Source organism: Macrobrachium rosenbergii, chromosome 8 (genome assembly GCF_040412425.1).
Source record: "Macrobrachium rosenbergii isolate ZJJX-2024 chromosome 8, ASM4041242v1, whole genome shotgun sequence".
NCBI lineage: Eukaryota > Metazoa > Arthropoda > Malacostraca > Decapoda > Palaemonidae > Macrobrachium > Macrobrachium rosenbergii.
In genome coordinates, this window is record NC_089748.1 from 61,119,487 (window position 1) to 61,191,575 (window position 72,089).

At 38.6% G+C, this 72,089-nt stretch overlaps 1 protein-coding gene, 1 long non-coding RNA gene and 1 pseudogene across 2 annotated transcripts; 2 read left to right on the top strand and 1 right to left on the bottom strand.

The window, feature by feature from the left end:
• The first annotated feature begins 12,515 nt into the window (after positions 1-12,515).
• LOC136840917 (uncharacterized) lies at positions 12,516-20,087 on the top strand (annotated as a pseudogene).
• LOC136840916 (uncharacterized) lies at positions 18,512-20,855 on the bottom strand. Its single transcript, XM_067107877.1, has 2 exons — positions 20,115-20,855; positions 18,512-19,087 (listed from the first exon to the last, which is right to left on the bottom strand). Exons 1-2 carry the CDS (start codon positions 20,526-20,528, stop codon positions 18,545-18,547), a joined length of 957 nt encoding a protein of 318 aa, XP_066963978.1. The 5' UTR covers positions 20,529-20,855; the 3' UTR covers positions 18,512-18,544.
• Positions 20,856-36,854: 15,999 nt separating this feature from the next.
• LOC136841275 (uncharacterized) lies at positions 36,855-55,982 on the top strand. The gene is made up of 5 exons (XR_010853865.1): positions 36,855-36,961; positions 51,419-51,485; positions 51,890-52,039; positions 54,169-54,337; positions 55,718-55,982. It is a non-coding gene; the product is annotated as an uncharacterized lncRNA (long non-coding RNA).
• Positions 55,983-72,089: the final 16,107 nt, after the last annotated feature.

Genomic DNA, 72,089 nt, shown 5'->3' on the forward strand with positions numbered 1-72,089 from the left:
CTGCCTCCCCTACCCTCCCGATCCCTTACCTACCCGGCCCCCACCCAGGGCAGACGAACAGGTTTGCAGGAGAGGGTGGATGTCCCCCCTACCCTCCCGAACCCCTATCCACCCCTTTCCCACCGGGGCGGACAAAGCAGTTTGCAGGGGGTAGCTGGCTGCCACGTCTCCCCTTCTGTCACTCGGGGGAGGACAAACAAGATCCACTCGGATTTTTTTGTTATAGACAGATGAGAGTTTCCTATAATAACATCAGCCTGTCTCATCCACCATATCACTAAAACTAAAAATCTGGTCGCGTGAACTCAAGAGATGAGAAAACAAATATCAAGGTTTGCTCGGTATCATGTCTCAAAGGAGAGTTTTATGTTCTGAAAAAAATCTGGCTTGCTATTGTTCTAGCAGTCCCTTAAAAGGACCAAAATAAAGAGAGAAAATAAAAGATTGATGTCAATAAAATGCGCCCAAACAAAAAGGATAGGAGCACCCTTTAACATTTTTACGGCGGATAGAACCCTTCCCTATTCACATCTTCATTTATATGTAAATCAAGTCACAGTGTATACATACTGCATATATATATATATATATATATATATATATATATATATATATATATATATATATATATATATATATATATATATATATATATATATATATATATATATATATATGTGTGTGTGTGTGTGTGTGTGTGTGTGTATTTATATTTATATATGTCATATACATATTTTATATAAAAATATAAACATTTATATATATATATATATATATACTGTATATATATATATATATATATATATATATATATATATATATATATATATGTGTGTGTGTGTGTGTGTGTGTGTGTGTGTGTGTGTGTGTGTGTGTGTATACACTTTGAAGGAATTAAAATCACTCAACACTATCTTCTGAAGCGTTTTCTATTTCTTTCTTTTACCCTGGATTCAGTTCCTTTTGTTTTATCTTTCTTTTCTCTCACAATCTCTCTCTCTCTCTCTCTCTCTCTCTGTAGAAATCCCCAATACATTAGCATGAGTATCTTGGTGGCCAGGCGCGAGTGTTCTTTTTTCCGTTTGCCTTTGAGGGGCATTTATTGAATCACATTTGAAGAATTACCATTGTTTCCTTATTTTTACAGTATATATATATATATATATATATATATATATATATATATATATATATATATATATATATATATATATTATCCCCCTTTCAGATCAAACACTCCTTTTTAGAAAATGTTACGTAACGGGCGTTTGCAGCCTACCCCGAAGGCGTGGTAACTCCAACCCTTATTCCCCCTCTAACACTCCCCCACAGGTTTCCCCTCTCCCCTGACACTCTCTCTCGTCTCCCTAGCATTAGCATTCGTCTTGTGCATTCTTCCTCTCTCTCTCTCTCTCTCTAGAATTTCATTCTCACAAAGAAACGAAATGGATCATCTAAGGAAACACAATCTTTCCCACAAAAATAGATTTATTATTCAAAGCAACCCAACAAGTAATGAATAAACAAAGCAAAGATTAAAATGCATCATAAACGAACTATCAAGTCAAAATAATCTAACTCTTGACAAAAAAGTCTCATTATCGCTAATAGCCTGTAAATTCACAAACTCTCACATACTCCATCTTAGACACTATGAGTCTAGTCTCAAAAGTCTACCACATGAGAGATATCGACATTGCAAAGGTTTTGCATTTGTCCTCTCTATAATCACACCACAATGTCATCACCACCGACATCTGTCGAAAGAATTAAGCACAATAGTAATCTCCCAAAAACACAAGTGCAAAACATAATAATGAAAAATGTAAAATGCATGGTTAAATACTGGTAGCAGAACACAATAAAATAGAATATGAAAGCTGCATGAATGATCATGTTCAACTTTCCACACAGTTCTAAGAGATTGCAACACTCAAAGCTAATGTCTTGACGATCTCGCTCTAACTTCGCTAATGAACGATCGGACTTATTTTTGGGCAGAATTAGGCACCAAATCTAGATTCTCTAACATACGAACTTATGTACACACATACCAACTCGGTCATCTGACTCGCTTACCAGAGCCAATATTGTGTGTTCATCAAGCAAACGGCTGAAGTAACCAAACTATTTGCTGAATGCAATGATTTGGCGACTGTCGGTTTGACCTAGTACCATCTCACAGCTAACTCTCTTCCATCACACCTTATAGTATTGCAGTTATGAAATGAATCTGTCCCTTAAATAATATATATATATATATATATATATATATATATATATATATATATATATATATATATATATATATATATATATATATATATATATATGTGTGTGTGTGTGTGTGTGTGTATGTATGTATACCGTCTTTCATTTTTACAGTAATACTTTTCAAACGAAATTGCTATAATTCACTGTAACCTGTTATTTTCTTATAAATTCCCACTTTTTTTCATATTTTTTTGCAAAGAATATATTTCTATGTAGTTGACCTTGTGTTACTATTCAGCAAATGTAAACGCACGCCATGTGAAAAAGATATTGGGTCCTTCCAGTTGTTTAGACTTTTGAACTCCTATGAGATTAAACACGTTCATTTAGCCCGTTTCTTTTTATTAGTTTTTAAGTTTCATTTTGTCAGGGGAAAAACACTCAGCTCTCTCTCTCTCTCTCTGTTAATGATCTTGAATGTGCGATTTTCACTTTGACATTACTCGACAGGAATTGATTTGAAAAACTCTTCATCATACATATTATATATACTCACAACATTTATATGTAAAAGACACAAAATTTTAACTACCACTGGAAATATGCTGTGCCCGAAAGAATTTCTGGTTCCGTTCCTTGACCATGTCCTCAGCCCACGATGTTGGAGTTATATTTCTGCTGAATGGAGCATAAGTTTCCTTGTAGATGTGTTGTAGACCTTTACAGATAACAGTGAAAGACTGAATTGTCGCCGGGTTCATGGTCATGTGCAAGGGATCCTCATATTCTTGAATTTGTGGACCTTCAGGGAAGAACTCAGGTGGAGAAAGAAATGTGATGGAGATTAGAGAAGGGTTGAGTGGATGGAGGAAGATGGAAAAACGGCGAAAGTGAAGAGGATTATGTTCAGGCTGCGGCCTTTCATCTTCACTATCGTTTCCACACATTTATGTTACCCCAAGAACCATACTGGAAGTGACATGGTGTAATTTTAACACCTGGTGGTTGATCTTTCCAGTATTTAAATTTTTTCAGGCTAATTTGGGTGACACGACAAAAACTGCACGTGCACACAAACAATGGAGATATCTAAAGCAGTGGTAAGGATGATGTCATATTTGATAAAGATAGGGAAAGGTATTTAAAAAGAATAACGAAAGTAAAGCAAAGCACATTATGAAATATATCTAGAAGCACGAAATGTTATATGTCACTTTAGCAGTGCAATGAAATACTTTGCCTACAAAGAAGGGACAATTTTCCTTCAGTTCCAAAGCTCTTTTGTAGGTCTTTATATCCCCTGGCCTTATGTGTTAACAATTCTCCAGAGGCAGCGAACGAGTAACCAGATGATTCATTGCATGTTAATTTAAGAAAAACAAATGATGATAAAGCCTCCATGGTGGGCTCTGTTGTGCTTTAAATGAAATATTAACTGCTCAGTTAATATTTCATACTAATAATATTTTAGCAACTTATAGATGTATCATCCAGCACAAAGACGATTAAAGCCTCAGCGATTCCTTACTTAGACACCGACGAGGATTTGATGTTGAGGTAGAACGTCTATTCAGTCTTATTAGGTAATAATCCGAGTCTTTGTTTAGGAGAAAAACAAGGGGTTAAAGAAGGTTTAGGAGACGTATAGAAAGGAAAATTGGAGTAAATGGACAGCCACATGTTTAATGAGTAGAGCTAAGTAATTTCTTAAAATAAAGAGACTATATCATTGTCTTTCATTACGACTAACCATGGAAAAGTATCATTGTCTCAGACGTTAGATATATTACAGTAATAAGTGTCATTTTAATGTAAAATTCATTCATATAACTATGGATGGTATCAGTGACACAATTACCGCTTATTGCAAAAGATGGCACGAAACAAATCCGATAACTGCAAGTACAGACAAAGTTTGCAAAACAAAAATTTCAACCAAAGCAACTAATAACAGCATAACATAAGAGCCTCTTCTCCTACATCCACAAAAAAGATGGGAAGTTATCTGGCGTCACAAAAGTGTACCTCCATTAGTAACGTTGTAATAAAAGGGGATCAGATTAACCCCCAAAATCACACAAAATTTTTTTCATTCTTAAAGAATGGAATCCATACTGTTGAAAAAGGTTAGCCGATATTATTAGATTCTGATATGCGTAATCTTCGACCGAAGATCTTTGGAGTAGAATGCCAAGAGGAAAACAACACCGCGTTACCTGACGAAAGTTCATGAAAGGGTAACCAACGGCCATTGTTACTCTTGTTACAACACCCATTCTCCTTTCCTCGATATTGGGTCAGGCGGCCGTATTAACCTCAACATCTCGCTGGTTTACCGCCGTTGTGGAAAAGAGAGACGGAGAATAATATTAAATGTATGAGGATTCCAGGGGATTAGGCAGCGAATGAGGATTTTCATGCTATTACGTGAATTGTTAGAAGGAAGACCTAAGTATTGCACAGTTTATCCTACGAACTAACGAATAATGGATCAAGAAAAATTATAATTTGTTTTAATGTTATGTAATCAAACTTACCTTTTGCCTTTTGTCTATACTCAAGCATAAAAATCATCCTGTTACGACCAAAATTAAAATTTTCACATTCATATTCAATAGAATAAAAACGTAAATGAATTACAAATATATTGTTTTAATCAGATATGTCTGGGAAATATAACGTAATTTAACTACTACTAACTAGAGCAAAGCAAACCTTATGAGACTTTGTAAGAAACTATGCTCAGTTCAAGAGTATAATTCAAAGTAATCTAATATGCAGACATTATGTTAATTTTGTGTGACGATAAATGTGTTCCCCACGGCGTTTGGTTTATGCTTCTTGAAATATTCTGATATCATGTTAGAATATGATTAACATGTGTACCCCGAGGACTCGTTCTTCTTACTGGGAATCCACCACTATAATACTATAACACAGACATGAATAATATAAACAGTTTGTTATAAACAGTTTATTTGACAACTTCTTGGGAACTTCACAAAACAATTTTAAATACTGAAGGTTCCAGTAACAGATGTCGGCAGTTTCGCTGAACATTAAGGCTTTGGCGCGTCATATTGACGGTTCCCGAACAGTAGGGTGAGAGGTATTTGACAGAATTGACTTCTCTTCTACAGAACTTTGCAGAATATATATATATATATATATATATATATATATATATATATATATATATATATATATATATATATATATATATATATATATATATATATATATATATATATATATATATATATATATATATATATATATACAGTATATAATTTTTTATTTAAAGGAGTTAACTTGGTCGAGTTTATGAGCAAAAAATTTACAACGAAAACTGATTTTATGACCGATTGCAGACAAGGGCATAGTTTGTATCATCGATATTTTGACTGGACAAATCGCATCTAAATAGTTTTGTATTACAGTATGCCTCAGAGGTTGCCATCAAGACAATAGCCTCCTAAATATCACTTTTGCTCAGAACTTTTACTAAATGTTTCCGGACAGACATTTACAAATCATAGTGGTTAAAACGTCTTTTATAGAAACATTGCTAGTGTATTTACACAGACACTTCGAAGGAACGTAAGTAATTATCATCATAATGATATTAGCATTATATGATATCATTAATATGAAATTTCGAATATTGCCGTTGAACAGAGCTGACAAAAGATGAAGTTCAAAGAATATAGAGGAAGGGGATTCATCAACACCCGCTGAAGAAGATCGAGATCCCCCATTCTCTCTCTCTCTCTCTCTCTTCTTTATCCTTCCATTCCCTCCCTCAAATATTCCTTTTTTACCCCTGTTATTCAATCATCATCATAAGTCACTTCTGGTTATCTTTCCCCACATCCCCTAGGTCAATCCCCTAAAACTTTCCCATTCACAAGATCTGAAGGTATTCGACTCTTTCTTCATTTCACTCAATCCTTCAGCACATCAGTGTTAATGGTCATTTCACTGAAGGTTCATTACTTGTGAATCGCTGCCGAAATGAGATTAGGAATGATTTCAGGCAGTTGTTAGTGAGATGCTGCCCGGGTTCACTGTTTGTTTAAACGAGTAATTTCCTCTCGAAATATTTTCTATGAATTTTCCCATCTGTTTCTACGTCGCTTTTTTATTTTTTTTATTTACTTATTTATTTTTTTTGCAAGATGTGGCGTACCATTAACCTACATATCTTGAGTAATTATTTGGTAAAATTTTTTGGTTCAGTTATGCACAATTTGAACAATTAATTATTTTGTAATCTAGATTCACATCTTATATTTCTCAAAGAGAGTGGAATCCTGCCACAACTTCAGTCGGGAATCAGTGTAAGACCGCAGTGAAGAATACTACTGGAATACTAGTTGTTGACGCTGTTAAGCAACTTGAGAGAATGCTTGAAATTCTCGTCAAATTAATGGAATGTTGCGACGGAACCTTCGTTTTTAATGTTTATGCGGCTACACTAAGAATGCTTGAGAACTGTATTTTTCTTCACGAATAGTTCTATATAGCATAGACAGGTTGTAGTACTACGCCGTACAAAATAAATCAAGGGAGGTTCCAGCTTATTCTCTCTCTCTCTCTCTCTTTAATTAAGTGAAACAACCCACACGCACTAACGAGACAGAACCGATCACCAGGAAATAATCTTCTGATGTCGACGTTATTGGCCTTTTATCCTCCAACGACGGATCTCTTATGTGGCCTAAATTATGTTCGGCAAATGGCGGTCTGTGCAAGAGCAAAGGAAGCAGCAATATTGGGTGATGTTACGCATCGCTGTTTTATTAGGCTCTATCTAAGTAATGTTATATTAGGGAAAAATATATCATATACTTTAATTCAAAGATAACCCGTGTAAACCTATAAGTTCTTAATACTCTCTCTCTCTCTCTCTTCTTTAGTAAGAGTGGGCTAAATAATTTTTTCCAGGGTTTTCCTGGAAAGCAAACTTCACAGGTTTATCGGGTAAATGTCAGTGAATGTGCTCTTGAAGAATTTGAATGTGGTGGGAAAAGACTGAAAAGTGTTCTTTATGATTCATTTCATATATTAGAAATTCAGAACATTAAGGAGGAAAACGAAGACAATTATGTGTAAGTGCAACACGTTTCCAACGCTACATTGCCATTTTTCTTATAAACACTTGTTCTTATGTGCTTGAAGATATGTATATTGAAAATGTATTTATGCATAGCACTGAATTATTACAAAACGGCACTAAAAATTAGAACTTATTTGCTGAGGTTACTGAATAATCGCTCAGAATACGAACTCTAACACTTCACATCTCAGACGAAGCTAAAAGTGAATTCAGATGTCGATGATTCTTCGTCATACTGATATACAATTTTATTTCCAAATGATTTATAACTAAGTCACTTCTTTTTAACAACGCAAAGCACACTTTGCTGAAAATTTTCGCCTGGAGAATGTTGTTAGCTCACAAACGGGCCGGGTAACATAACAGAACCACTTGTCTCCGAGTGGAACAACATTCCCATAAATAAATAACCTTTAGACAGCTAGAATTGCACGCCACAGAACGTCTCTTTTTCTTTGCTAAAGAGAAGATTTACTCATTAGGCTGTTTGTACTTTCAAGATAGCAGTATGTACTGTTTGCAGCTACTCTCAATAGATTATTTTTTATGGGACTGAACGTTGTTTAGGGATATGAAATGGCATTTTTTTTTCTTATTTGGGAAACTACAGAGCAATTGTTGTTATATTTTCTTAGCCAGTAAAATGATCTTGAAAGCATTTAATTATCATTTTAATAAAATTGAGAGTAATACTAAACTGGCATTTGTCTACATATACCGGAAACTCGATAAAACAGCGATTGACATGTGAGGAACTAAATGGTGTTGTAAGGAGATTACTCTCTGTCTCTGTCTCTCTCTCTCTCTCTCGATTACCAAAAGGAAAAACCGGTTAAAGGAGAACTCTTTTATTATTTAAAAAAGATGTTTTTATTAAATTAATGTGAGGGTATAGTTAAACAATATGAATATAATTATACTTTTCCCTCTCTCATGTCCTACTATTTCATCCTTTAAAGCAGTAACAAACGATGAAACCAAATGAAGCTTCATCATCCTTGCCATGTGAAGTAATAAGTCATTAGGTCTAAACAATTATAACGTGTTCTGGTCCGACTGTAGCGAAGAGGTTAGTGGATAATTATTGTAATGTTAAAAAGCATTGCGCGGTTGCACCATATAATTTTAATCATATTTTTTAATGAATATCGCTTATTATATTTTCTTATTCAACTTATGGACCTTTTTCCCCGCTTTTAATCGATATACATAATTCAGGACGAAATATATACTATATACATGCTGTATTTGTTTATTTCCATATACTGTATAGAGTTCTGATTAACATCCGCAAGTGAAAGCAAAATAAAGCAGACTATTATAGCTGCCATATTTATTTATCCCATTGCTTCTACAATGATGAAACATTCGTTAAGGCCTACTGCATGAATCCGCATCGCGCAAATATTGCAGGATATACATCTAAGCTCCTCAACTAGAGCGGCGTATGAGTACGCATATATGCTACGATTAAAAGGTAAACAAACAGATCGTTTGAATAAACAAGCAACCCACGTGTCGGGATGGATTCGGATCATTCAGTTCACCCAAGTAAATGGACTGTCGTTCGATATCTGCCTCCTTTGTATGTGTGTGTATATATGTATGTATGTATATATATATATATATATATATATATATATATATATATATATATATATATATATATATATATATATATATATATATATATATATATGCATGCATATATATATGTGTATATGTATATATATATGTATGTATATATATATATATATACATATACAGGCAAACAAATACCTTTTCACTCTAAACAAGAAAAAGTCGATGAATCAGCAGTCAGCAGATCGTCCTACTGTATTGACTGAGCTTATATTTTCCCGCAAGATAAAGAACAAGATCATCTTCACAGTTGCTACAGCTTCTGGCTGCTTTGGGTTAAACTCCAGCGGAAGATGCCATAAAATGCCACAAAATTTATCAGTGGGACGATGCCTTTATGCTGCTGCTGATTTCTGCGGAGGCTCTTTTGTAAATAATCACGGGCAAAGGTTAGTAGATCTCATGGTGACCTTACCTCATAATCTGTGATTTATACAGTTCCTCGTTGGATGAGTCGGTAGAGTTCTCGGCCAGCACTCTGCTAGACCCGAGTTCGAGTCTCCGCCCGGCCAATGAAGAATTCGAGGAATTTATTTCCCGTGATAGAAATTCATTTCTCGGTACAATGTGGTTCGGATTCCACAATAAGCTGTAGGTTCCGTTGCTAGGTAGCCAACTGGTTCTTAACCACGTAAAACAAGTCTAATCCTTCGGGCCAGCCCTAGGAGAGCTGTTAATCAGCTCAGCGGTCTGGTTAAACTAAGGTATACTCAACTTTAAGTATTCCTTTCTAAAGAGTAAGCGAAGCTTTGTAGTAAATGACCTTTTTTTTCTTCCCCCGATTCACCGTGCCTGAAATATTTTGGACACAAGTATCAACAGTATAATAGTTCTATGCTTCAGAATATATATACCTGTTAAATACAATTCAAAATATACTTATTTGTGTTTTGAGAAGGCTCTTTTTCCAAACTCACTATACTGTGTGCACTGATGCCTTGCTTCCAATGCAAATTTCAAGTGAAATTATATCGAGATCGTTATGAATTCTTAATGAATTAGATCTGATACACGAAGAGGACTATGCGAGCATTACCAGGGGAGGTGTCCAGAGTTGGACCAAAGGTGTTTGTCCAATTCGAAATAGCCATATCTTAGTAAAGGCGGGTTTTGCAATATTATTTGTTTGTTCATGCACGTATAACGACGGCCAGCACCAACAAGCTTACACACACGCACAGAGAGAGAGAGAGAGAGAGAGAGAGAGAGAGATTAGAGAATTGACGATAGAGAGAATAGAAAGGACGTCTTTAAATAGGCATCATCATTTTCATGGAGAAAATATCCCATCATATTTTAAAGTCAACGCTATCCCGTCTGTCTGCTATTAAGTCCACATAACTTCAGTAGCTCCCTTTTCTTGTAGTCCTCTTATATACTTTTTTTTTTTTTTTTGAATTTTTAGAAGAGAATCGCGATCGTGATAACCCTGAGGTTTCTGCTAATTCTCTGATTGAAAAATTCTTGACTTGACGATCGCCAGTCGTGAATAATCCAATCCAGAAATAAGTCACCACGTTATGCAAGATTGTTTATGTTTATGAGAACGAATATTACCTCTTAAAATATGACGGCTGGGATTTACGACGCTGCTATCTGCTTCCTCTTTCTCTCGCAATATCACTGATCGAATTTTTAGTGTTTAAAGCCACATATGCAATACCAAATAATAATAATAATAATAATAATAATAATAATAATAATAATAATAATAATAATAATAATAATAATAATAATAATACAAAATTTTATCTTGTTGAAGCCTATATCATAAGGACATTTAGCAATCATTGGGAGAAAATAACCAAACATTTAAAGCAATGCAGAAAGCACCAAATGAGCTTAGCTTCCAGATCATTATGGGGTGGAGATAAAAAACTAATTGCTTTGAGGCCAAAAATGAGTAACTTGATCTTTTGTGCGTTTTAGGGTAATTTATGCAACTTGCCACTGTTAGTTACGTCACCTTTAAATAAAACAATAGATAAGTTATCAAAGATGGATTCAAATAATGTTAAAATGCGAGAATACTGTCCCTGTTCGTACTCACGGCTCCAAGTTTCGAGAAAGTTTTGCTGGATATGGTGTGGTGTGGTTTCTAATGTAAATTTTCCCCCTTATTTATACACGAGATTAAGTCTAGAAATATTAGGAGAAAATTTAGTGATTTCCTGAACAAACATAACCAATGAAAATTGATAAAAACATTCACTGGCAATGTACAATATATTTGAGAAGGCTTATTTTTACTGGCTGCTGGTGGTATGGTAAATAAATTTTGTTGAGTAGCAGCTCACGCAGACACGGTGGGCTCACGTGTGTAATTGTATATGATTTAGCAAAGCATATAATTATGATCAAACACTAAACCGATAATGATTCCTTTGGCTTATAATGCGAGTTTTCTGACATAGAAAACAAAACTGATGAGTTATCATAACAGGTCTCTCTTGGGGGTACATTAGATTAACGAAAATAAAGGAATTGGCTCCAACTACTGTTCTATGACGTTTGGCCCTTTAACTATTAATTAAACTTCTGCTGGGTGAATATCCTAGCCTAGATGTAACAGTTTTCAAGAATAGAACAGAATATAGAATTTAGGCCAAAGGCTAAGTGCTGGGACCTATGAGGTCGTTCATCGCTGAAACGGAAATTGCCAGTGCAAAGGTTGAAAGGTGCAAAGGAGGAAAACCTCAAAGCAGTTACGCTACCAATCAATTGTTAGGAGAGAGTGGAAAGAAAGATGGAAGAGAGAATATGAACGAAGGAGCAGTAAAAGGAATGAAAGGGGTTGCAGCTAGGGGCCGAACGGACGCTGCGAAGAACCTTAAGTAATGCCTACAGTGCACCGCATGAGGTGTAATAACGGCAGTAACCTCTACGGGGGTAACAATTTTCAAGGTCTATTTTCAGTTAAATTTATCAATGTTTTCTTTTTATTCTAAATCATTATTTATTTTAACTACTGTATCCTACCCTTTTTGATGGCACAAATATCAATCGAAAACTTATGGTGTATAATAAAACTTGGTAGAAATTCTGCTACCCATCATGGAAGAGCGACTAAGAGTCCTTTGGCAAAGAGACAAGCTTTAGAGCCGTTAGTGATCCCTCTGCTTTATCATCTTTGCGAAGACATTAAACTCTGGAAGTCTGCCGCTTTCCCGTTGGTCTCTGCAGTCCCTTCGCAGGGCCAACTTCCGTTTTCGGCTCCTCGTGGACCAAGAGCACTATTCAAAAGAAGAAGAGAATAGGAAGATTGATAAACGAATGGAACAACATGAGGGTATTAAGAGGGGGAAAGTAACGTATAGGCCTTACGTAAGTAAGAAGCTCTTGCTCTCACTCTAAGACCTTGATGGTTATCATCCAATATTGTTTTTTTTTATAATTTCCATTCTTAGGTCTCTGGCACGAGTACTGTAAATGGTGTAGTAATGGCACCAACCAACAACACCATTCCCTGATCCGGGCCATGTCCCGATTGAGGCTGAAGGCAGCTTCATTTCTCATAAGCGGAGACTTTACTACACCCACAAGTGTTGCATCATCGGTATACTGAACAGTCTTGTTTTCCAGGCCAACAGCCATATCACTTGTATACACTAAAAATAAGTGGACCAAGAACACGGCCCTGTGGAACCCCAGACACAATAGGTCTTAGTTCACTAAAGATCCCGCCCACAGCAACTCGCTGCTGCCTACCTGTAAGAAAGTCTTGAAGTAATCTTAAAATATATCGACCCACTCCAATATTCTGAAGTTTATAAATAAGTGCTTTGTGATTTACTAAATCAAAAGCAGTACTAAAATCTGTTTGAATTACTCAGCACTCCAAACCTTGTCAAGGTTCCAAGTCGAAAAGAGCATCACAGGTACCTAACTGCTTCCTGTATGCATACTGACCATCAAATAACAATCCTTTTTAAGCGGCCCACACACGCTCAAATTTTTGGTCCAATTTTTTTATGTCAAATTATTTGACATGAATTTGATCGTGTGTGGCGTAATTTGATGGCCTAAAAGGTTTGATGTCAAATATTTTACCGATCTGATTTCAGTAGATATTTTTTGAGCCAACGTCAAATAATTTGTGCGTGTGTGGTACCTAGCAATAATTTGCGCAAATTTGTTAGTGATTAGACATAATCTGAGGAGGACGTGCGCGGCTCATCGTCATCATGGCTCCAACAAAACATGAAAAGAAATTTCTTCTTGAGCTTACTGATGTTTATAGAAGTTTACCACAACTTTGGAACGTTAAAAGTGACTGTTATAGTGACAGAAATAAAAAAGATATGGCATATGAGACTCTTCTACAGAAATTCCGTGATTATTATCCGGAAGGGACGAAGGAGGAGCTGAAGAAGAAAATAAACTCACTGCGGACGAGCTTCCGAAAAGAATTAAAAAAAATAAACGACTCAAGCAGATCTGGAGCAGGAGCAGATGAAATTTATGAGCCGTCACTATGGTGTTTTGATGCTCTTTGGTTCCTGAGTGACCATGAAACATCGGCTTCTTCACGAAGCACAATACAATCGACTGAAGAGGGACAAAATGAAGAGGTAAGTGAAATTATTAAGCATACTTTATTTAGTTGCATTCAATGACAGTTGCATAGCTTATCCAACATAATTAGGTATTTATACAAATTTCATAGTTATTCATGTCTAATTGCATCTAAAAGTAAAATACCGTTAAGCCGATGTCACGATATGGGTTTTTGTGAAATTATTAAGCATACTTTATTTAGTTGCATTCAATGACTGTTGCATAGCTTATCCAAAGTAATAAGGTATTTATACAAATTTCATAGTTATTCATGTCTATTTGCATATACAAGTAAAATACCGTTAGGCCGATGTCACACTATGGGTTTTTGTCGGACGGCAAAAATGGATGCATCGTCTTTGATGGTGATAGAGCAAACAAATGAATGATTTTTGGATTTATATAAGGTTGGGCTATACAGCCCATCCTAAAAAAAATCCTAAAATCATTGGTTGGTCTCATCTATCACCATCAAAGACGATGCATCCGCTTTCGCCGTCCGTCAAAAAACGCATAATGTGACAGACAGACAGACTATTCAGAAGCCTATATAAAAGTGTTAATAGAAACAAATAATCAATAAATAAAAGAATTACATTGCTTCCACTTTGCTTGCTTCTATGAAACCAAGTGTAACTGCCAAGGAACCGATCCAAGGCTGGAAAAATAGTGCTTCATAGTTTCTCGAGTAAACTTCGCTTTTTCTGACGTATTCCTGCTGAATGTGGGACGTAGGGCTGCTAGTTCTCTCTGTTTAGTACGCCATTCCCCACTATGAAGCTCATGTGTGACATTGTCCTCCCAATCCACGCTTCCCGGAGCCATGTATCGGCTTGATTGTTGCCTTAAAAAGTTATGTAGATAGCAACATGTTAATGTGACAGTCGTTGCTTTTTCTGGCGAAAGCATCATTGGCCTCTGGAATACACCAAATCTTGAAACAAGTTGTGTCGAATTTCGACTCAGAAACTAGTCTGATGGTCTGTGATGTCGATGACGTCACGTGAAAGTGCTCTAGTGTTTAGTTTGTTTCTTTAGTTACTAATGTGTTTCTAGGTTCAAGTATTATGTGTATTTTGGATTTGAGGTTATTTGCCTTGGTGTCGTATCCAAAGTGAGGGTAATTCCTATGTTTAAGTTTATTCATTTGTTGTGAGAGAGTTTTTCATCATATTTAGGTGATTTGTTGTTAGAATGCCTTTTTGTAATTACTATCATGTGTATATTACATAACATTTCTTTTATGCATATTTTCAGGATAATTTTTTCCAAAAGTTTAAGGAAAAAATTTAGCAAAACTTTAAAGTAGCTCATAAGAAGTTTGATTTTTTCCCCCATTCGCAGAGACCAAGCTCATTTTGGGGTAAGAAAGAATCACAAGGCCCCCCGGTAGCTCCTGTGTATTGCTCTATGACCCCTGACCCCCCTCCCGGGGGGGAGGTGATTTTTTTTTGCACCATACTAATGGCTAAGTCTGGGGTAAGAAAAAATCAAAATCACTGATTTTTTCTTGCCCCAGACTTGATTTTTTGTTCCCCAAGTGTGAGCAGCTTTTACCCCCAAACTGATTTTTTATTTCCCCGATCATATTTTTTGTCATATAGTGTCTCTTCAAAGCATAATAAATCCTTTTGTATGTGAGTGAAATAAGTATTTGTCCTTTCCAAGGACTGACTGACATGTTTAAACATCATGGGTTGGAACTGCAGCATTACCAGAAACTCAATATGCTCTATCAGAGTCAGGCTGGATGACCCGAACGATTTTTGAGGACTTCTTCAAAGGTTTCGTAGAGAAAACAAAAGACACTCGCCCCCTTCTCCTGATTTTGGATGGGCATCTCAGCCATACATCTGTAGAGACAATACTAGTGGCAAAAAGTGAAAATATCAGTATCATCAAGCTTCCTGCACATTGTACAGATCTGTTACAACCATTAGACGTTGCTTGCTTTGCGCCTTTAAAATCATACTATGATGCAGCACTGCAACAGCATGTACATCAGACAGGGGCACGAGTGCCATTACAAAAATGTGGCTTTGTGAATATGCTGTGCAGTGTCTGGAAGCAGGGTCTTTCGACTGACAATGTAAAGGCAGGTTTTCGTGCTACTGGAATATATCCTTTGAATTCAGAAAAGTACAATAAAGATCGCCTTTGTCCTGTGAAATTGAAAACTTTCAAAACATGGCTGGACAGAGGGCGCCCAAAAGATGACGAAAATAATCCTGTGGTATTGGATGCTATGACTGATAAGGAGGCAGGCATCAACGACTCACAACTGATTCCATCATCAGCAATTCAGCAGGATGTTTCACAGAGATCTACTTTCACTAGCCAAGAAGTAACGCTAGTGCCTGGAGCAGATGTAGACAAGCGTCTTTTTGATCCATCAACCATAGCTCAAGAAGGATCACCAGGCTGCAGTCTCTGGCTGGATGTTCAAGGCCCCACTGATAAAGATGAACTTCTTGAAGATATTAAGAAGGATATTCAGCAGCGAGGAACACTTTATGCTAAAAATTTGAGTTGGACGGATCTCGTCAATGAAATTTAAGCAAGGGCTCCAACAGGAATGAAGTTTAATATCCTGTTGGTAGCAAAGGAAAAGGAAACTTCACTGGAAGAGATTTTGAATTCCAGAGGACGTAGTGGAACACATCCTCTCACAAGAAGAAAAATCAACATGTATAGCCAAATTATCACTCAAGGAGAATGCAGTAAGGAGCTTACAAGTCATCAGGTTCCGAAAGGAAGAATGAATATGAAGTTAAGCAAGAGAAAGAAAAAGGATCCTAAACCACTTTCCGACAGCACAACAACAGATGAAGAAATAAACTTGGAAAGTGATTCTGCTGATGACGTAAGTTTCAGTTTGGATAAAGATGAAAGCGACATGGAATGTGAACATGAAGTGGTACCAGCTCCAACAGAAACAGGCATTCCTGTAATATCAGAAGATTCTGTTGGAAAGTACTATGCAGTATACTACACTGAACCACGAATGATTTATTTTTGGCGAAAAATATTAAAAACCTTTGCAAACGATGAAGGCGGCACAGTAACGAGAGCTCAAGTTGATTTCCTACAAAAGAAGAATATCTCCAGCAATCCCGAGGAATGGACCTGGATTGAGCGGAACAAGGACAAAAAGGACATTGATATTGTTGATACAACGTACATTTTCTACGGGCCAGAAGAACTTATGGTGAAGAAAGGTTTCTTTAGATTCCCAGATGAAATGGCATATGCTTGTCTAAAGAAGATAGAAAAGGATTTGTTAATTGAATTATAGCATGAGTATGCATGATTTACAATTCATACCAGAGAAATGATTTTCGTTTTGTTTATGGAAATTGTAATGAAAATTTTTTTCACAATTAAATACCAAAATATACACTTTTTTGTTATCTTTTGATATGATTTAACTTTTGTTCATGTTAAACTTCCCATTTTGTATGGAAAAACGCATTTTAGTTTCTTACACATGTTTCTTTAGCCAAAAATAAACATGGTTTGTTCTTGCCTCGATGTGATTTTTTTTACCCCATTTCAGGATAAAAATAAATCATCAAAAAATATTGTTAAAAAATATATTAAAGGTCCTAGGCTCAATTCCTTTTCATGATTTACTTAACATTGAATATTGATAAATATGAAAAGGTTTAACTGGAAATAAAAAATCAAATAGAGGGAAAAATGAAAGTTTTGTATTTTGATTGTTTTTTGCCCCACTTGACTATATTGGATTAAATTCCTTTTTTCCATTTAGAAGTATCCTCCCTGCTTACCATCTCACAACCGATTATTTATGTCTTGTGTATTATTTGTTGCACTAAACGAACATTGTTCTTTCCTACGGGATTTCGCGGCCAAGCCGGCGAGCATTCAATCATTCTCACTTTACAGAGTCGGACATTTTTAAGACTCGTGCCGAGATACGTCGAGGCACAAAGTTGCCGGGTTTAGCGTGTTGAGTAGTGATATTTAGCAATAATAACAAGGTAGTGGTGAGTATATTGTTGATGGGCCTATCACGATACGATCATCTATTACAAGTTATATTGCATTCATAGGTAGGATAGTTTATTCCATCCTGTTGTTGTATTGTATAGGACTTGTTAGTCCAGCATCGACATTCTACTAGTAGTCTAGCCTATCGTTGAGTTAGGACTAGCCTAGACTACGTTATAACATATTATTAGCCAAGCCTTGATTCACTTATCAAGTCTGGCCTATCATTTATTAGTTGGTTTATCTATTGGCCAGTAGGCCTAGGTACCATAACAGGTAACACGTTGCCCAGTCTGCCATCAAGTTAAGATAGCCGACAACGTGGCAGTTTATATTTATATGAAGTTCAGGATCTGTTGATCCATAGCATATGTCTCAGTGTAAGCTAGAACTTAGGGCTAGTTTAGTTTGTGACTATCTTTAGGCTTGTTAGTCTTTTCTTGCTAAGACCCGTGCAACTAAACCGGTCCCTGGGGGGACCACGGTAAGCTCTTATTATTATTAGTTATTTGCTGACCTATTACAGTTCCCAATCTAGGCCTAGGCCTAAATATTCTTTTTCACTTTCATAGGATAAAGTAACCTATGTTTTTTATTTTACTCCTAGACTAACCTACATTTGTTTTGCATTCTTAGGTTAGCCTATGGTTGGTTGTCTTGTTTCATTTGTGAACTGTAATGGGTGGGATATATTAATATATATTGAAATACTGATTATGATTATGAGATCACAACCATTTGATAATCATGGTGTCCAGTTGTATGTAGCATGATACTTTGTGGTCAATTTCATCATTTCAGGACTGGTTGCTGATCTAGCCTATAGCCACACCCTGAAGGTTGTTTAGATGTAAATTCTTGTGATATTTACTGATGCCATTATGCTGTCCAGCACGGTGAGGTATGTGAGAGTAACAATTTGTTGATCTGCTCCAGGTCCTTCACTAGTTACCTTTGGAAGCGTTACTGACACTGTTATCCAGGAAATAGTTTATTACTTTATTTTACTGTGGAGTTTTCGAATTTGCCAACTTTCCTCCACACAAGTATTCCGAACACATTTTCAACTATACGTCGTCCCCTGCTTAAACGATAATTGAAAATCCTTCTTTCCTGGTCCAAAACGTCGTTTCCCATTGCACTGTAGGGTTTAAGGAGATTTTCATTCATTGCAAAAGCCTCGTCGGCCACGAAAAAGTAAGGCACATCAATAGAGTCTCCTTCATGCAACGGTTCGGCTCCTGGTAGCTGTAGTGCGCCATGTTCCATCAAAGAACCAAATTTTGTATGGCTCATTACACCTCCATCTGAAACACGTCCGTTCATTCCAGCATCGACCATTATAAATTCGTATTTGGCATTGACAACTGCTAGCAGTACGATACTGAAATGTTTCTTATAGTTATAGTAAAATGATCCAGAGGCAATTGGTTTTTTAATTGAGACGTGTTTGCCGTCTAATGCCCCAACACAATGTGGTATATTCCAATGTTTATTGAAATCGTTGCTCAATTCTTTCCATTCTTCAGCAGTTTGCGGCATCTGGAAAATAAAAATGTATTTTTTAATTTCAGATTGACGATGACCAGGAAGGCACAACCGTACAGGCAGGGTAAATGAAAGTACGAACCTACATCCTGTTCCAGCTCAACCTGCAAAGCGTAAGAAATTGGCAAAGGTTTCTAATCGCCAAGACGAACTGATAGCACTAGCTTGTGAACATCTTCAGAAACCTGAAAATGAATTTCTCACGATGGCTAAAGCTTGGGCCAATGATTTATCTAAAATGGATCCTAAACAACTGCTACTTGCAAAGAAGGGAATAAACGATATTATCTTCGAAGGACTTTGGGGAAACCTGCATCGACAGTCTGTGCAGATACATCCCATCCCGCAAGAAACTCGATGTTGGACACCAAGTAGTGATACCAGTGAATATGCACCTAGTCCCTGTGGGTCCCATTCCAACCCACCCATCAGCAGTACGATGGATGGGTCATCACAGTGATTATAGAGATGCTGTACCACATCAATACCCAAACATGGCTGCAAGGAACTATACACCTATGTCGCACAGTTCGGTGAAAGATAATTCGGGTAATCCTGTAGATGGAACACTTGATGCAGGAAGATATTTTGGTAACTTTAACCCAAATGCATAGGTATAATTCATATGAATGATCCAAAAGACATAGTTACACTCTAATTTACTTATATTAGTAATAAATGCTTTTTCGCATTACATATTTTTGTCAGAATGAGGTACATTTGAACATATATTGCTCATTTATGAATTATGTATTTACGTTTATTTAGTATATTCTTCTGAATCTTTTCATTTTGTTAAAATTCATCTCGTACAAGGATATGTTTATACAAGATTTGATTTCATTATGGTTATTCATAATTTAGTTCACTAATAAAAATGTATCGGAACAATCAGCATCTTTTCATTTTGTTAACATTCATCTCGTACAAGGATATGTTTATATAAAATTTCATTTCATTATGGTTATTCATAATTTAGTTCACTAATAAAAATGTATTGGAACAATCAGCATCTTCTTACCTTTATGTACGACTGCAAACATGTGTTGATGGCGTTGCACGTATCTATAACGATACCACCAATGGCTTGAGGAGAAATGGCACTCAGGAATTTCAAGTCTTCGAATGTGTTTCCAGTAGCCAAGAAGCGGAGAGTTATTGAGAGTCTTTCAAATGGTGATATCGCACAACGCATAACTGTGTTTTCTTTGGTTATATATGGTCTCACAAGATCTAATAGTTTGTCAAATGATTGTCCGTCCATGCGAAGAAAGTTCTTGAAAACATCAGGTTCACTAATTCTTGGTTCATTTAATAAAGGAGCATGACCAAATCGTTCACGACACAAATACCATTGCTGGGCCCACTTTCGTCTCTTTCGTTTGTGTGTGCTCTTCAACGCTAAGCCAAGAGCCAACGCTGTATATGCATCCATGATGACACTCGGGAGCAAAATGAAAATTTGATGAGAAGTTTGAGCGTGTAGGGCGAACGTCAAACCGTCAAATAATTTGACATAAAAAAATTGGACCAAAAATTTGAGCGTGTGTGGGTCGCTTAACTTAACCTTTCAAACCTTTCACTGTCAACTTCCGTTTCAGCGCTGAATGACCTCATGGGTCCCAGTGCTTGGCCTTTGGTCTAGAATTGCGCAGGCTGTTTATATTTAAGCGAATGAACATGTTCCCGAATGTGTCTGTGTACACCTACAAGACAATTATCACGTGGTCTTAATGTCCAAAGTATGACCGACAACGAATGTCTACTTTTGGAAATAGATCAGTGAAAGAAATTTTGTCAGAATCTTTCACATTTTCAATCGGTCCAGTTTTGATGTTCTTGAAGAATTGTAATTTAATTAATAAAATATAAAAATAAGTAAATAATAAAAGCATGAAAACCCTTTTAACATTTGAATTTTACAAAAAAGAGAAAAATTTTAAAAATTTTGTTTAATTTATATTCTGAATTTTAATATACCGTTTTAGTATGTATGTAAGGAAGTCTGAGTAAATGTATTTATTGTATGAGAGGATGTGCTTATGTGCAGTTTTTAATATAATTTTAATTCATTCATCTTTGTATCGGATGATCTATTGGGTCCTAGCGCTTGACTTCAGGCCTGGACCTAGTATTTTAATCAAATCCTTCAGGCCAGCCCTATGAGAGCTGAAAGTCAGCTCAGTGGTCTGGTTAAACTACTTTAATAATAATAATCCCCTAAAGAAATAGAATATTGAGTTCTTCGTTGGAAGGGTGGGTAGAGCTCTCGGCTAGCACGCTGTTGGCCCAGCGTTCGACTCTCCTACCGGCCAATGAAGACTTAGCAGAATTTATTTTTGGTGATGGAAATTAATTTCTCGTCATAATGTGGTTCGGATTCCACACTAAGCTGTAGGTCCCGTTGCTAGGTAACCAGCTGGTTCTTAGCCACGTAAAATAAATCTAATCCTTCCGGCCAGCCCTCTCTAGGAGAGCTGTTAATCAGCTCAGTGGTCTGGTTAAACTAAGATATACTTACTTAGAAACAAGTAAATAATGCACCGAATTTTTTCGGCGCAATCGAGTTTTCTGTACATCCGCTACAGCGTAAAATCAAGGCCACCGAAAGCACATCTATCTTTCTGTGGTCTCGGTATAATGCTGTGTGAGCCGCGACCCATGAAACTTTAACCACATGGGCCGGTGGTGGCATATCGTGAATCTTTGCCGGAAGGACGATTATGGCTAACTTTAACCTTAAATAAAATAACAACTACTGAGAATAGAGGGCTGCAATTTGATATGTTTGATGACTGGAGGGTGGATGATCAACATACCAATTTGCAGCCCTCTAGCCTCAGTAGCCTTTAAGATCTGAGGGCGGAGAGAAAAAGTGCGGACGGACAGACAAAGCCGTCACAATAGTTTCCTTTCACAGAAAACTAAAATAGGGAACTTATTTATGAATTCAGCTTCTGCTGATGCAGCCATAATATTTCATTTTATTCCTTTTACTGTTTATTTTTTCACATATCTATTTTTTCAACTTTATCTATATATTATACCTTATTTATTTTATTTATATTATTTTAATTATTTCCTCATTTTTTTATGTATTCAATACTCTTAATTCGTTTATTTATTTTTTCATTTTTTCTACTCATTTATTTGATTTACTTCTGCGCTCATTCAATGTAATTTATTTATTTTTTCTTATTTTCCAATTTAGTTTATTTATTTCATTCATTATCTAACTAATTTTACTTGGTTATTGATTTCATTTGTTTACTTATTTATCTGACTATATTTATTTATATCCTATTAATGAAATTAACTTTATGAAATTTCAGTTATTTTATTTATTATTTCTTGTCATTCAGTCCAAGTGAGTTATTTCTTTTATTTCTTTCAATGATTCCATTTCATCTATTTATTAACTGAACTTATTTTATTCAGTAATTCGATTTAATTATTCAGGCGCATTGATTTGGTTTTATTTAATGATTTTTTTATAATTATCAGATTTAATTGATTTTATTTATTTTTATTCATTCTATGTCTCATTTTATTAATCATTATGTTTTATTTTATCTTATTGATTTGAGTTATAAAACATTTTTTCATGATGTACAGTTGCTTAAATTAGTTGATTTGTTTGGGTCTATCAATCAATAAACATGTTTTGCGCCAATTTCAATGAAATTTATTCGATAAAATTGTTGCATACAGAATAATGCTATGCGCCGCCTCCACAGAGTAAAAAATTATTACTTCTAATAATATTCTAACGTTACTTACCCATGTTTCGCCTAAGGTTTTTAAGAATCTCCTCTCTAAGTTTCTTTGCAGGTTTTCTGAAGATAATAGCCTGCTATTAACATTGCAGTTTGGGTTTCGTAAAGGCCTTTGTACTAGTGATGCACTCTTGTCAATTTCTACTGTCTTGATAAAAGCGCGGAGGCGCGCATGCTCGGTCTACAGTAGATCTGAGCGCAGCCTCTGACCGTGTGAATCACGAAGCGCTTTCCTACAAATTGAGATTATTGGGCATCGGTGGGTCTTTTCTTCGTTTCAAATGAAATTTTAATAGGACCAAAGGGTCTGTGATAGTGGCCATTATAGTAGCTCTAATAATATCATTTCAGGTGTTCCTCAAGGTAGTTCTTGAACCTTTGCTGTTTATTATCTATAATAATAGTGACATGTAGCAAGGCCTGGAGAACAAATTGAGTTCATACATCGATGATGCTATTCTTCTTGCTGCTGTTCCTCCTACGCACCTTAGGTCTGTGATTGCAGGATCCCTGAATAGAGAACTATAGCACGTATTCATGAACTGAGTAGCCTAGGCTTTGGAACCTGAAAGCTTAACCCTTCTGAAACTAAAACAATGATAAAAATTGGCCTTTGCATCATGACTTGCATTTAACTGGTATTGCTTTAAATGTCAGTGAAATTTAACATTTTTGTGAGCTTTTAACAAGACACTGACTTTCAAGAAGAAAATATGAAATATTGCTTCCTCTGTTTCTCAAAAAAGTTGGTATCTTGTGGAAATCTTTTCGAATGTTTCGTGATGAAGATACTGTATAATATCTAAGTTTTTTGACCGTTTTCTTCACCCACGGTTGGAGTATTGTCCTCCAGTGCGGTCTTCGGGTGCTGACCCTAATCTTAAATAGCAGTGATCGACAACTGGCCCGTTACTAAAAATAGACCGCGCCAGTGCGCATGCTCGTGTTTACATCAAGCAGGTCGGACGTACAAACGTAGTTGTGTGTCCCACAGCAGGGAATAGCTTCCAGCCAGTGACTGCCTGGCAGTACTGGTGGATTACATGGAACTGGAGACGTCTGTGTGCCCCACAGAAGGGAATAGCTTCCAGCCAGTGACTGCCTGGCAGTACTGGTGGATTACATGGAACTGTAGACGTCTGTGTGCCCCACAGAAGGGAATAGCTTCCAGCCAGTGACTGCCTGGCAGTACTGGTGGATTACATGGAACTGGAGACGTCTGTGTGCCCCACAGAAGGAATACTGCCTTCCAGCCAGTGACTGCCTGGCAGTACTGGTGGATTACATGGAACTGTAGACGTCTGTGTGCCCCACAGAAGGGAATAGCTTCCAGCCAGTGACTGCCTGGCAGTACTGGTGGATTACATGGAACTGTAGACGTCTGTGTGCCCCACAGAAGGGAATAGCTTCCAGTCAGTGACTGCCTGGCAGTACTGGTGGATTACATGGAACTGTAGACGTCTGTGTGCCCCACAGACGGGAATAGCTTCCAGCCAGTGACTGCCTGGCAGTACTGGTGGATTACATGGAACTGTAGACGTCTGTGTGCCCCACAGAAGGGAATAGCTTCCAGCCAGTGACTGCCTGGCAGTACTGGTGGATTACATGGAACTGTAGACGTCTGTGCCCCCACAGAAGGGAATAGCTTCCCAGCCAGTGACTGGAACTGCCTGGCAGTACTGGTGGATTACATGGAACTGGACTGACGTCTGTGCCCCCACAGAAGGGAATAGCTTCCAGCCAGTGACTGCCTGGCAGTACTGGTGGATTACATGGAACTGGAGACGTCTGTGTGCCCCACAGAAGGGAATAGCTTCCAGCCAGTGACTGCCTGGCAGTACTGGTGGATTACATGGAACTGTAGACGTCTGTGCCTGCCCCACAGAAGGGAATAGCTTCCAGCCAGTGACTGCCTGGCAGTACTGGTGGATTACATGGAACTGTAGACGTCTGTGTGCCCCACAGACGGGAATAGCTTCCAGCCAGTGACTGCCTGGCAGTACTGGTGGATTACATGGAACTGGAGACGTCTGTGTGCCCCACAGAAGGGAATAGCTGCCAGCCAGTGACTGCCTGGCAGTACTGGTGGATTACATGGAACTGGAGACGTCTGTGTGCCCCACAGAAGGGAATAGCTTCCAGCCAGTGACTGCCTGGCAGTACTGGTGGATTACATGGAACTGGAGACGTCTGTGTGCCCCACAGAAGGGAATAGCTTCCAGCCAGTGACTGCCTGGCAGTACTGGTGGATTACATGGAACTGTAGACGTCTGTGCTGCCCCCTGGCAGATTAGGGAATAGCTTCCAGCCAGTGACTGCCTGGCAGTACTGGTGGATTACATGGAACTGGAGACGTCTGTGTGCCCCACAGAAGGGAATAGCTTCCAGCCAGTGACTGCCTGGCAGTACTGGTGGATTACATGGAACTGGAGACGTCTGTGTGCCCCACAGAAGGGAATAGCTTCCAGCCAGTGACTGCCTGGCAGTACTGGTGGATTACATGGAACTGGAGACGTCTGTGTGCCCCACAGAAGGGAATAGCTTCCAGCCAGTGACTGCCTGGCAGTACTGGTGGATTACATGGAACTGTAGACGTCTGTGTGCCCCACAGAAGGGAATAGCTTCCAGCCAGTGACTGCCTGGCAGTACTGGTGGATTACATGGAACTGTAGACGTCTGTGTGCCCCACAGAAGGGAATAGCTTCCAGCCAGTGACTGCCTGGCAGTACTGGTGGATTACATGGAACTGGAGACGTCTGTGTGCCCCACAGAGGGAATAGCTTCCAGCCAGTGACTGCCTGGCAGTACTGGTGGATTACATGGAACTGGAGACGTCTGTGTGCCCCACAGAAGGGAATAGCTTCCAGCCAGTGACTGCCTGGCAGTACTGGTGGATTACATGGAACTGTAGACGTCCAGCCAGTGTGTGCCCCACAGAAGGGAATAGCCCAGCCAGTGACTGCCTGGCAGTACTGGTGGATTACATGGAACTGGAGACGTCTGTGTGCCCCAAAGAAGGGAATAGCTTCCAGCCAGTGACTGCCTGGCAGTACTGGTGGATTACATGGAACTGTAGACGTCTGTGTGCCCCACAGAAGGGAATAGCTTCCAGCCAGTGACTGCCTGGCAGTACTGGTGGATTACATGGAACTGGAGACGTCTGTGTGCCCCACAGAAGGGAATAGCTTCCAGCCAGTGACTGCCTGGCAGTACTGGTGGATTACATGGAACTGGAGACGTCTGTGTGCCCCACAGAAGGGAATAGCTTCCAGCCAGTGACTGCCTGGCAGTACTGGTGGATTACATGGAACTGGAGACGTAGACGTCTGCCAGTGACTGCCCCATGGAACAGAAGGGAATAGCTTCCAGCCAGTGACTGCCTGGCAGTACTGGTGGATTACATGGAACTGGAGACGTCTGTGTGCCCCACAGAAGGGAATAGCTTCCAGCCAGTGACTGCCTGGCAGTACTGGTGGATTACATGGAACTGGAGACGTCTGTGTGCCCCACAGAAGGAATAGCTTCCAGCCAGTGACTGCCTGGCAGTACTGGTGGATTACATGGAACTGTAGACGTCTGTGTGCCCCACAGAAGGGAATAGCTTCCAGCCAGTGACTGCCTGGCAGTACTGGTGGATTACATGGAACTGTAGACGTCTGTGTGCCCCACAGAAGGGAATAGCTTCCAGCCAGTGACTGCCTGGCAGTACTGGTGGATTACATGGAACTGGAGACGTCTGTGTGCCCCACAGAAGGGAATAGCTTCCAGCCAGTGACTGCCTGGCAGTACTGGTGGATTACATGGAACTGTAGACGTCTGTGTGCCCCACAGAAGGGAATAGCTTCCAGCCAGTGACTGCCTGGCAGTACTGGTGGATTACATGGAACTGGAGACGTCTGTGTGCCCCACAGAAGGGAATAGCTTCCAGCCAGTGACTGCCTGGCAGTACTGGTGGATTACATGGAACTGTAGACGTCTGTGTGCCCCACAGAAGGGAATAGCTTCCAGCCAGTGACTGCCTGGCAGTACTGGTGGATTACATGGAACTGTAGACGTCTGTGTGCCCCACAGAAGGGAATAGCTTCCAGCCAGTGACTGCCTGGCAGTACTGGTGGATTACATGGAACTGTAGACGTCTGTGTGCCCCACAGAAGGGAATAGCTTCCAGCCAGTGACTGCCTGGCAGTACTGGTGGATTACATGGAACTGTAGACGTCTGTGTGCCCCACAGAAGGGAATAGCTTCCCGCCAGTGACTGCCTGGCAGTACTGGTGGATTACATGGAACTGTAGACGTCTGTGTGCCCCACAGAAGGGAATAGCTTCCAGCCAGTGACTGCCTGGCAGTACTGGTGGATTACATGGAACTGTAGACGTCTGTGTGCCCCACAGAAGGGAATAGCTTCCAGCCAGTGACTGCCTGGCAGTACTGGTGGATTACATGGAACTGTAGACGTCTGTGTGCCCCACAGAAGGGAATAGCTTCCAGCCAGTGACTGCCTGGCAGTACTGGTGGATTACATGGAACTGTAGACGTCTGTGTGCCCCACAGAAGGGAATAGCTTCCAGCCAGTGACTGCCTGGCAGTACTGGTGGATTACATGGAATTGGAGAGGCACTGGTGACTGGATTGTTTGTCAAGTTCTTCTTGAAAAATCTTCTCTACTTTCTTTTGGTACCATTAATTTACCTCCGTCAATGGTAATAATGATGTCCTCTTGACATTCTGAGGCTATACAGTCCTCACACCTGAACCAAGTGAAAGGTTACATAAGTACTTTGTATTTTCATATTAGAAGAGATAGAAATAAAAATGATGATATATATATATATATATATATATATATATATATATATATATATATATATATATATTATATATATATATATATATATATATAATACTAAGGTCAGTATGACGTTATTTCCACAAAGACTCAAACGTACTTAGTTGGGTAAACGCTTGGAGCCTCTCTGGTTATTTCATCCAATACTTCGTAACACGTTTTTGTTCTCACCTTATTACAAGCACAGCTTTGTTTCCCACCACTGGCAAACCACGGCACTCCAACCAACGTTTAAGGCTTTAAGCTGACATACTGAATGATCTAGCACACTGCTAAACACAAAAGCAGCGCCAGGAACATCAGTTTCTTTCAACTTAATGTTAGGATACTTCCCCGCTGTGGTCATTACAACATAAGTCGTACTGATTTGTTCGTCCCAGTCCGGCCTTGTGTAGCTGTGTGTAGCTAAGCGCAAAGTGATGACGTAGTTGCCGATCGCTGCTATTCTTGGGTAGAGTTCTGTCATCAGTCAAGTTTACTTGCCAACTGTTAATGTTGATTTGTGGCAAAGACGTAAAGTGAGGTCGCCACGTTACTTGCGTAATAAAATGTAATAACATCCTCTGCACTCTTACTACACTTGACCTAACTATTTTTGCTGGCAACACTAAGCAGGCTGCTGCAAACAATGTTTTCTAGCATCTAGCATCTAGTTTCATTCTACTCTGTTACGTGGGAGTTTTATTTTAGCTACAACTAATACGTGGAATAGTTTGCATAGTGCGGTTGTGGAATCTTCGGTCCTCCGAATGTTTAAGTTAGAACAAATTCATTCCCGCTCTCTGCTAACTTCTGAAATTCAGGTGTATCGGTCTAATGTTCTATTCCATCATATATGTTTATTTATTTATCGCCTTTCCCTGTAAATTGTCTTTCTCAGCAGGCTGGTTTCCCTTGGAACCCTCTTGAGTTTATTATAGTCTGTTATAAAGGATTACTATCATCGAAACTGAAGAAGTTATTGGCCGGGCGGGGCACCCAACCAATTGGGGGCGGCGCTCATCGCGTGATCAAGATTCCAAGTTAGAGGTTGAGAATTGCCAGACTCGACTTTTAAATTCTTGTTTTATTAAAGTTTTGTGCGTATATCTTTCTCAGAGCGTGCGTTCGAGCGGGAAATTAATAAAATATATATTAACTGATTAATTTAATAACCTCCGTACGCATTTAATTCATCCGTGAATTCGATTTTATCGGCCACAGAATTCTTCTTGGTAATATAAGAATCATGTCTTGGAATATAAACTCTGTAAAAACTAAAATAGAAAAAAAGAGATGTTGAATTATTATTGAATTCTTATGATGTTATCTGTTTAAATGAAATAAAAACGAATTTGCCACTTTCATTTCCGGGTTATGTTTCATACGTAAGTTATGACCGATCAAACAGTATTAGAGGTGGAACCTGTGTGTTTATAAGACAGTATTTGAACAAGCAAGTATTTGATATTGATGTATCAGTCGCAGATCAGATATGGTTCCGATTAAAATGTATACCAGGTGTTTTACTTGAAGCATGTTATATCCCTCCTGCCGATTCCGAGTATTTCAGTTATAGCCAATTAAGTAAAATCCAAGAAAAGATAAAAACTAGTGAATGTAGTAATGGATGTATTGTAATGGGTGATATGAATTCCAGGTTAGGGACTTCCATTAGAGAGCTCACAGAACGATTAGGCCTAGCTATATTTGGTTTGTGTGTAGAAGAACAGTTACTTATTGTTAATAATTTAAAAACACCTTATTCTTATCACCAGAGCAGAAAGACCTTTCGAAGAGGGAGAGAATGGATTTCTGAAATTAACACATGTATCGTATCAAAGAAGCTGTTTAAGTTTATCACCGATTTTCATGTAACTGATAATGATTTATTACCATCAGATCATGCTCCTATTTCATTTGTGTTGCAACCTTCCTTCCGTCTCTATTGAGTCCATTAAGTTACGAGCATCAGAGTTGGGCATGCATGGAGCGGAGGGTAGTGACATATCAACGACGTGCAATCGACTAACCAAACGGTCAATTCAGTTTCAAAAGATAGACGGTGATGTGTTCCTGACTAGATAGGGAAGAGGATATAGATTTGTCAGTCTTACGCCTTAGCAATACTGTATATGATTGTGCCTCCACTAGTGTATCTCATGAGAATCCTGAAGGAATTTTAATAAATGATGGCCAGAGTAGATGGGATGGATTGTTGGAGGAGAATGATCAGGCTTGAGTCTGGGGTGCAATTGATTGGAAAGGTCAAATTATAGAGGACCCAAGTAATTCAGACTCTAAGCCGAGTGATGAGCAATTCAAAGAATATTTTGAGCAAATATTTAACCCTCCTAATGTAGACAGTGTTAATATAGACGATTTTCATTCAGATGTAACTATACCTGTATTAGGTTAAAGCCCAATAAAGCCAGTGGACCTGACGGTCTACCCCAGGTTTGTTCAAAATGTTACCGTTTGAGTGGATCATGCTAATTGCTACATTACTTAATAATTTATTTTTGTCTAGTTCTTACCCATTAAGCTGGATAGCAGCAAAGATGCATACAATATTCAAACGAGGAAGTAGGGCTTCTCCGGGTAATTACAGAGGCGTTAATGTAATTAACAGTATAGCTAAGATTTACGATATGGTCTTATGTGCTCGTCTTAGTCAGTGGTTTAAGCCGTGTAGGGAGCAAGCAGGAAGTCAAGCGGGGAGGGGATGTGTAGAGCATATAGTAACTTTGAGGCTATTAATGGACGTAGCTAGGAGGAAGAAATTGAAGCTTTTTGTAACCTTTGTTGATTTTAGAAGAGCTTATGATTGTGTGCCTAGACATAGGTTATTTTCTGCGCTAAAACGAATGGGATGTGGGATGACCATGCTTTTAGCATTGGTGGCTGTATATCGTTGCACAAATAGTGTGATTGGTACCTCTCTCCTTGCTGCTACTGTTGGTGTGCGCCAAGGCTCACCTACCTCATGTATTTTATTTGTTTTATATATATGTAAATGATATGATACAAATGGTAAAACGTAATTGCCCTTTAGATGGTTTTCTTGCTTGGTTGCATATTATGGTCATGATGGATGACACTATCCTCCTATCCACTACAAAGGATGGTATGGAACATAAAATAAGGATTTTGTATGAATTTTGTAATTCCTATGGGATGATTATTAATGACAGTAAAACTAAATTTATGGTGATTAATGGTACTAGGGAAGACAAAGAACCCATAGTATGTCATTCTGATGTGATTAGTTACTGTAATCAGTACACTGATCTGGGCAGTCCTTTTACGGATGATGGTTCTCCCACAACAGCTATCAAGCAGCATGCAATAAGTAAAATGTGTCATACTCTGAAAGTTATTTCATTTATAAGTAGAAACAATGATGTGCCATTTTTAGTTAAGAAGAAAATTTTTGATGCTGCTATTATGTCAACTATATTATATTCATGTGAGTCATGGCTAAATGGTGATATTAAATCCATCGAAAAGCAATATAAATGGTGTATTAAACAACTTTTGGGGGTCAGAAAAACTACTAATAATGACGTATGTATGGTAGAACTGGGACTTCCGCCGATGAGGGCATTAATAAAATCGAGGCAAAGGAAATTCTTTAAAAAGATGTGGCTTGAAAGGAATAATATGGATGATGACCCTTTGATTCATGCCATGCGAATAGTGATGAACTATAATGACTCTGTTTCGAGGTATATACGAAACCTTATCTCTGATAATACTGATGATATTGAGGAAGGAAAATGTGAACTGCAATTAAAGGTCAGAAACTCCAATTCCAATAGGATTGTGTTCTATAAAACTGTTAACCCAGATTTAGTCGTTCATGACATTTATACAAACCAATTAAGACTTAATGAAATAGAACGTGCATCATGGACAAGAATGCGGTTAAGTGCTCATTCATTGGCGGTTGAGACAGGTCAGTGGAACAGAAGGGGTAGGGGCCGTCTGCCAATGGATGAGAGGTTGTGTTCATGCGGTGGAGTCCAGACAGAGACTCATGTCATTGAAAATTGTCCACTTTCGTTACATATCAGGCAGACGTATAACGTTACCACAGCTTTAGACTTGCTAGTAACCAGAACCGATTGTGATGTAGTATGTAAAATTGTACATGAGCTTCTTTCTTTGTATTGAATGTAACACATTATTATAATGTGTAAAATGTAATTACAGGAACCTGTTGATGGCGTATAGTTAAATTGGTTTTGTTTTTAGTTTTAGTACAATATATGTGTAATTGAAATTCATTTAGTTTGTATAAGAGATTGTACAAAATCTACTGTATTTAATTTTGTAATTTGGACCAAATACTCTTTTGTAAAATTCATATTATTTTGTATTGTGGTCAATAAAAATATCTATCTATCTATCTATCTATCTATCTATCTATCTATGTAGCTAAAGCTGAGCACTCCTAACCTGCCATTCACATCAGGATATTGATGAAGATTCATTTGTCACAATCAGTAGAGAAAACGGACTTCAGTATATTGGGCTTATTTTTCGTGAGCATTTTTGTTGTAGGTGTTATGTACAGTCGGCCAAAGAAAAATTGGCGCAGTTTCTTTATTCATCGTTCGTTATGGAAATATTGCCATATGCAGGTGCCAGATTATTTGCTTTTCGATCGTGACAGCCTGAGAAGCAATTGGAATTAGGCTTTGCTTCTGCTCGAGTCTTGACGATGACCCAACGTATCATACAGTACTGGCATGTCGTCGTTCGTCACCTACAGCCGATAAATAATGATGAAGCCTGTCAATATTCTTTAATAGCAAAGTGTAATTCAACTAATTTTCTCCTTTGATCAATAAAATAATTGGCATGGCACATTTAGATGGCCTAAATTTGACTTCTGATTCTGACACCTGATTACCTACAGTAGGTCTATTTTCAGCAGTATCTCTCTCGGATGCGCCATGTGAATGAATGTTTAAATTGACAATATCTATATTAATCTGCTTTATTTGATTATTCCCGTTATTCCTTTTTATTGACCAAGTTCTCCTTTGTTCTTATCCTTTTCATTACTGCTTAACATAATTTACCCAGACCTAGCTATCTCATGTCAAAAAGCAACATAAGAAATCAGACGAAAACAACTTAGTCTTTTTTCAATCTAATTCCTTGCATGTCATCCTGTTTCATCCCCACACGGTGTAAAAGAATTACTTTCATAAAAGCATTCTTGGGTTAATCTTGATGTAGATATTCATATCGCCTAAACGGAAATTAATTAGAATCAGTTTCACACGTATGCCTAAGACCTACTGCCGTGAGCATACTATACGTAGCTGAAAGGTTAGGAAATATGAAAGGTAACTTTCTCATTTAAGTATATTTCCGATATTTACAATAAAAACTAAATTATATATATATAAATATATATATATATATATATATATATATATATATATATATATATATATATATATATATATATTATATTATATACATATATACGCACACATAAGAAAAACGTAGACATCCGTGAAGTTGTAATGCAGTCAAATAAGGAGTAAAGCTAACAAACAAATGAAAATAAACATATCCACATTAGCTGGTGATATATATATATATATATATATATATATATATATATATTATGCATATGTGTGTGTGAGAGAGAGATGAATGAAGCAGGAATTCAGTCCTAACATAGGCCTATAAGTATTGTATGTATAGATTCACATGAATAAGAAAATGTTAGAGAAGTAAATGGGCCGAAATGAAGTCAGATACAAAATAACACTGTTAAACTAACGAGAATAAAATTATAAAATTGTGCACATTATATGAAAAGGCTATAGCATAACTCATTAAAACTTTGTTTAGGATCCTCGTGCATCTGACACGCATCTTATCCTATTTGGCATTGATGCAACAAGGACTTCGTAAGTGTTTGCTGCTCCCCTCTTTGGCCCTAAGTTTTCCCAAATATCTGTTGCATGCTTTATGAGGTTCTCTTTGGTGTAAGCACAATTAACACCCCATTGTTGGGTCATGTAGGCCCGTAAGTTTTCTATTGGGTTCAGCTCTGCAGACTTGGCAGGCCAGCCAATTCGAACCACGTCTGGATTCTGCTGGAACCATTGCTTTACAACCTCTGTATTATGGACCGCAGAATTGTCTATGGCGATATATACTGGCATGGGATACGGCAATGATAGTTTTCGAAATAAGGGTACTAAAATGTCCCGTAAAATTTCGATACACTGATTGGTGTTCAGAAACGATCATCGATGGCAATTAGCCCTCCCGGTCCACTGGCAGCAGCCATCCATCCTTATAACCCAGCTGATATTCTGCCACTACGCCTTGAAGGCGCTATGTTATTTTCAGCATATTTGTCGATAGAAAATATTATTTCAACTGACAAACAATTCAATAGAGAGTAGTTAGTCACAAAAAAAAAGAGAGAGAGAACAGTAGAACTACAACTTTACAGACATATTTTCTTCCATTTTTATGTATGTTATAACATAGACCTATCTTATGAATTATAATCTATATGAAAACTATAATGTTTCCTAATAGCCTATAGGTATGAATAAAAATTATATATCAAGACAACTATATGAAAATAAATGTGCAGTATAATCCCCATTAAACAGATAATTCCTGCGTGAACAGCCAAATACATAATAGTTATTGATCATTTCTCAGCTTTAGGTCTAGGATATACAGTATATATACAGTAATAAAGACCAAATAAAAGTTTTTTCATCTTGCAACTATGTATTATTTTCCTTTATAGTCAATTGCCATTAGTTTTTATATATAACGTAATGCATTCAAGTATATATACTACATATCAGTTTATAATAGAAATAAACAGGTCCCATCCTTTCTTCTTTATGCTGTTGCGATAGCAACGATTTCCATGCCAGAATCCTGTGATGCATTCCTGCCCCATGCAACCTATTCTGCACAGTCTGCACACGTATTTGCAGTCCAAGCTGCTGTTTCACAGCAACTGCTGTCATCTGGGGCTGTTCTTTGACAGCTGCAACAATCATATTGTCTAGCTCTTTTCTGGGGCTTCGAGGAGTTCCACTTCTAGGCCTATTTTTCACGCTGTTATATTTTTTTTTTTTATCTTTGATAGCATTTTGTGCTTCCACTGTTTTCTGTAAAATTTAACAAATGGAATCGTTCAACTACCATCAACTTTATACTGAAATGATAATATAAGGGCTATGTTTATGCGATACTGCTAGTGATGAGATGTCTCCTATTGTTGCCGAAACGTGCAAAAGTGGCCTCCGGTGGAAGTTTTGATGCAGGAGTGGGGTCTTCATTTTACGGTCTGCCACACCAAGTGTGGAAAGAAATGTTCATACTCTTTTTAGGGGTTTATTGTGGTCATATATATTATATTTTATGATTCATTGTCCTATATTCTCGACTATTTGCATATTTATATATCTTTTTATATAAAAATGACTGAATAAAAAGCCATCAAAGAATGGTTGTTTGCGCCGAATCATGAAGCAGCAGAAGTTGATCGAGCCAGAAATGTCTTGATTGACACGTCGAATGCAGACATCAGAGTGACAGCAGCTTTAGGGTTCCAGCTTAAATCTATTTAAAATTGTTTTAGTAAATGTGAAAAATTATTGTGATCAACTTAAGGGAAGTTACAGGAAATGATCTTTAGACTGTGAAGGAAAGCTATGGGTTAAATGACTTTAAAATTTAGGCTACCACGGAAGTCAGTGCTGTGGAAATGTGGCATCACTGTATTATGGCAGTGGTCGTGATTCGACGTTTTTTATCACTTCGTTTCGTTCACGTCAATTTTGTTATATGGAAAATAGTTTTACGTAATACTATAAAATGATGTTCTAAAGATTACAGTGACTGATTTTAACGCCATTACATAAGATTTATTCCATCTTCGAACAGATAAATATATTAATCAGGCATGAATCGTGCGTCAGGCAGGTGATCGAAAAATTATGAAACTCTGCCAATTTTAATTTGGCTGACTGTACAGTAGGGACGAGGGTCGAAAACTGCCTCCCCATTCCTACTGTAGGTGTCCTCATGCAAGAATAAGAGGGCTGTTCCTTACGCCATATACTATAAACAAACAGATGTTGGAAGTTTTTACTTTAGAGTTAAAAATGTTGGAAGATGCATAATGCGTCAAATGCTACAAGGGACCGAACAACACTTGGAACATCTCTTTGAAAAAACAAAAGCACAGCGGATACTACGGACGCATCACTCTCTGTGACCCACAAGAAACAATGACACCAAAAATCTTCAACCGCCTCACCTGACGCAAAGCAAATTAAGCAATGAAAAACATCAGACTCCTCGTAATGCAACATATATAGCTTATAAAGTCTCATGACTGGTATTCTTTCCATATGGGTCTCAGGAATTTATTTCTGAGGGCAACACGACCACTTTCTTGTTAAAACCTCTACAACATCAAAGGAATCAAGATGTGCATTTCACCACGTTACTGAAAATCATGGATGGAGGTCCGAAGTTGAACAGGTGATTGATACACTGTTAAAAAAACCCGTAGTTTTAATCAGAAATTTTCCGTAAAAATATACGGTTCCCAGCCGTATTTCAGTAAAACGGGCGACCGTACTTTTTACCCTACAATGTTATTGCCTTTTGGGTGAGTTACAGTAATATCATTCCTACAAGGCCAACCACCTGAAATTACGGAGCACTTCCGTATTTTGAGGTATAGTCCCCTATCATAATGGTTCATATAACTTAAATGTTTTCTGACAGAATTATGTTAAATGTTAAGACTAAGCATATATGAAACATTAAAAGCTTCAATTTTTCTTCTAAATCATTAAAAGTACAATATTGTAGAAGTTATTAGTTTTATTATTATCGCATTGGCATCTGTCTATACGAAGTTGCCATCCGCTTCCATCCCACGTAACTACAAAATTATTAGTTTATTACTATATTATAATAATATACTTGTACATTTACCATTCCAATCTTACGTTTTATGAGACAGGCAAGATATAAAAGTTCCACTGCATATTCAAAGGACCAAAACCATCATCTATACTACAATTATCCCGATCAGATACGCACTTCGCAATGCTAGTGTTTTCATGTCGCCTATCAGCTGGCGCCAAAACACTTCAAAGTTAGTTCATAAACAACGGATGATCGCTGCTATCCAGCAAGAAGTCTTGTGATTCCACATTACGAAGATTGAAGAGTGAACAGCATCAGGTGAGTTTTAAGACTTTAGGTGTATGCTTTTGTATTTGGTAAGATAAAACTTTACTATAATTGCGGCTTATGTATGAAGACTGCCTCCGTGATGACGACTCGCGGAACCAGTAAGGTTTTCCCATTTGTACTGTAGCCTACATCCTGTATGTTTAGATGGCAATAAATAGTCCAGGACTAGAAAGTACAGTTACTGTACATTGTTTAGCGAAGCTATGTGGTAAACTTCTGATAAACATCCCGTTAGCTATTAGCATAGCTTGTTAACCTAGACCATATATAGCCTAACCCAGACTGGGTGAAAATAGCAGCCTGTCGGAGGCGACAGCATAACTGTATGGGCACATAGCAAGTATATAATTGTGTTATGTAACTTGTGAACTTTTGTCACCTGAATAATCATTAGGTAATTCTTTACAAAAGGTCAGCATCAATATTTGGTGTTTGACCTTACTAAAATAATACAAAACCTCTTAATATGTACAGTAACTTAACACAACCACCTAACCTAACCTAGGGCGCCGTGGCCCTACCTAGGCCTAGCGGGGGACTTCGCCCCCCCTGAAGTTCATCCAACAAGGTAGGTGACCCGGTGGGAAACTGGGGTTATGGGTGGGGTATACCCCCCTGACAGGTGATATGCTCCCCCCAACCAACAAGCTAGGTGACCCGATGGGAATGCGGGGTTCTGGGTGGGGTATACCCCCAGGAGGGTGTTAGATGGCTATGTAACTCCTCCTGGCTTGAAGTTCATCCAACAAGGTAGGGGACCCGATGGGAAAGTGGGGTTACTGGTGGGGTATACCCCCGGGGCAGGTGATCTGCTCCCCCAACCAACAAGCTTGGGGACCTGATGGGAATGTGGGGTTCTGGGTGAGGTACACCCCGGGAGGTAGTGCAGCAGATTGCTGTAAAAATCGTTCAGATAGTGAAACAAGCATGAAATTTGGCACAAACATTCCTAAGACTACGCTCTCTTAGAAAAGGGCGCTGGCCACCTGAAAATCCAAGATGGCGGCTATTTTTCAAAATGGCCGCCATCTATGTTGAGATTCACTGGTTTGGGAGCATCTATTGGATGGAATATGCCAGTTTTTTTTTTAAACCTCGACTTTTAGGTTATAAAATGTTCCATACCACACATTTTATTGAAAACCCTTACTAAATGAATTGTAACCAAGATGGCGTACAAAATGGTTGCCATAAAAGTTTTTTTTTTATCCACAGCGCTAGCAGAACATAGAGACCAACTGTTTTTATTTAATGGTATATTCATGTGATCAGACAGTTTAACTAATATGCTATTTTCAACTGAAATAGTAATGGTATGGTCACATACAACATTGTGTCTAAGACTGTAACCATAAAAAAAAAAGAAGAGAAATACGGACTAAACGCAACCAATCTATGTATAGGTCTCTCAACCTACACCTTTGAAAAATTCGAGGATAAGAAGGTAGGCATAGCATGACACGTTGGATGCTCAAGCTAGATTATCTGCTGAAGAGAGGGCAATATTTATCTAGACTTCACATTTGCAAGTGCACAGAGCTGTGCAGGAAGACCCAGCTTGTAGCACTTGCACCTTTCCCTGACAGCCTGCTTTGCATCCACATTTGGTAAGCTGTTGGCAACTCTTGGCTAAGGGCGAGTTGGTTGTCAGAGGACTTGCCATGCTTCACCAGACTTTTGCCATCCCCACTCAGCAGGGTTCTCTGGCTGTGGCTGACACTGGGTGGCCTGCCCCACACACAACCAGCCTGGTACGCAGCACGCTTGGTGTGTTGGAGGAGAGCTCCTGGTTGGTGGAATGGCCTCATATGCCCTTTGTTTTCTGGCAAACATATCAAGTCTAGCCTCATCCACAGTGCCAGCAGTGCTGGATCTTTCATACATAAGTATGACAAACCTCTCCAGGACCTTCAGGTCACTCTCTTCCACTCTGAGAGGGTAGTGACTCAGTTTGGAGAACACAGTGGAGGCCTCTGGAAAGATGTTCCATGTCTGCCAGGCGGTCTTCTTGCCCTTGCTCCGGAAGGCTGACACTGTATCACAGCCTGTGAACGCATGGAAGAAGAGCATGCCATTCACCTTCTCCTGGCCCAGAGAGTTGCACAGGTCATGCACAGCAATCCAGCGCAGGCTCTGGCCTTGGCCAAATGCCACCCATAGCTTCTCTAGCCCTAGATTGTGGAGAGTGGAGAAAGCACTGACTGCAACGACAAGAACATCTGTGTCATTTGCTTTAACCGTGATGGTCTTGGCTCCATGTTCTGTGGCATATTTGGCATGGAGAAAGATGCGGGTGTCAGCTTCCTCATGAGAGCACTTTTCCAGTCCCTGAAGAGTAGCCTCATGAGTGCTGAGGACAACAGACCCTTTCGTGGCAATGACAACATTTGTGGCAGACATCTGGGCAACTTTGTCTGCCAGGAACTGGAACAACTCTGTCTTGTTGGCATCGTGTCTTGGAAATTGCGCCAGTTGGATGGAATTGTGTTCTTGTCTGTCACCTTGCGCCTTCCTCCTTGACCACGTTGGAGCCTGGTCTCAGCTTTGAGGCTGGATGTATTGTATACATCAAATACAAGATGTGATGATGTGTACTTGCTGCTATAGGATTGTATCACAGGCAAGAAGTTGCAAAGTGCATAGCCCTCAAAGGTCTTTCCTTTCTTTGGTGGCAGGCATGGACCAAAGCTGATCCATCTACAATGAGGACATCAGTCTTTGGTTCTTTGTCTTCTAGTGTAACATGACTCTCCAGGACCGAGGTCAGCTGAGACTTCTGACATGTGTACAGCCTACCACCCTCACTAAGGGAAGCTGGGAATGTTTGATTCTCGTGCTGGAAGAATTCCTGCAGATCACATTCACGGCTCTGACAGGATATAAATAGCTTTGAGAAAAGCTGGCAATCCTCCTTCAGAAGTTTCTGCTTTGACTGTTCTACAGGAGCAGCTTCTTGCCTGAAGAAGTCAGTTCTGTTCTTCTTTATTGGCTCATAGAAGGAGACTGCATTGTTTGCCAAAGAGTCTGAAAACTTCTGAAATTTAGTGCGGCCTCTGTCAAGGTGTGTCTGTAGAAGTTCTGCTGAGCTGGGGTGGGCAATGTCTTTGTTGTCAATGGAATACAGATCCTGGCTCTCTTCCTGAAAAGGACTTCCCAAGTGTTGCAAAGCCAATGACAGCTTGCTGACTCTCTCCAAGAATGTCTTCTGCGCATGAGGTGTTTGTTCATGGTGTGTTGTCTGCTCATTAGACTCCTTACTTTGAACCTCTGTTTCGTATGCAGACACCAAGCGGATGATCTCTGGGCCAGCCACCATCCATCTTCTGAGTGCTGACGGATCTTCAGTCAGCCCAATGGCTCCGCCACCAGCCTTTATAAAGGCATTGGTCTGCTCATGAGCTTGGTCAAGAGCCATTGCTGAGAACTGGCGACTGGTCTTGTGCACAACAAAGTTGCCAGCCTTGAACTCCTTGTGCAACTCTGGGTGTGAACTCTCTAGGGTAAGCATGTCCCTGAGGTGAATAGGCAGCCAACGAGCATAGTTTGTATTATTGTTGGAAAAGAAGTAGGGTATCAGCTCATGCAATGCCTGGCAGTAGAGGACAAAATTGGCCTCACGGAAGGACCTGATCAGTAGGAATATCACAAGTTCCATAGACAACACCATGTGCCAGAAGTGGAACTGTGGACTCTGCTGTCTTCGAAGGTCACACCACTCCTCAAACTCTAATGCCTGCTCATTGTTGTTTGCTTTCTCAGCACAGTAGTCAGTGTATGCTGTCCTCAGGAGTTTGTACAAACTAGAGGCTGTAACCTGGTGCATCTGCCGTGTCCTGGTTACACTTGCAGCTGACAGGAAGGATTCTGCAGTTCCAGATGAAGCAACTCCTGCCTCCACCAGAGCTCCTGTCCAACCACTGCCATGAAGAAGAGTACCAAGAGATGTCATTGCTGCCATCTCAATGTGCAGACCACCAAACATTACAGATACTTGTCTTCGCCATACTGATCAGGCCACTGCCACTGCACCTGCTTTGCTTTGCTACGGCATAGATTGGCTGATCAGCTGTGATTATGGGTATCTGGCCAGGGTTCAGAAAATCAGTGACATCCTGCACTTTCTGCATCACGTGTTTGATCGTAGCAACAGAATGAGCCTGATCACGCAGGAGAGGAAGCAATGAAGTTATGGTTACTTCAAATTCTGGGCTTCTCTTCATTGAAGCGTGATGAGCTGACCACGTCAGATTCACTGCATCATCTATTTCCTTGGTGACTATGACCTTGTCTAGCCACTGATACTCCAGTGCAAGCTGTGGCCCCAAGATATCTGTGGGTGGCTTTGGTATTGCAGTGTTTGGTGGCACAGGGTTCTTTGTTTGAAAGGAAGCTGGTGAGATGTTTGTGAATGTGTCTGGCAATTCAGGCACCGACCTCACTTTCTCAGGTGCAAACTTTGGTTGCTGTCTTTCCTGTCCAGTGTTCTCCTTGGTGGGGTGCTGAAATATGGAGATGCTAGTTCCATGGAAGGAGGTAGTGGCAGTAGTTGCAGATGGGTTGTGGTCGATGTTGTCCATCACTGCAGTGGTGAACAACCCTTTTTGCAGTACTGGGGACAGACCACACCCTCCTCCACATATTTGCTAACTGTGGCATCTCCTAACTGTGCAGAGACCTCCAGTACTCTGTCATAAGAGATACTGAGGCCATACTGATGTAGCATTTCAACCAGGTTTCTCTTCCTGGTTTTGGCATAGACTGAGAGTCCCATGTAGACTGGGAATGGTGTTTCTCTGTCTTTGGAGTGTCTATGAGTTGTTGCTCCCCTCTTTGTATCGGGAGTAGCAGTTGAACTGCATGAGCTGTGCAATGGCCTGGTCTGACTTTGATGCTCCAAATCGTAACTGTGACTTGATGTCAGCCCCATGCTCAACCATCCCTACAAACTGGAGCAGGAGAGGAGGCACAGAATTTCGTACACAAGCCTCAGAAAATGTGCCATCAAACCGTGACTGATGATCAAGTATAGACTTTCTGAGAATATTTGCTGCTTTAGCAATGATAACTGCCTCTGAAAGATCAGATGATTGAGCAAGTGCTTTTCCCACATCCTTTTGAAATGCAAGTAATACATCTCTGCCAGATTTATGAGCCTCAAGTTCTGGAATTTCTGCCAGAAGTTTGTCTTTGAGTCTCGTGGAATTTACACTGGTGACTCTACACCTAATTGTTCCAGACGTTGTTGGTAGAGGTGGCAAATATCTGCCAGCCGAAATGTGACTGGATCATCTGAACGAAGGTTGTTTTCAACAATGTATGTCATCAGTTCTGACAGAACTAGTGGATACACATCTGATTCTGACTCAGTGCTACCTTGGTCTTTCTCAAGGCTCCTCAGGTAGGACCTTTTTCTGTTGTAGAGGGCACAAAGACAGGCATGGTGATACTTAAACTCCTGTGCAATGACATCCCCACCAGTCAACTTAGCAAGGAGCTTGCCATCACTAAGTATCTCTGCACATTCACGCAATTTCAAGTCAAGGCCCTTAGTACTAGCCTGTCTGAGATCAGATGCAGGTGCCACTTTCTCACAGAAAATGCAAACTTCATTGTCATGACTGGTTCGGCGCAGTTTGCAAAGACTAGTCTCAGTGTTGCTGGTCTGGTCATTGGATTGTCGCTTTCTTGCACGGTCCAGTTTAGTGTTGTTAAACAACAAGCGACAGTTCACATGGTATTTTGCTGCATTTTTTCCTGAGAGTGGCCTCTATGCCATCACCTTCATCCAGCCTTGCTGGATCCATTATCAGTGGCATTTCATTAATTTCACTGAACATGGGAATGTTCCTTGCCAGCATTGTGTACCCATCATGGTCTAGGACATGATGACTTGGAGGTGATGTCAAGTGCTCACCTCTTTTGTCCTTCTGACAAAGACAACACAAACTCAGTTTGTTTTTCTACTGCTCAATATTGGATTGGCATCACATTCTGCCATGATTTCACTTTTGATTAAGGCCGAGGGTTATCCTTTACCACCTTAAACAAAGCACACATTCCTGTATGGGATTCAACTAGGTTCAAGTCCCTACACCTAGCCCAATCATTCATCCAGTGCCATTTAAGTCCCATGTGATCTGTACACCATCCGGGTAAGTACATGAACCATCATGTACAGCCCCATACCCTTGGCTCGGCTCTCCCGCTGGCACATCCTGTCTATTCAGGTGCGGCTATCTAACTATAGCTGGTCTGGGGCTGTTAGAAAGCATTTGGGACACTAAACTAAACTATACTACAACTACTAGTCTAAGACTACAGGATTAGTAAAGCTGGATTAGCTGGCACTGAACCCCATGCTGAGTTACACAGCAGTGATGTCACCAGTGTGCCCTGGTTGTGTGCAGACATACACTCTTTTACATTTATTAATTTTCCTTCAAAATTGATGAGTTATTCGAAAGAGATGGCCTCATTAGGATCTAAAACCACAGAAACCAAGATCCATGCTTAAAACGATAATTGTTGAACGGGCATTATTTCTCATTATAATTATTGTTTCTACCTTTTCTTGGCAGCCATATAGCCCCCATATTTAAAGGTAAACTGTACTGGGAAGCTACAGAAACATAATATTCACAAGAAATAGTATGGAAGAGCTTTACCATATTGCTAGAAGCAAATACATGCCATTCTAGTGAAAAATTAGCCAAAATCTGTCGATACTGGCCGCCATCTTGGAATTTGGCCGCCATATTAAATTTTTTGCGTGGCCAGCGCCCTTTTCTGATAGAGGGAACTTTAAAGAGCACTTGTGCAAAATTTCATGCTTGTTTCACTATCTGAACGATTCTTATGAAATATGCAATTATCTGCTGCACTAAGGGTGGTAGTTGGCTATGTAACGGCTCCCCCACTTGTTTCTGCCCTACAGTTCAGGGTACCCCTAGGGAAAGCGGGGTTACTGGGTAGGGTACACGGTGGAGGATGAGAAACCAGTCAAAATTTGAAATTTTTGGCACCACAGGCATATGAAACTATGAAATAAACAGAGAACAAACAAGAACATTAAGTGAGCCGACACAAAGACAACCCCAGCATTACTGCTGCCGCCCCAAGCACTTATAGGGGAGCCATCTGTTCATGTTTCCGCCTCTCACTGAGGAAATTCCGAGATTGGGGAGCTAACCCCCCCAAACCCCTAACTAACCAATCACGTTGCGATGTTAGCCCCTTGCTGAGGAAAACCCCCAAAACTTTACTGCTTAAAACGCTAACATGACTACCCATTAGTGGGGACTTTCCCACGCTTCCGGGGGTACACATATGTGTCCTGCGCAAGACAGAGGACCCTTACGGTCCCCACAGACGGCCCAAATCACTTCCGACGACTGCAATGAACTGTTAGTGTGTTTTCCTCATGCATTGCATGGTGCAACAGTGTCATCCCCCCAGACAAGTAATGAACATGCTGCAGACGAGTTTCAGCGCTCCCTACCTACTGTCGTTCACAAAGAAATGCCTTCCCCAACCCAGTACTAAACTCGGCAAAAGTCTATTTGTGCCCCAAAAACCAGTTTCCCCAAACTCATTATCCGCACCCCAACTCAGTTTCTTTACTTCCCCCAAAAGCCACATATGCATATACCCCCCCAAGCCAGTACTGAACCCAGTGCGAAAGTGTATTTGTGCCCCAAAAAAACAGTTTCTCCAAACTAGGTTTTCATAAGTCCCCCGCCCCTGGCTGCACTCACTGCCACTTGTTGCAACACAAATATCCACCCCAAGCCAGTACTGAATGTGACGCAGGAAATTTCAATGCCCCCTCCACTTTTCACACCCCAACTCCGTACCGTTGCTTCACGCCCAAACTGCAGTTTTACCCCAAAATAAGTTTTTCCCCACATACTTTAAACAGTAACCCCAGTACTGAATGGACCGTAAGTTATTCTGCACCCCAGAAAATTTTCTCCCAACACGGTTTTTTTCACACCCTGGGTTGCTTTCATTGCCCCTCTGTCACAGCCTACAGCAAGCCTTTTCAGCCCAACCGGTCCTGTTAACGCCGCCTAAGTTTCCCTCCCCACCCCCAAGTTCCTCACCCATTCCCTCCCCCAACAAGTATTGCGCTAAAACCCCCTACAATTCACCCCCCCTATAACCTACCAAACCCCCTACCTTCTACCCATGCCTACCCAACATAAAATCAGCAATTTGGGTGTTTAAATTCAGTGCAATGGCTGAATCCATTCTGTCGACTTCGCGCGTGCCTGAGCCGTTAACCCGGCACAGCTTACCACTAACCTGCGGTAACTGCTATGTCAGTTACTGTAATTTTTCCACTTACTACTTGGGCAACTACAAGCGGTTGATTAAGCTGCGCCAGGACCACGGCCTCCTCAAGACCCAGTGCTTTTACCTTCCTGCCCCTGTTTTTGCCTTGGGAACTTGCTTTTTCTGCACTTTTAGGTGTCCTGGTACCAGTGTTGGGTTTTGTTTGCTCACGGTTGGTTTTTGCCCCATTTCCATTGCTTGGCAGCATTCCTTCCCAACCCCCACCCCCACCCCTGTGGTTTTCTCAGTTACCCTCGCATTTGGGGTACGTGAGGCATTTCCTTCCTCCCCCGCCCCTGTTGCTCCCTCGCCGCTGCCCATGGCTCCCACTTGTTCTTGCGCACCTGTAACATAAACATTTCCACTTCAAACATTCTTGTTCCCCACCCGCAACCCCGCGTTCCCACACTTCCCCCTTACTTTTGAGTTAACGTAGGGGCAAATGACACTTGACCGCCAATAAGGAAACCCAACTCAGCTACCAGGAGGTCTAAAAGTGCAGGAAAAGCAAGTTCCCAAGGTAAAAACAGGCGCGGAACTACCTATAGAATTACCAATCATAATTTCTTCTTTTATTTGCATTAGACTTAAACAGACTTAAAAAGGACTTGGTGCAAAAATAGTATTCTAGACTTTGTAAAGGCTATATTCAGTTAAGTCTTATGTAGCCTATACCCTTGAGTGGTATTAACATAGCATAGGTAGTAGGATAAAATTCTAACTTTAAGACTTTAATCTTTAAAAATTCGATTTGCTGAAAAAATTCTATGGCTTATAGGGTTCAAGAATGTGTCCACGAAATATTATGCTAAAATTTGCCGTATTTCTCTAGTTATGGCCTAAAATGTAACAATAACTATAACCCATAAAACACCAGTAGCGCAAATGATTTAGTCTGGTTTAGTTTTTGCGATATATATTACGAAAACTTCCTTGAAATGAAATGTATAATGTCAATAATATCCTACTCGGCACCTTTTAGTTATTCCTAGGACAAACGCGCACACCATGACGCCGACTGTGGCGGAGAGTTGCCTATAAACTTCAAGCTAGAAGTACACGTTCTTCATGCTCATAGCCTTGACTGAACTCTGTATTTTCTGCGGTGTTTTGTTTTTTCACCGTGCCTAAAAGGTCAAGAGTTCACTTCATGCTTCTAGAATAAAAGCCAAGTGGAAAAGTCCAGGTGAAAGTAGAAGAAAGAGTTCAAGAAATTAGTGCCATAGAGGGAATGGAGCGACGGAGAGAAAGAGCGGTCGCCCATCAAAAGGCAGCGATCTCTGCTGACCAGAGACCAACCATCCACCCCTAAACGCCTCTTTATTTGTTCGTCACTAAAAGGGCAAAGATATTTTAGAAAAAGAAAGCAGTAGGCTGATATTATAGACGATCCTGAAAATAAAATGATCATAATAAGTGAAGCAAGACTTGATGAATTACTTGAATCACGAATCCCTAATTGTGAATGTAAAGTAATTCCCAGGATCCATTTGGCAAGGGATGGATTCGAGACACTAATAAAAAAGTGTAGGCAAGATCAGACAGGGGGGGACCAGGAACCTAAAATTTATAAGAATGTGTCTTAGGCACATAAATAATCAATTAATATTCTTATTTATAATCATTTTGCATTAATTAATACTCAAAAATAGAAATTAAAACCATAGAATTAATTATAACACAGTCTTTGAAGTCCCTTTTACTTTTTTATGTAACTAAAACTTTGAAGGCCCGTTTCTCAAAACATAATTTCACCTTTAAAATGCATCTCCTCCTTAGTATTGGACCAATCTAAATGAAATTTTAAATATAACATGGGGAAACATGGTAGATTAAAATGCTTTTTAATATTTTGAGTTTCTGATTTTTGGCAATTTTTTTTCTGTAATTTTTTCAGGAAAATTTCATTAAAAAAAAAAAAAATTCATATCTCGAAAAATAATTGAAAAATCAAAATCCCAGGCTTTGTATCGAAGGTCCATATGTGTTTTATACTGGTTCAAATCTCATCCCTTAAAACCAAAAAAGCAAAGGAGGAGATGCATTTTGAAAATGGCCATTTTTGGAAAAATGCTCTGGTCACAAAACCTAAGGTCACTGAACGAAAATTTTTCCCCAGAAGTTCCACACAATATCCTTTAACAAACCCCTATATATCAACAACCTGTCGTTAAAAAGTCGGAAACCGGCCGATCCCCTTAAGGCTTACATTCCAGTTTAGTCTTATGTCCTATGTGCATAGGTAGTAGAATAACAAGGTAAAGTGGCAGTCCCTTTTTAAAGGAATACCTGATATTAGCTTAAAATCAGCTTGGCTGAGTATCAAGCAAAATAGTCATGGCTAGATTTTGCAGGAGGTTATAAGTTAAGAGAGAACTTAACAAGATCTTTTATGACCAGCTTAATGTGGATTATATTAGAAGTATATTAACCTATGCCAGCTAAAACAATAGCTTGGGTTAAATAAATTGGTTCATAGACTAGCCTAAACGGTATAATTTACTTCACTTGTTCCAGTTACTATGATATGCTTTGTGACCCTTTATTTTGTTTTCTCATTTATTCTACAAGGAATTTTGCCTGTATTACTATGGTGGTAACTACACATGGATCAGTGTGTTTGTCCTAAGTGTGGCAGGAAGTGCCAGCTAGACCTCAGCCCAAAATCATGGAGATGTGAAAGATGTACTGTACTTTGTGCCTGCCCCAAGAAAGCTTGTGGTCAACCTTGTTACCTTCTTCAATCTTTGTTTAAGGAACCTGGTTTCTCAGTTTGATCTGGATATTGCTTTTAGTGTGCTCTTGGCAGTTCCTTGAAGTAGTTCACTGAAGAGTCTAGCACAGAAAGCAGCCTTGAATGAATCCCTATGTTATCAGTTCACCTCCTGTGATCCACAGTAGACATTCCTCTTTCCTCTTAGAATTATGTTCTTTCTGTGCATCCCACTATTTCTTTATTGCCAGTATTACAATGTTGCTCAAAATTTAGGTGCCACTACCGGTATTTATTTTGGCTGTAGTGATCCACAGTAGCTATTCCCCTTTCTTCCTAGAGTTATGCTCTCCTGTGCATCCAGTATTTCTTTATTGCCAGTAGTACAATACTGCTTAAAACTTAGCTACCAGTATTTATTTTGGCTAGTGATCCACAGTAACTATACATCCTGCCAGTACCAATATACTACGGTATATGTATAATTATTTTTACCAACTAATGCTTCCTCTTTTTACCTGCAAGTTAACCGTATACATACTAGGAGCTTCAATTCATTCCAGAGATGTATAGCTGCAGTATTTGTAATGACTCTCTGCCATCATTTGTTTCATATTTCAATCACTATAGGCTACACAGAAATGAGATTAGTATGTGTATTCCATGCCCACTTGAAGGCTGTGAGCAAAATTTTTAAAATACTCCACGTTCATGAGCCACATTCATAGATTTCATAGAAATATTGCTAACCGAGCCAAAATTGCAAAGTATGATGTTGAAAACTGTCATTTGAAGTGTGGAGTAGTACTTTGTGAATCACATTCTTCATCTGTCCCTGATTTTCTTTGTCATTTGAGCTGTCATATTAGAGAAGGCACTAGTATATCATGTCCTTTTAAAAATTGTGATTCAACATTCTCAAAAAAAAACAAGCTTTTCCTCTCATATAGCGAGGAAGCATGGAGCTTCAAGCAGCAGTAGACTTATCTCTGATTCGTATATAATAGAGTCAGAGGAAAGCGAATCAGATTTACACTTAGATCTCATCTTGAATGATAATACTGATCCAGTGGATATCAGTACAGAATATGATACCTGTAATGTGCACGAACATGCAAACTTAAGAGAAGGGTTTCTAAAGAATTTAGGACTATTTTATCTAAAACTCCAGAGTAAATGTTTTATACCCGCATCCACAGTTCAACTCATAGTTGAAGAATTAACAGAAATCAGTGTCCTGGAAAAGAGTCATATTTCATGGACACTACAAAACAAACTAAGTAGCTTCAGTATTGATAGAAATATTTTCCATGAAATTGACAGTATCATATTGAATGATAATTTGTTTAGAGATGCCCACAGCGATGTGTTTCGGACTGATTATAGTCGTAAAGTTTTCTATAAAAAGCATTTTGCGTATGTTGCTCCAGTTCAGATGAATTTGGGTCTTAGCAAATATGGCAAAAACCGTACATTCCAGTATGTGCCAGTAAAGGAAACACTTAAATGTTTGTTGAATGAAAAATCTGTTCAGGCAAACTTCAAAAACACCAATTCATATGGTACTGAACTTGAGGACTTCTGTGATGGCTCTGCTTATAAATCACATTCATTGTTTTCCTCTGACCACAAAGCCTTGTCAATCATTCTGTACCAAGATCCATTTGAAGTGGTTAACCCATTAGGCTCCGGTAAGAAAATACACAAAGTTCTTGGGGTCTATATGATACTTGGAAATCTGCATCCATCATGTCAGTCTGCTGTTGATCACATTCAACTTGTACTTCTATGTACTGAAAGTGATCTTAAGGAATTTGGTCAGGAATCCCTATTTGGTGCCTTGGTGGCAGACTTAAAAGATATTGAGAAAAATGGAATTAAAATCAATGGAAACAGTGTGAAAGGAACGCTTTTTTCCATTGGTGACAATTTAGGTTCCCATGGAATTGGAGGTTTTACTGAGAACTTTAGTAACTCTGCATATTTTTGTCGCTATTGCCTCATAACAAGGGAAGAGTTTTTAAGGTGTCCATGGCAAGCTGGAAATGTCAGAACACCCGAGTCTTACGACAGAGATGTTGGTTCAGATGATGGTGAATGTCATGGCATTAAGTTTAATTCCATTCTTAATGACCTTACATATTACCATGTATGTCAACCAGGATTACCTCCTTGTCTTGGCCATGATTTATTCGAAGGTGTGGTTAGTTATGACCTGTCACTTTACCTGAATCGTATGGTAAAAATAAAGAATTGGTTTTCTTATGAGCTACTGAACTCTTGCATTACTAATTTTCAGTTACATGGTACAGATGTTGCTAATAAACCATGTAAAGTCAACATGAATTCACAAACACTTGGAGGCCATGCTGTTCAGAACTGGTATTTGTTACGCTTCTTGCCATTTTTTGTGGGCGATCTTATTCAGAACTATGAAGATGAGTTGTGGAAACTTTGCTTGCAACTCTGAGAAATTGTGAACTATATTTGTGCTCCAACAATATCTCTGGCACAAGTAGCATATTTACAAATACTCATAAATGAGTATCTTGAAAACCGATTTACACTGTTTCCAGATGTACTTCTGAAGCCAAAACACCATTATCTTGTTCATTACCCTGAGCTTATTTTAAAGTTTGGACCACTTATAAGGTTGTGGGCAATGCGCTTTGAAGCAAAACATTCATATTTCAAAAGATGCATTCGTGCTGCACAAAATTATATCAATGTAACCTTGACTATGGAAGAGAGACACCAAATGCTGCAAGCAATGTATTCATCCGGTACTCGGTTCCCTGGAGTTTATGAGATGGCCAAAGGTCTCTCCTTTTACTGTGACTCTTATTCTGACAATATACAGAGAGCAGTCAAGTCATTAAATTTAAGTGGCAGAAGTACCTCTGTGTCTGACATAATCACTGTTAGGGGTATTTCATATAAAAGAGGTGATTATGTAGTTGTGGACACCTCAGATTTTGGTTATTCATGTTTTGCAATAATCACTATGGTTCTGTCACACAAAGGCAGTTTAGTTTATTTTCTTGTGCAGATGGTAGACACTGTTTATGAATACGGTTTTGGACTGTATGAAGTGAAAGAAAAATTAGTCAAATCAAATGTATTAACATTAATGATCTTAAAGACCTTTGTCCGCATGCATACAATATAGGTTGAAAGAAATACATAGCAATTAAACAGCAGACTTTGACAGTAGGTTGAATGTATATGTTCAGCATTTTCCAAAGTATTTTTTTTTATTTGACTTCATACTCCATCATCCAGTTCTGCATACCAAGCTTTCATCAGATTTTTAGTTTGCTTATTTCATATTTACCCACCAGACCACAATAACAATCTCTTACTGTACTCTTTTCCGCCATTCTTTCCTAACTAACCAGAATGAACTGGGAGGAAGAACTGACAGGGAGTGTTCGCCATCATCTCTCAGGCCTCTGTGAAGAAAAGGTTAGTTTGATAGACAAAGTGCATTTTTTCAGTTCATGAAAACCTCTGGATAGAAATAAATAAAACTAATGCAGAAATAATGTCTTTAGCTTTAATTTTATGCATTCATTTTTACTCAAATACTGGAAGCCTGTAAATTCTTGGATATAATGCCTATACCTACATACTACCGTAATAAAAACAGTTTTTGTTCTAATGTGTGAATATTGCTTGCCATTATTTAGCAACAATTAATTTAGTTTAGAAATTTCTTAAAAGCACAATTAACCTAGTAAGTGTAAAACCATCATATTAAATTCAAATTAAGTATCAGTAACAAAATAGCTTTTCTGCCAGCACAGGTGGAAATTTACTGAAACAACTAAGTTTAAAATGGATAGCATTAAGTTCTTTTTTATCTATAGGTTCAACAAGTTGTGGCCCATTTAATAGAAGTAACTGGTGTGGAGAGTATGGAAGACACTGCAGTCTTGTGACAGAAGCTGACCTAACAGAGATTTTAAAACCTCTCCAGTCAAGAAAACTTATAGCAGGGTGGAAGCCCAAGGGATCTGGTGGGTTCTGCTTTATAATTGTATTTTTTTCTGGTTCCTTATTTTATCATGGGTGTCTTTTTTAAAAAATTTGGGTATCTTGGTGTCTATAGCTTTCAATATATAAACTTTATTTTCACCCACCTGTAGGCTTTTCTACCTACTACCTTCCTTTCCTTGCTTGGTTATTTGTATGGCTTCTGTTCCTCCTCACAGCTTGGTTAATCTCAGCACTCCACCAGAACTTATTTGTTTGTTACTGATTCTTCTTTACAGAAGGAGTTTCTACCTCACCACTACCGCAGCCACCTCAGAGAGTACCCATGCTGGTACTGGATGATATTCCAGGCCCAGTAAATTCAGAGTGGGTTTATGATATCACTATACCATGGGAAAATGCACCACCAGAACTGCGCAGAGCCTTGAAGAATGAGGTGCCACAAACTCCTTCATTAAGGAGACGATTGGTGCAAATAGTGGTTGAAGCCAGCCAAAAAAATCAACGAAGATAAGTAAGAGACAAATGTCGGTGATTAGCAAAAAAATAACCAATGAATATCCAAAGTCTTTTCTTGACACTTTCTCTGGTGAAATAGTTGGAACGGGTCATGATTCTCTCCTAAAGCAACTCCTATGTAGATATGAGAATATAAGGAGACATGCCAGTACTCCAACACAGAAAAAAAAAGAAGTCCCAAAAGATTCCAAAAGGGATAGCTACGGTTGCCTAAATCCTACACCGTTGTTACCCGAAGAAGAAACGGAAGAAAATTTGGAAGAAATCAGACAGGAATTAGCACGTAAAGTTCAGCTGCCACCGACAGCTGAACTCAAGTCATTACTTAACAGGACATATTATGCCCAGAGAAGGGCTATTAATGATAAGTTGACACTGCATGAATTACAAGCAAAATGGCCTTTTCTGTTTAAAGAAGTTGGCATGGAAGTGCACTTCAGAAATTTATTAGGGATTCCAATGAAGGAAACTCTGCAAAAGATGATTAGCCTTAGAGGGCCTAAATTTCTTAAATTCTTTGAAGAAAATTTTCTGTCCAATAAGAAACTTGCAGATGCACTTGCTGAATTAAACACTGTGCGCAGTGTAGTCGATAATGATCGACCCATTTTAGCAACAGTCATGTATGTGCTCTGCCACATTTTCGGAGAGGATCCAGATTTCCTCTTCAGACACGTGACTGTGGCTGCAGAAGTCAGTAGCTTGGTGTTACCAGCAACACCATGCCTCATAGCAGTTGGTAAGCTGTATTTCTGGAAGAATCAAAAGTTTTAAAGTAGTTGTTGTTTATGTAAACAATGTGATAACTTTTTCATTAACAATTGTAGATCCTAGGCCTACTTGAAGTTTGCAAAATTGGGGAAGGTTTATTTTCCATCTAAATCATTAAATCATATAATTATTAAATACTATATATATAAGTGGGATTGCATGTGACTCTAAATCAGATCATTCCTATACCCTTAATACATTATAGTAAGATTTCTTAACACTGCATGCTTATGCTCTGAAACTTTTAATTTGAAACCACCTTTATACTTGATTTTATTTCAAACATCATACCTTTCTTCGTTGTTTGTGATGCTCCATGTGATCCTCTTTCTAATTCCACATCTCGACTTTTCATGCTACTGTTCCTAATATACTATTTTCAGAACTGTCTTTATTTGCACACTGTTACTACCTTTAAACTTCTCTGCTCCTATTTCCATTCTATATAACTCAAAATTTTTGCCTTTCATAGTATGTATGTACTGTTGTATGAGTGTAATGTGCAATGATTTGTACTTGAATTCTGCAACTTCCTCAGGTACCTTATTATTTGTTAATCTGCATTCTGATACATGATGTATCCATACACTGTCTTGTGTGGCAAAGTCCATAATTTTTTTATGTATTATCAGGAAACTCTTCCTACCAGTTGTTAGTGTTTGGCTTTCTAATTGTCACCCACTGTCAAAATAATTTTTTTTCTGGGCAGTTTCTGCAATAAACAGTGCTTCACTTAAATATTATACAGTATATAGATTGGCATTTGCCTCTGTTTTCTCAAACAATTCAAGTCTCTATTCCCACCACACATGCTATAACAAAATTCTATTGTTACAGTATTTCACAAAGGCTTAATTTTTAGGAACATCGATGCTCCAGGCTACCCACTTCATGGTTGCATTTGATGGAAGAGTCATCAACTCAGACTTGACTTCACTCGTTGCTGCGATGTCCATGGTTTTCGCAGCCTACTATATATTTGGTATTCATTACCCATCAGAAGCTTCAGTCACACTGGAATTCATGCAGAGGTAAGCTGTTGTAATAAGTTAATTGATTTTTTTTAATTTGAGCATATTAGGCAAGTACAACATTAAAAGTTTTTTTCTTTAGGTGTAAGTGGTTATTGGCATAATTCCTTTAATAGGTGTGGCCCGTACATGCAGGAGATGCAAGTGAGATGAAAATATTGATTAATCTGGCCAAAATCACTATCTCTGACCACCTGACTTGTACAGGCCTATTGCTGTAAATGGTTTAAAAAGATATCACAGAAAAAAACTAGAAAGATAGATGAACCACACTGTGGTAGTGAAAAAAGTTTTGCATTCGAACTAAATTTCTCCAGATTATTCTTTCTTCTTAAGTAGACTATCTCAATACTGAGGATAGCAATGAGCATAAAAACACCATAGCTGAATTTATACTGGGACGTTACGCCAAAAAATCACAGAAACGAGTCGTAAAAAAACATTAAAAATGTATCGTTAAGTAGGAGCGCCCGTTGTACCGAAAAGAATCATCAAGTCCAGACCATTCCTACTTCATTCTTCAGAAGATATGTACAGATAAAACATGTATTAGTAATAAGAACAATGTAGGATTGTTCTGGACTTGATGATCTGGCAATAAGGTTTTATGACGCCTTTTTTGGCTTCTTTTTGGTAGACTGTCACACCTACTTAACGATATGTTTTTTTTTGTTTTGTATGACTTGTAATGTTAGCATTTGGTTAATAATGTTTGTTTGCTAAGAATATTGATATGCTTTAATTGTAAGGAACTGGACTTTTTCACATAGCTACCGATGTTACTGTCTTTGCACTTAATTTCTGCCTGTACCATATTTCATAAAATTATTCCAACAGAAAAGAAAAAAGTTTATCACCAAGTAAACATTTCTCTGAGCAGCTCTGTGAAAGTTGCTCAAGATAAGCTTGCTCATTGAGCAAAATTGTGTGTGTGTAAAAGTACCAGTTAGATCATCAGTATAATGTTTTGGCACATACAGTGTGTTTCAGACCCTGCACTATTTTTTGACAGTAGAGTGGATTACCCAAAGGGACTGGTTAATGTAACAATGTTAGTGTGGAGTATCTGTCACGTCAGTAGGGAGGCTTCACCTTACTCTACCACCCCTACTCTCTCTTTTCGCTCTTCAGGCTACTCTGGCCCTTTTATCTGTCACTATCAAGTATAAATATACCAGTAATGAATGCATCAATTATATAAAATTAATATAGGCTATAAAGCATGTTTCAATGCATAGAGATTTAAACGGTTTTGAAGCGAGAGCACCTAAGTAATTTAGATTTAAATGTCCATGTACTGTACTTTGTAATGTGTGTGGTGGTCAGCAGTTGATTTACAGTATTTTTACCATCATGCTCATATTCTTGTAATTTTTACAGGTGTTTCTTCAAAATAAATCCGGAAAAAGGGACAAAAAATACCAGAACGAAGAAAAAAGTGGCACATACCCATCCAAGAATACTAAAGTTCATTGCAGAGTTTTCTGCATTTGAGCTTATGGAATAAGGAATGAAAAAGCTTTCACTCTCTTCTCCATCATCACTGCCAATCTGGTTATATTTCTTTGCCAACTGTATTAATAATTAATGGAAAATTTGGTGCTGAAAAAATTGACTAAAATCAGTTTTTCAAGAATAAAGTTTTTGAAAGTTAATCTTCTCATTGTTTTCTCCAATTGGATATATGACCTGCGCGAGGAATTTTGTTAGTATTTATAATTGTAAATTTGCAAACAAAAATGCAAAGAAATATTAGAAAATTAAAAAATTAGAAAATTCATGTATAAATCCCAAAAAGTTACTGCACACCCGATGTCAAGTAAATTTACATAAATATTTTACATGTATAGAATTTGTTACCGATTTTAGTTTTTATCTCTTTTGATATTGTATGAGATGTAATTATAATTTCACAAAATAAATTTATTAGAAAAAACATGTATATAACTAGGTAAAATTTACAATTATCTTATAAAAAGAAGCCCCACAAGGAAGGTAGGAAAAATTTTTTAGAATGATTTTTTTCACCTTTGATGTGTTTTTTTCTTAAATTGGCCACCTCAAAGTTTTGCCGGGCGGGGTTGTAGCACAGTGATACAGTGAACCCCCAGTATTTGCGGGGGATGCACCCCACACACCCCTGCAAATAGCTAAAATCTGCGAATACTTAAAACCCCTCTAAAAACACTTAGAACTGCCCATTTTGATAGTTTAAAAATGCATATACCTGAGTATTTTAATAGTTTTATCTCAAAAAGTGCATTTATTCTTGAAAATTATATGAAAACAGTAATTAGTGAATATTTCTCAGTGAAAAATACCGCGAATGGACGAATTTTCCGCGAATAATGGCTAGATATGTTCCACAGAGAAACCCACGAATATGGGGTTTTACGTTATGTATTTTCACCCGTATTTGAGAAAATCACGTAAAAATATTAACCGTAAATTATACGGTACGTTACGGGTTAACTTAACAGTAAAACCATAAATTTTACAGTTAAAATTTTTACGGGATTTTCTCAGAAAATACGGTACATTAAAAATTACGGGACCCGTTTTTAAAACGGTAAATGCCTGGCAAAATTACTGCCAGGATTTTTACCGTTTTTTCAACGGAAAATTTTTAACAGTGTAGGACTGACATCGAAGACAGAAAGCGGAGGTTTACTTCCTACCTCTTTCCTCTAGGAAACCGCAATTCAATGTACGGATTCGCGCCATTTATATTCTACTTCGACAAAGAGATATTTGAATTCCCGATCAGTATCAGGAGAGAGAGAGAGAGAGAGAGAGAGAGAGAGAGAGAGAGAGAGAGAGAGAGAGAGAGAGAGAGAGAACCTTCATCTATATGTGCCACGTGCCAGACAGGTCTGAGGTTTGAATTTACTTTTTATAATAAAATACCTCAAGAATTTTCTAAGTATCATTTCTCAACAGAGCTAATTAAAGGTTAGTCTAACAAGTGCGATTAATTATCTATGAAATCTATGTGCATTGCTGGACTTTAGTTTTAATGTCGATATTCATAACTAGTAATGAAAATAACTGCATGCATACACACACACACACACACACACACACACACACACACACACACACACACATATATATATATATATATATATATATATATATATATATATATATGTAACTGATTGAGAACTACGAGACCGGAGGCTCCAGATGAGCGGAAGTTTGAGGAAATAAAAGCGGAAGAAAAACTCTGAAGCAATGAAGATGATGATGATGATAATAATAAATTGTTTTCTGTTATTTTGGGTAAAAATGTTTGAAGAAAAGCCTTCATATTCATTTGAAATTTATCTGACATGCAAACAATAAATATCATTTAGTTGACATCAAAATATTTGGCGTTTTCATTTCTGTATTATCGAATCGATAAATCTGAAAATCATAAAGACATAGTATTCATTTTTGCCTTCTGTTTAATTTATATCGAAAAGGATTACGTCTCTTTTATCTAGGAATTTTCCTAAAACCTAAATTATTGTTGTTGATGACAACCTGTTATGTTCCTGCCACTATGCCGTTCGAACATCATTCCACTCTTCACACCAGAAAAGTAGCTGGTTCATCCATGTTACAGCCAGGAAAAGAGTCTTATCAATTTTCTTCTCTCTGACATTTGGGAAAAAAATTCGGGATCTGACGCTGTAATTAAGAGCAGGCGGGGATGAGTTTCGTTAATATTCATCAGTGCAGACAGAATGATATCCGATATAAAGTGTATTCAGGCACTCTTTTATAATGGACTTCCTCAAATACAGTCATGATGTACAAACAAAATCCCTGTATGATTCTGGACCATTCGACCAAAGAATACTCATGTTTGGTACAAATAAAAACTTAAAATATCTAGGGGAAACCTCTCATTGGTTTTAGATGGAACGTTTAAAACTGTGCCTCTGGATTTTTTTTCGCAACTTTATACAGTTCATGCACTTATTAATGGTCAAACAGTACCATTGATTTACATTCTTTTAACCGACAAAAGCCAAGCAACATACACTGCTGTGCTGGAACAATTGAAAAACTTAATAAATGAGCTAACTCCAGAAACTGTCATGGTTGATTGTGAAATTGCTATGATCAATAGTCTGCGTGCTTTTCCTCACACCCAATAAAGTGTTGTTTTTTTCACTTGAGCTCAGAACATTTATAGAAAGCTACAGATTTGTGGATTTCAGCAGCGTTTATCAAAATGATAAAGAGTTTTCGGTTAACATGAAAATGATAGCTGCTATTGCCTTTGTCCCATCACATGATGTTGAAATGGCTTTTGAACGCCCAAATGCGAAACACTACCTCCAGAAACCCACCAATTACAGGATTATTTTGAAGATACGTATATCGGACGATTATGCATGACGAGGACGACGTCAACCTATGTTTGAACCTAATTTATGGAATATGTATGACGGGGCAATTCTGTGGAAGAGGAAGTTCCGAGCAACGAACAATTTCTAACATGTATTAAAAGAGTTACAACAAATAAACAAGGCAGCAGGTTTTTTCTAGGAAACAATTATTTGATGTTTCAAGGCAAATTATATCAGTTGCCAATTAGAAAACGTTTAGAAAATTTCTAACTTATGTATTAAAAGTCAAGTCCTTTTATTTATTTTTATTGACAATCTTCAACATAATTTTTAAAATAAAGTAATTTTTATTTTTATTGAATAATAAAATAAATTTTCAATGTGCATTGCAGGTTTTGATAAAGAACCTTCTTCCAAATATCTGGCTAAAAATTAGACGATTTAAGATATTTCGAGTAAAAGTCATTTGCAAATTACTTTCCAAGAGTTTTAAACATAACCCGTAGTTTTAATCAGAAATTTTCCGTAAAAATATACGGTTCCCAGCCGTATTTCAGTAAAACGGGCGACCGTACTTTTTACCCTACAATGTTATTGCCTTTTACGGGTGAGTTACAGTAATATCATTCCTATAAGGCCAACCACCTGAAATTACGGAGCACTTCCGTATTTTGAGGTATAGTCCCTATCATAATGGTTCATATAACTTAAATGTTTTCTGACAGAATTATGTTAAATGTTAAGACTAAGCCTATATGAAACATTAAAAGCTTCAATTTTTCTTCTAAATCATTAAAAGTACAATATTGTAGAAGTTATTAGTTTTATTATTATCGCATTGGCATCTGTCTATATGAAGTTGCCATCCGCTTCCATCCCACGTAACTACAAATTTATTAGTTTATTACTATTATAATAATATACTTGTACATTTACCATTCCAATCTTACGTTTTATGAAACAGGCAAGATATAAAAGTTCCACTGTATATTCAAAGGACCAAAACCATCATCTATACTACAATTATCCCGATCAGATACGCACTTCGCAATGCTAGTGTTTTCATGTCGCCTATCAGCTGGCGCCAAAACACTTCAAGTTCAAAGTTAGTTCATAAACAACGGATGATCTCTGCTATCCAGCAAGAAGTCTTGTGATTCCACATTACGAAGATTGAAGAGTGAACAGCATCAGGTGAGTTTTAAGACTTTAGGTGTATGCTTTTGTATTTAGTAAGATAAAACTTTACTATAATTGCGGCTTATGTATGAAGACTGCCTCCGTGATGACGACTCATGGAACCAGTTAGGTTTTCCCATTTGTACTGTACATCCTGTATGTTTAGATGGCAATAAATAATCCAGGACTAGAAAGTACAGTTACTGTACATTGTTTAGCGAAGCTATGTGGTAAACTTCTGATAAACATCCCGTTAGCTATTAGCATAGCTTGTTAACCTAGACCATATATAGCCTAACCCAGACTGGGTGAAAATAGCAGCCTGTCGGAGGCGACAGCCTAACTGTATGGGCACATAGCAAGTATATAATTGTGTTATGTAACTTGTGAACTTTTGTCACCTGAATAATCATTAGGTAATTCTTTACAAAAGGTCCGCATCAATATTTGGTGTTTAACCTTACTAAAATAATACAAAACCTCTTAATATGTAAAGTAACTTAACACAACCACCTAACCTAACCTAGGGCGCTGTGCCCCTACCTAGGCCTAGCGGGGGGGGCTTCGCCCCCTCTGCGACCCCCCCTTAAGGGCACAACCCAACACATCAAACAAACACCAAATATTGATGCGGGCCTTTTGTAAAGAATTACGAAATCATTATTAGACAGTATCCTAAATTAGACCAAGAGCCAGTGATGTGATGTCTTCCTTGCTTTAACATTGTACTTTTGGCTGCTATTTTATAGAGGGCTGGTGGACCATGTAGGCTACTAAAGGTTTCTATTTTAAATAAGTAAATCAAATAGCCTAAGAGTGATACCTATAAACAACACTCTGGGTTAGACAAAGTAACAAACTGACAAGGATGATACATGCTAACTTTTATATAGCCTGTACATTTAGGTGAGAATAATTAATCATAAGGTAGAACTATATAGTAGACCGTAATGGTGACGACACAACTTGACGTTTTCTATAGTTTTTGGCTGCTAATTTGAATTTACTGTCCATTATTGGCACTCCAGCCTAATTAACCTGTAATTAGCCCCTGAAGTTCATCCAACAAGGTAGGTGACCCGATGGGAAACTGGGGTTATGGGTGGGGTATAGCCCCTGACAGGTGATATGCTCCCCCAACCAACAAGCTAGGTGACCCGATGGGAATGCGGGTTCTGGGTGGGGTATACCCCCAGAAGGGTGTTAGATGGCTATGTAACGGCTCCCTGGCTTGAAGTTCATCCAACAAGGTAGGGGACCCGATGGGAAAGTGGGGTTACGGGTGGGGTATACCCCCCAGGGCAGGTGATCTGCTCCCCCCCCAACCAACAAGCTAGGGGACCTGATGGGAATGTGGGGTTCTGGGTGAGGTACACCCCTGGGAGGGTGGTAGTTGGCTATGTAACGGCTCCCCCACTTGTTTCTGCCCTACAGTTCAGGGTACCCCTAGGGAAAGCGGGGTTACTGGGTGGGGTACACGGTGGAGGATGAGAAACCAGTCAAAATTTACAATTTTTGGCACCACAGGCATATGAAACTACGAAATAAACAGAGAACAAACAAGAACATTAAGTGAGCCGACACAAAGACAACCCCAGTATTACTGTTGCGCCCCAAGCACTTATAGGGGAGCCATCTGTTCATGTTTCCGCCTCTCACTGAGGAAATTCCGAGATTGGGAGCTAACCCCCAAACCCTAACTAACCAATCACATTGTGATGTTAGCCCCTTGCTGAGGAAAACCCCAAAACTTTACTGCTTAAAACGCTAACATGACTACCCATTAGGGGGGACTTTCCCACGCTTCCGGGGGTACACATATGTGTCCTGCGCAAGACAGAGGACCCTTACAGCCCCCTGTTAGTGTGTTTTCCTCATGCATTGCACGGACACCGTTAACTGAACTGATAAGGAGACAAACACAAAGTTTATTTTACACTAATAACTTATGTACCCGGACTGCGCTTGCTGTCACTTGGTGCAACACAGTCATCCCCCCAGACAAGTAATGAACATGCTGCAGACGAGTTTCAGCGCTCCCTACCTACTGTCGTTCACAAAGAAATGCCTTCCCCCAACCCAGTACTAAACTCGGCAAAAGTCTATTTGTGCCCCAAAAAAACCAGTTTCCCCAAACTCATTATCCGCACCCCAACTCAGTTTCTTTACTTCCCCCCAAAAGCCACATATGCATATACCCCCCAAGCCAGTACTGAACCCGGCGAAAGTGTATTTGTGCCCCAAAAAAAACAGTTTCTCCAAACTAGGTTTTCATAAGTCCCCCCGCCCCCGGCTGCACTCACTGCCACTTGTTGCAACACAAATATCCACCCCAAGCCAGTACTGAATGTGACGCAGGGAAATTTCAATGCCCCCTCCACTTTTCACACCCCAACTCCGTACCTTTGCTTCACGCCCAAACTGCAGTTTTACCCCAAAATAAGGTTTTTCCCCACATACTTTAAACAGTAACCCCAGTACTGAACGGACCGTAAGTTATTCTGTACCCCCAGAAAATTTTTCTCCCCAACACGGTTTTTCACACCCTGGGTTGCTTTCATTGCCCCTCTGTCACAGCCTACAGCAAGCCTTTTCAGCCCAACCGGTCCTGTTAACGCCGCCTAAGTTTCCCTCCCCACCCCCAAGTTCCTCACCCATTCCCTCCCCCCAACAAGTATTGCGCTAAAACCCCCTACAATTCACCCCATAACCTACCAAACCCCCTACCTTCTACCCATGCCTATCCAACATAAAATCAGCAATTTGCGTGTTTAACTTCAGTGCAATGGCTGAATCCGTTCTGTCGACTTCGCGCGTGCCTGAGCCGTTAACCCGGCACAGCTTACCACTAACCTGCGGTAACTGCTATGTCAGGTACTGTAATTTTTCCACTTACTACTTGGGCAACTACAAGCGGTTGATTAAGCTGCGCCAGGACCACGGCCTCCTCAAGACCCAGTGCTTTTACCTTCGTGCCCCTGTTTTTGCCTTGGGAACTTGCTTTTTCTGCACTTTTAGGTGTCCTGGTACCAGTGTTGGGTTTTGTTTGCTCACGGTTGTTTTTTGCCCCATTTCCATTGCTTGGCAGCATTCCTTCCCAACCCCCACCCCCACCCCTGTGGTTTTCTCAGTTACCCCCGCATTTGGGGTACGTGAGGCATTTCCTCCCTCCCGCCCCTGTTGCTCCCCGCACAGCCGCTCCCTCGTTTCTGCCCATGGCTCCCACTTGTTCTTGCGCACCTGTAACATAAACATTTCCACTTCGCAACATTCTTGTTCCCCACCCGCAACCCCGTGTTCCCACACTTCTCCCTTACTTTTGAGTTAACGTAGGGGGCAAATGACACTTGACCGCCAATAAGGAAACCCAACTCAGCTACCAGGAGGTCTAAAAGTGCAGGAAAAGCAAGTTCCCAAGGTAAAAACAGGCGCGGAACTACCCTATAGAATTACCAATCATAATTTCTTCTTTTATTTGCATTAGACTTAAACAGACTTAAAAAGGACTTAGTGCAAAAATAGTATTCTAGACTTTGTAAAGGCTATATTCCGGTTAAGTCTTATGTAGCCTATACCCTTGAGTGGTATTAACATAGCATAGGTAGTAGAATAAAATTCTAGACTTTAAGGCTACATTCCAGTTAAGTCTTATGTAGCCTATACGCTTGAGTGGTATTAACCTAGCATAGGTAGTAGAATAACAAGGTAAAGTGGCAGTCCCTTTTTTAAAGGAATACCCTGATATTAGCTTAAAATCAGCTTGGCTGAGTATCAAGCAAAATAGTCATGGCTATTTAAAGAGAAAACCATTTTGCAGGAGGGTTATAAGTTAAGAGAGAACTTAACAAGATCTTTTATGACCAGCTTAATGTGGATTATATTAGAAGTATATTAGCCTATGCCAGCTAAAACTATAGCTTGGGTTAAATAAATTGGTTCATAGACTAGCCTAAACGGTATAATTTACTTCACTTGTTCCAGTTACTCTGATATGCTTTGTGACCCTTTATTTTGTTTTCTCATTTATTCTACAAGGAATTTTGCCTGTATTACTATGGTGGTAACTACACATGGATCACGGCGTTCTGAAACAGTGTGTTTGTCCTAAGTGTGGCAGGAAGTGCCAGCTAGACCTCAGCCCAAAATCATGGAGATGTGAAAGATGTACTGTACTTTTGTGCCTGCCCCAAGAAAGCTTGTGGTCAACCTTGTTACCTTCTTCAATCTTTGTTTAAAGGAACCTGGTTTTCTCAGTCTGATCTGGATATTGTTTTTAGTGTGCTCTTGGCAGTTCCTTGAAGTAGTTCACTGAAGAGTCTAGCACAGAAAGCAGCCTTGAATGAATCCCTATGTTATCAGTTCACCTCCTGTGATCCACAGTAGACATTCCTCTTTCCTCTTAGAATTATGTTCTTTCTGTGCATCCCACTATTTCTTTATTGCCAGCATTACAATGTTGCTCAAAATTTAGGTGCCAGTACCGGTATTTATTTTGGCTGTAGTGATCCACAGTAGCTATTCCCCTTGCTTCCTAGAGTTATGCTCTCTTGTGCATCCCAGTATTTCTTTATTGCCAGTAGTACAGTACTGCTTAAAACTTAGCTATCAGTATTAATTTTGGCTAGTGATCCACAGTAACTATACATCCTACCAGTACCAATATACTACGGTATATGTATAATTATTTTTACCAACTAATGCTTCCTCTTTTTACCTGCAAGTTAACCGTATACATACTAGGAGCTTCAATTCATTCCAGAGATGTATAACTGCAGTATTTGTAATGACTCTCTGCCATCATTTGTTTCATATTTCAATCACTATAGGCTACACAGAAATGAGATTAGTATGTGTATTCCATGCCCACTTGAAGGCTGTGAGCAAAATTTTTTAAAATACTCCACGTTCATGAGCCACATTCATAGATTTCATAGAAATATTGCTAACCGAGCCAAAATTGCAAAGTATGATGCTGAAAACTGTCATTTGAAGTGTGGAGTAGTACTTTGTGAATCACGTTCTTCATCTGTCCCTGATTTTCTTCGTCATTTGAGCTGTCATATTAGAGAAGGCACTAGTATATCATGTCCTTTTAAAAATTGTGATTCAACATTCTCAAAAAAAACAAGCTTTTCCTCTCATATAGCGAGGAAGCATGGAGCTTCAAGCAGCAGTAGACTTATCTCTGATTCGTATATAATAGAGTCAGAGGAAAGCGAATCAGATTTACACTTAGAGCTCATCTTGAATGATAATACTGATCCAGTGGATATCAATACAGAATATGATACCTGTAATGTGCACGAACATGCAAACTTCAGAGAAGGGTTTCTAAAGAATTTAGGACTGTTTTATCTAAAACTCCAGAGTAAATGTTTTGTACCCGCATCCACAGTTCAACTCATAGTTGAAGAATTAACAGAAATCAGTGTCCTGGAAAAGAGTCATATTTCATGGACACTAAAAAACAAACTAAGTAGCTTCAGTATTGATAGAAATATTTTCCATGAAATCGACAGCATCATATTGAATGATAATTTGTTTAGAGATGCTCACAGCGATGTGTTTCGGACTGATTATAGTCGTAAAGTTTTCTATAAAAAGCATTTTGCGTATGTTGCTCCAGTTCAGATGAATTTGGGTCTTAACAAATATGGCAAAAACCGTACATTCCAGTATGTGCCAGTAAAGGAAACACTTAAATGTTTGTTGAATGAAAATCTGTTCAGGCAAACTTCAAAAACACCAATTCATATGGTACTGAACTTGAGGACTTCTGTGATGGCTCTGCTTATAAATCACATTCATTGTTTTCCTCTGACCACAAAGCCTTGTCAATCATTCTGTACCAAGATTCATTTGAAGTAGTTAACCCATTAGGCTCCGGTAAGAAAATACACAAAGTTCTTGGGGTCTATATGATACTTGGTAATCTGCATCCATCATGTCGGTCTGCTGTTGATCACATTCAACTTGTACTTCTATGTACTGAAAGTGATCTTAAGGAATTTGGTCAGGAATCCATATTTGGTGCCTTGGTGGCAGACTTAAAAGATATTGAGAAAAATGGAATTAAAATCAATGGAAACAGTGTGAAAGGAACACTTTTTTCCATTGTTGGGGACAATTTAGGTTCCCATGGAATTGGAGGTTTTACTGAGAACTTTAGTAACTCTGCATATTTTTGTCGCTATTGCCTCATAACAAGGGAAGAGTTTTTAAGGTGTCCATGGCAAGCTGGAAATGTCAGAACACCCGAGTCTTACGACAGAGATGCTGGTTCAGATGATGGTGAATGCCATGGCATTAAGTTTAATTCCATTTTTAATGACCTTACATATTACCATGTATGTCAACCAGGATTACCTCCTTGTCTTGGCCATGATTTATTCGAAGGTGTGGTTAGTTATGACCTGTCACTTTACCTGAATCGTATGGTAAAAATAAAGAAATGGTTTTCTTATGAGCTACTGAACTCTCGCATTACTAATTTTCAGTTACATGGTACAGATGTTGCTAATAAACCATGTAAAGTTAACATGAATTCACAAACACTTGGAGGCCATGCTGTTCAGAACTGGTATTTGTTACGCTTCTTGCCATTTTTTGTGGGCGATCTTATTCAGAACTATGAAGATGAGTTGTGGAAACTTTGCTTGCAACTCCGAGAAATTGTGAACTATATTTGTGCTCCAACAATATCTCTGGCACAAGTAGCATATTTAAAAATACTCATAAATGAGTATCTTGAAAACCGATTTACACTGTTTCCAGATGTACTTCTGAAGCCAAAACACCATTATCTTGTTCATTACCCTGAGCTTATTTTAAAGTTTGGACCACTTATAAGGTTGTGGGCAATGCGCTTTGAAGCAAAACATTCATATTTCAAAAGATGCATTCGTGCTGCACAAAATTATATCAATGTAACCTTGACTATGGCAGAGAGACACCAAATGCTGCAAGCAATGTATTCATCCGGTACTCGGTTCCCTGGAGTTTATGAGATGGCCAAAGGTCTCCCCTTTTACTGTGACTCTTATTCTGACAATATACAGAGGGCAGTCAAGTCATTAAATTTCAGTGGCAGAAGTACCTCTGTGTCTGACATAATCACTGTTAGGGTATTGCATATAAAGAGGTGATTATGTAGTTGTGGACACCTCAGATATTGGTTATTCATGTTTTGCAATAATCACTATGATTCTGTTACACAAAGGCAGTTTAGTTTATTTTCTTGTGCAGATGGTAGACACTGTTTATGAATACAATTTTGGACTGTATGAAGTGAAAGAAAAAATTAGTCAAATCAAATGTATTAACATTAATGATCTTAAAGACCTTTGGCCATTGCATGCATACAATATAGGTCGAAAGAAATACATAGCAATTAAACACCAGACTTTGACAGTAGATTGAATGTATATGTTCAGCATTTTCCAAAGTATTTTTTTTTATTTGACTTCATACTCCATCATCCAGTTCTGCATACCAAGCTTTCATCAGATTTTTAGTTTGCTTATTTCATATTTACCCACCAGACCACAATAACAATCTCTTACTGTACTCTTTTCCGCCATTCTTTCCTAACTAACCAGAATGAACTGGGAGGAAGAACTGACAGGGAGTGTTCGCCATCATCTCTCAGGCCTCTGTGAAGAAAAGGTTAGTTTGATAGACAAAGTGCATTTTTTCAGTTCATGAAAACCTCTGGATAGAAATAAATGTGTATGTTGTAGCTAAACCTACATACTACCGTAATAAAAACAGTTTTTGTTCTAATGTGTGAATATTGCTTGCCATTATTTAGCAACAATTAATTTAGTTTAGAAATTTCTTAAAAAGCACAATTATTCTAGTAAGTGTAAAGCCATCATATTAAATTCAAATTTCTTCATAAGTATCAGTAACAAAATAGCTTTTCTGCCAGTACAGGTGGAAATTTACTGAAGCAACTAAGTTTAAAATGGATAGCATTAAGTTCTTTTTTATCTATAGGTTCAACAAGTTGTGACCCATTTAATAGAAGTAACTGGTGTGGAGAGTATGGAAGACACCAGTCTTGTGACAGAAGCTGACCTAACAGAGATTTTAAAACCTCTCCAGTCAAGAAAACTTATAGCAGGGTGGAAGCCCAAGGGATCTGGTGGGTTCTGCTTTATAATTGTATTTTTTTCTGGTTCCTTATTTTATCATGGGTGTCTTTTTCAAAAAATTTGGGTATCTTGGTGTCTATAGCTTTCAATATATAAACTTTATTTTCACCCACCTGTAGGCTTTTCTGCCTACTACCTTCCTTTCCTTGCTTGGTTATTTGTATGGCTTCTGTTTCTCCTCACAGCTTGGTTAATCTCAGCACTCCACCAGAACTTATTTGTTTGTTACTGATTCTTCTTTACAGAAGGAGTTTCTACCTCACCACTAACGCAGCCACCTCAGAGAGTACCCATGCTGGTACTGGATGATATTCCAGGCCCAGTACATTCAGAGTGGGCGTATGACTTCACCATACCATGGGAAAATGCACCACCAGAGCTGCGCAGAGCTTTGAAGAGTGAGGTGCCACCAACTCCTTCATTAAGGAGACGATTGGTGCAAATAGTGGTTGAAGCCGCCACAAAAAAATCAACGAAGATAAGTAAGAGACAAATGTCGGTGATTAGCAAAAAAATAACCGATGAATATCCAAAGTCTTTTCTTGACACTTTCTCTGGTGAAATAGTTGGAACGGGTCATGATTCTCTCCTAAAGCAACTCCTATGTAGATATGAGAATATAAGGAGACATGCCAGTACTCCAACACAGGAAAAAAAAGAAGTCCCAAAAGATTCCAAAAGGGATAGCTACGGTTGCCTGAATCCTACACCGTTGTTACCCGAAGAAGAAACGGAAGAAAATTTGGAAGAAATCAGACAGGAATTAGCACGTAAAGTTCAGCTGCCACCGACAGCTGAACTCAAGTCATTACTTAACAGGACATATTATGCCCAGAGAAGGGCTATTAATGATAAGTTGCCACTGCATGAATTACAAGCAAAGTGGCCTTTTCTGTTTAAAGAAGTTGGCATGGGAAATTTATTAGGGATTCCAATGAAGGAAACTCTGCAAAGATGATTAGCCTTAGAGGGCCTAAATTTCTTAAATTCTTCGAAGAAAAATATCTGTCCAATAAGAAAATTGCAGATGCACTTGCTGAATTAAACACTGTGCGCAGTGTAGTCGATAATGATCGGCCCATTTTAGCAACAGTCATGTATGTGCTCTGCCACATTTTCGGAGAGGATCCAAATTTCCTCTTCAGACACGTGACTGTGGCTGGAGAAGTCAGTAGCTTGGTGTTACCAGCAACACCATGCTTCATAGCAGTTGGTAAGCTGTATTTCTGGAAGAATCAAAAGTTTTAAAGTAGTTGTTGTTTATGTAAACAATGTGATAGCTTTTTCATTAACAATTGTAGGTCCTAGGCCTGCTTGAAGTTTGCAAAATTGGGGAAGGTTTATTTTCCATCTAAATCATTAAATCATATAATTATTAAATACTGCTGTATATATATAAGTGGGATTGCATGTGACTCTAAATCAGATCATTCCTATTCCCTTAATACATTATAATAAGGTTTCTTAACACTGCATGCTTATGCTCTGAAACTTTTAATTTGAAACCACCTTTATACTTGATTTTATTTCAAACTTCATACCTTTCTTCGTTGTTTGTGATGCTCCATGTGATCCTCTTTCTAATTCCACATCTCGACTTTTCATGCTACTGTTCCTAATATACTATTTTCAGAACTGTCTTTATTTGCACACTGTTACTACCTTTAAACTTCTCTGCTCCTATTTCCATTCTATATAACTCAAAATTTTTGCCTCTCATGGTATGTATGTACTATTGTATGAGTGTAATGTGCAATGATTTGTACTTGAATTCTGCAACTTCCTCAGGGACCTTATTATTTGTTAATCTGCATTCTAATACATGATGTATCCATACACTGTCTTGTGTGGTAAAATCCATAATTTTTTTATGTATTATCAGGAAACTCTTCCTACCAGTTGTTAGTGTTTGGCTTTCTAATTGTCACCCACTGTCAAAATAATTTTTTTTCTGGGCAGTTTCTGCAATAAACAGTGCTTCACTTAAATATTGTACAGTATATAGATTGGCATTTGCCTCTGTTTTCTCAAACAATTCAAGCTCTCTATTCCCACCACACATGCTATAACAAAATTCTGTTGTTACAGTATTTCACAAAGGCTTAATTTTCAGGAACACCGGTGCTCCAGGCTACCCACTTCATGGTTGCAGTTGATGGAAGAGTCATCAACTCAGACTTGACTTCACTCGTTGCTGCGATGTCCATGGTTTTTTGCAGCCTATTATATATTTGGTATTCATTACCCATCAGAAGCTTCAGTCACACTGGAATTCATGCAGAGGTAAGCTGTTGTAATAAGTTAATTGATTTTTTTTAATTTGAGCATATTAGGCAAGTACAACATTAAAAGTTTTTTTCTTTAGGTGTAAGTGGTTTTTGGCATAATTCCTTTAATAGGTGTGGCCCGTACATGCAGGAGATGCAAGTGAGATGAAAATATTGATTAATCTGGCCAAAATCACTATCTCTGACCACCTGACTTGTACAGGCCTATTGCTGTAAATGGTTTAAAAAGATACCACAGAAAAAAACTAGAAAGGTAGATGAACCACACTGTGGTAGTGAAAAAAGTTTTGCATTCGAACTAAATTTCTCCAGATTATTCTTTCTTCCTAAGTAAACTATCTCAATACTGAGGATAGCAATGAGCATAAAAACACCATAGCTGAATTTATATTGGGATGTTACGCCAAAAAATCACAGAAACGAGTCGTAAAAAAACATTAAAAATGTATCGTTAAGTAGGAGCGCCCGTTGTACCGAAAAGAATCATCAAGTCCAGACCATTCCTACTTCATTCTTCAGAAAACATGTACAGATAAAACATGTACTAGTAATAAGAACAATGTAGGATTGTTCTGGACTTGATGATCTGGCAATATGGTTTTATGACGCCTTTTTTGGCTTCTTTTTGGTAGGCTGTCACACCTACTTAACGATATGTTTTTTTTTGTTTTGTATGACTTGAATGTTAGCATTTGGTTAATAATGTTTGCTAAGAATATTGATATGCTTTAATTGTAAGGAACTGGACTTTTTCACATAGCTACCGATGTTACTGTCTTTGCACTTAATTTCTGCCTGTACCATATTTCATAAAACTATTCCAACAGAAAAGAAAAAAGTTTATCACCAAGTAAACATTTCTCTGAGCAGCTCTGTGAAAGTTGCTCAAAATAAGCTTGCTCATTGAGCAAAATTGTCTGTGTAAAAGTACCAGTTAGATCATCAGTATAATGTTTTGGCACATACAGTGTGTTTCAGACCCTGCACTATTTTTTGACAGTAGAGTGGATTACCCAAAGGGACTGGTTAATGTAACAATGTTAGTGTGGAGTATCTGTCACGTCAGTAGGGAGGCTTCACCTTACTCTACCACCCCTACTCTCTCTTTTCGCTCTTCAGGCTACTCTGACCCTTTTATCTGTCACTATCAAGTACAAATATACCAGTAATGAATGCATCAATTATATAAAATTAATATAGGCTATAACGCATGTTTCAATGCATAGAGATTTAAACGGTTTTGAAGCGAGAGCACCTAAGTAATTTAGATTTAAATGTCCATGTACTGTACTTTGTAATGTGTGGTGGTCAGCAGTCGATTTACAGTATTTTTACCATCATGCTCATATTCTTGTAATTTTTACAGGTGTTTCTTCAAAATAAATCCGGAAAAAGGGACAAAAATACCAGAACGAAGAAAAAGTGGCACATACCCATCCAAGAATACTAAAGTTCATTGCAGAGTTTTCTGCATTTGAGCTTATGGAATAAGGAATGAAAAAGCTTTCTCTCTCTTCTCCATCATCACTGCCAAGCTGGCTATATTTCTTTGCCAACTGTATAGTAATAATTAATGAAAGATTTTGTGCTGAAAAAATTGTAACAAATCAGTTTTTCAAGAATAAAGTTTTTGAAAGTTAATCTTCTCATTGTTTTCTCCAATTGGATACATGACCTGCGCGAGGAATTTTATGTTAGTATTTATAATTGTAAATTTGCAAACAAAAATGCAAAGAAATATTAGAAAATTCAAAAATGCAAATAAATCCCAAAAAATTAAATCCCA

Bases quoted from the DNA above. Each gene is read 5' to 3' on its own strand.
- LOC136840916 (XM_067107877.1), bottom strand. From the start codon at position 20,528: ATGGATGCATATACAGCGTTGGCTCTTGGCTTAGCGTTGAAGAGCACA. The intron at 19,088-20,114 runs GTAAGAAGATGC...TTTATTTTCCAG, and splicing joins GTTTGCAGTCGTACATAAAG to ATGCCGCAAACTGCTGAAGA.